The 72,089-nt window shown below is 40.9% G+C and overlaps 2 protein-coding genes across 2 annotated transcripts; both read left to right on the top strand.

The window, feature by feature from the left end:
* The first annotated feature begins 33,853 nt into the window (after positions 1-33,853).
* On the top strand, positions 33,854-34,879 carry LOC138887203 (uncharacterized). Its single transcript, XM_070168925.1, has one exon. The coding sequence runs from the start codon at positions 33,854-33,856 to the stop codon at positions 34,877-34,879; it is 1,026 nt and encodes a 341-aa protein (XP_070025026.1).
* Positions 34,880-52,006: 17,127 nt separating this feature from the next.
* Positions 52,007-52,432, top strand: LOC138887202 (uncharacterized). The gene has a single exon (XM_070168924.1). It carries the CDS (start codon positions 52,007-52,009, stop codon positions 52,430-52,432), a length of 426 nt encoding a protein of 141 aa, XP_070025025.1.
* Positions 52,433-72,089: the final 19,657 nt, after the last annotated feature.

The following is a 72,089-nucleotide window of genomic DNA, read 5'->3' as shown; positions in this document are numbered from 1 at the left end:
CGACAGTAATAGAATAGACCACAAAAGAAAATTCATGATGAATTCAGAGAATGGTCATTCAGAGAGACGCTTCCTTAGAGCAAGCAATGTGAGCAAAGTTAAGCTTAAGAGACCGTATGTGCCAGTTATGCTAAGTTTCACCCTCGCGAGTAAGGGAATTTGTCATCCTTGGTACAGAAGGATTATCGCAAGGCGAGTAACGATCATTGATGTTGAGAAACGACGCTAAAGATGAAGAGGTAAAACATCTATCGGTAGATCCTCGTGGCTTCAGCTTTTAGTACACCCCTAAAGGGGGGGGGGGAATATGGAGTGATGTGGCATTAAGTCAAAATTAAGTAGTTCTAGTGACTATGGAATGGTAAAGGAAGAATGCGATAAATGAAAAAGGAATGAGATGACACTTATCCAAATCTTACAGATACGCTACGATTCAAGAATATTATCTAAGCACGACGTCAAGGAGAGGAAGTAAAGGTTCCTGCCCGAGCTGTTATTAATAAATAAGGAGCCAGTGCGAGACGTAAGTTAAGACAAAGGAAATAACGCAAGAAAGATTACGAGGAATATTGATATGAGAATGGGCCAAGGAGTAGTTAGTAATTGGGCAGGAAGATCCCAGTTATGGCTAAATAGGAGGTTACAGACGAGTCATCAGATCTTGTAAGATAAACATAGTAGAACCCAACATGGAGAATTTAGACTCGAAGAATATCATTATAATACGTGAGATATATTCAAACAAGAGTCGGGGTAGTTAAAGGTACCGTATGAGTGTTACGGGGATAAAAGAAAGTGCCATTGGGAAGGCAGTCAAAATATCAGTTCAAAAGCAACCATACAAGCACAAAGGCATGGAAGTAAGCAACTACAGATGATTATAGGCAAGTAAGGACATCAAAAAGGTCCGTAATAAGCTCACAGCTTTACGAGCGTCAAGGGTTCTCCCTAAGTACTACAACGAAAGACTAGCTGAGGAGATAAGAAAGAAGGCTTCAACCTAAGCACAACGACCTAAAGAGGAAATGATTGTGTAATAACAATCTTACAGCAACATTGGAAGCATTCCAAAGGAAAGTGGCACCTACCGTGGCTAATGAACGGGAAGTAAGGATTAAAAGTAATATTCGAGGTCATATGAGTTGTATGAAAACTCTGGCAAGTGTGGGCACTAAGATAAGCTAAGTATGGACGCAACAAGGGGGCAGAAAGACCAAGAAAAGTAATAACTTACGTTGAAAGAAAGCTAGGATGGAACGAAATAATTATTCAATCAATGATCCAGAGTTAGTACGTTATGGATACACTCAAGATTTTGGAGCATTATCCAGGCAGCATATTTGTGGACAAATCCCACCGGATTGTGTATGTACCAGAGGTGCGAGTATTATAATAGAGCTTATAAGTTATGGATGTGAATTATAACTAGGTGGAAGGGAGGTTATGAAAGAGATAGAAGATATGATACGAGATTTTAAGTAATTAAGGTAAAAGTGAACAACATACGAGATACTCAAATGCAGAAAATTGTAAATAGTCCATACTTTGGATAGAAGGTTATAAGCATGGGGATTCAATATCTAGGAATGATAGCAGCATCGTTAGTGGCATATCTTCCAGCCTATGGTTTCTACGTATCGAGAGGTGTAGTTAAAAGAGTATAGAAGAGTTAGAGATGATGTGATGTCTCGCTTGATGTTTCGAAATAACACAAGGAAATCTATGGTGCAAGCAAGTTGAAGAAAGGTTGCAAGTAATATAAATGGATATGTAGAGGTTGCAAGCTAAAGTATGGTAGAGCGACAAAGGTTTTAGGAAGACATGTGTAAGGATAAGAAAAGGTGAGTGAGAATGGATAAGTCCTCGGGATTAAGCCCATGAAAACAAGAAGAGCTGATGGTTTATCTAAGTTATAGAAAGCTCAGCATAGCCTGAATGAACTCAAAGGAGTCTAAGAGTAGTAGCATTTAGAAAAGATGGAATGCTGCCCTAATAGTACAATGACGGTGTAATTGTGATGGATAAAGGATGACGTTTAGGCCTTCGAGTGAGTAATGATTTGAAGAGGATTTAATGGATTGTATGAGATTAAAATAGCCACATAAGTGAATCACATTGGGATGCTATAAAATACGGTCATTGAAGTATAGTATCACCCCTAAGTGGATTAAGAAAATTACTTCAAATATTCCTCGATGGAACGTAAGCCCTAGTGGCAAGGTATGACATAAGAAGTTTCAAGTTATCAGTGGTATATTGTAGATTAATATTGAGGTGAATCAATAAAGGATGGACAAAGGTCACAAAGTATGAGATGAGATTAAGCTGCCATTCTTAAGATGAATGGTAATGAAGAAGCATTGAAGGACTGAGATTTATACCTAAAGAATAGGCAACAAAAGTAACTGGGAGCTTGGTAAGCATACCTCAGTAGAGGTAGATTGAAGTAAAAATTATGGTATAGTATAACCCATGTAAATGCAGTAAAGTCATATGAATGGATAATCAGATCTATGAAATATGATATGGCCATATTCGCAAGTTCTACAAAGTATCGAGCAAAGGACTTCAGTATACCTATAGAGGCCAAGAGAGACATCCTATTAAGCCTTGTATATACAAAGTACGGCCTAGAGATTGACTAAAAGATAAAAGGAAAAAGGAAAGATGAATCATATAGGTGCACTTACAAAGCCAGGGTCATACAGGCTGCATGACAGGAGGTAACAACAGTTGCAAGATTGGGAAGATTTCGACCACAGGTCATGATACGAGCAAAACGACTAAAGGGGGGGATACCCTGGACTTTGGATTTATTCACAGAGCAACTGCTTAAATGGCAAGAAGAGTTTTAAGGTATTCACAAGAGCTATAAGTTATGAAAATGATAAGAGCATCAGTCAACATTCGAGGACGAATGTTCCAAGGGGGGGGGGAATGATGTTACGCCCTGCAATATTACGTCAATATTACATCCTGCAGTATTATATTACGACGATGTTATACTTTGCAGTAATATGTTACGATGGTGTTACCCTCTACAGTAATATATTACGATTGATGTTACGTCCTGCAGTATTAAGTTACGACAGTGTTGTACCCGACAGTATTACATTACGGTGATATTACGCATCGTAGTAATAAGTTACAAGTGTTGCACCCTGTAGTATTATATTACGGTGATGTTACGCTTCGCAGTAATAAGTTATGACGATGTTGCATCCTGCAGTATTTTACGTAGAATTTGTCGTAAGGTAATTGACATCAGTCCAAGGAAAATATTATTTGAGTATTATAAGGATTATGCTATTTTACAAGTGATTAGTAAATTCATGAAGGTGAAAAGGGAAGCAAGTCTAAGAAAATGAATTTTGTCAAAGTTTGACATTTTGGGATAAAATACGACCCGAGCTAAAATACCTAGTATTTATGGACTAGTGCCATACAAGGTACTACATGGCCATGATAGTAAGGTGTATAAGGTATGTGAAAGCTGAGTAGTATTTTAAGTAAGTGAGAATACTTCTCAATTTTGCGGGTAATTGAATAATTACCGGGTAACGGGACATTATCTAATTAATTGGGAATATATTTGGATAATATTAAGCCCACCCCACATGAAAACAAGCCACCACGAAACCATATGACTCTTAGTCATTATGGATTATGTGGCAATCAATTCAAAGATAAGGCTTTTTAATTCAAACAAAGCTATGTATCTTTCAACAATTCAAAGAATTGCAAAGATTCCAATTATGGTGCCATCTGAAGCAATCCAAATATTTGACTATTTAATATTAGTGTTAGCGATTGTCAATCAAAATGAAACTGTATAGAGAACATTTATTTTTACAAGTCATGTCAAATGAGAAGTCACTACAGAAACACAAATAAATCCTTAATGGATGTATTCCCCATTTCTTCGTTGGGGTATTAGGAGCTTGAGTCTCTCGAGTTCTGCCATTTCAGATCTCGTGGAGGACACTATAACGAGCAGCTAATAATGCTCGTGGACAAAATCTGTTACATCCCGGGAAAGCTTCGGAAAAGATGATGTTGCAATAGTAACGATATTGGTTCAAACATTTCATATGAAGTCTACCTAATGTTATCGCAACATGAGATTTCGATTCTAAGGGAGAATGGTGTAATCTTTTCCAAGAATACTATACGGATTTTTCCCTACTCCAAGTATGTTAAGGCTATCCCTTCATTCTTTTGGCATGATCCATACGATACGAACGAAACGTGCAAATGCACAAATTCCATGAATGACTCTATTCATAGAAGTATTAGAGATATCTATGTTCTTGAATTTCTGTGTGTCATAATATTTTATCATCTGTTCATGAGTCTCAGAAAAATACGAAAGTTAAAAAGAGAAACTTTATGATATTACTCAAAGGCAAAATGGTCTTATGAAGCTCCGAAAGATTTTATTAACGTAATTTTCATGCATTGCATTCATGTGCATTGACCCATGACCAGATAGCGTTATATACGCGTATATATGTATGTGTATATATGTATATGGGATATGGGAAAATGTTACGGTGTTATATACGCACCACTACCTCATATGCTGGTATACGATGATGATGTTACCCACAGTGGCTGAAATATGATTCAAACGGAGTTATATACACGTATATATGTTTGTATATATATATGGGATATGAGAAGTGGTTATGGCATTATATACGCACCACCACCTAATCAGCTGGTATTCGATGATGATTTTACCCACAGTGGCCGATATGATATGATGGGATGCCCTCAGAGGCTGATGATGTTATGAAACATGTACCTATACACGACATGATATTCATACGCATACCCATGATGCTAAAAGTAATTTATTATTTACAAAGTTATTTAGACTTACAGGTTGAGTCATGTACTCTATATTTATTCCACGTCTCTTATGTATTTATTTATGTGTCTTACATACTCGGTACATTATTCGTACTGACGTCCCTTTTGCCTGGGAACACTACGTTTCATGCCTGCAGGTCCCGATAGACAGGTCAAGAGCCCTCCAAGTAGGCTATCAGCTCAGTGGAAGATGTTTGTGCACTCCATTTGCTTCGGAGTTGCTTTTTTGGTTAGTATGATTTAGACGTATATTGTTTGGTATGGCGGGACTTTGTCTCGACCTTTATGATATTTATGTATTCTTAGAGGCTTGTAGATATATGTCGTGTACGTGAAAGATTGTACGGCCTTGTCGTCCTATGTTTTGAGTTTATAAATGATTATGTTGGCCTATTAGGCCCGTATGTCACTTGTATATGATGATGTAATAAGAAAGATACGTTACATTGGTACTCGGTTGAGTAAGGTACCGGGTGCCCATCGCGGCCCATCAGTTTGGGTCATGACAGCTGCCCAGTTCAGCGATTATTAATGAGATCCCTTCTCCGGACTTGCCGTGGTCTTGGTATGCATTTTTGTTATAGACATTATGGGTATGTCAGGGCCCTGTTCTGGCTATGTTTCAACACATATGTTTCTTTAGAGGCTCATAGACAGGTGTCGACTCATGTATAGTTTAGTATGCTTTGTCGGCTAATTTTTGTTGCATAGTCTTTCATGGCAGCGTGGTAGCTCGTACCTTATATATAGTTTCCTGACTATTTGGTTATTCCATGTTAAGTATATTCATGCCATTATCTTTCTTTGTTGGTTGTTCATGATCCATATCTACCATTTATATTGATCTCGTCGGCCTTTAAAAATAATAAGGAAGGTTAGATAAAATGTACGTTGGTGCTCGGCAACTATGGCTCGGGTGCTAGTCATGACCCTCTAGTTTGGGTTGTGACAAACTTGGTGTCAGAGCAAGTCTGTCCTAGGGGTTGCCTATGAGCCGTGTCTAGTAGGGTCTTGATTATGGATGTGTAGCGCGCCACATTTATAATCAGGAGGCTACATGACATCTAGGGTTGTTGCCTTCTTCTTGAATCTAGATCGTGCGTAGAGTTGAGTCATAAGTGTTCGTCTCTAATATTCACCTAGTTTTCTTTTAGTGATGCCTTTGACTAGGAAGCAAATAATTAGTAGACGGCTTGATACAACTACGGGAGAGGGTACCAGTCAGTTGCCCCAAGCCAGAGCAGGCCAAAGTGAGTCTCAGAGTGAGATGTCGTTTCATACCTAGTCTACTCCATCTCCTCCAGAGGATATTAAGAGGCACCCAGCACCTCCAGTTCCTCCGTATGGCACTATAGACTAGGATATGCGGAGTGCTTTGTAGTTGTTGACTAGCTTGGTAGCTGCTCAGGCTCAGAGGCAAAATATAGGTGTTGCTGATAAACCAGTTAGTACGAGAGTTCGTGATTTTATTAATCTAAACCCTCTAGTGTTTACCGGATCAGACCCCAGGGAGGACCCGCATACTTTTATTAATCAGGTTCATCATACACTGCGGGTTATACATGCTAGTGATATAGAGGTAGTAGAGTTGGCTTCTTATCGGTTACTAGATTTAGCAATTTTCTAGTATGATGATCCAGGGGTTCCGAACGCTCCTCCAGCTATGTGGAAGGAATTTTCTGAGGCCTTTCTTTGTCACTACTTGCCAGTTGAGATACGATGAGCTAGAACTGATAAGTTCTTGAACCTTCGACAAGGTAATATGAGTGTGTGAGAGTATAGTATGAAGTTTGATTCCTTAGCAACGCATGCTCCCCATATGGTGGCCGTGATGAGCGATAGGGTGCACCTGTTTGTGAATGGGCTGGGACCACATCTGATAAATGATTGCATGACAGCCTCCTTGGTAGAGGGCATGGATATTTCCTGTATTCAGGCTTATGCCCAGATACTAGAGGATCGTAAGAGTCAGCAAAGGAAAGATAGGGAGTAGGATAGGGGCCAGCATAAGATGGCGAGATTTGTAGGGTATTCTGATGACTTCAGAGGCAGTGTCAGGCCCCAGTCGTCGAGGAGTTCGGTGCCACCTGTAGCTAGTGCTCCTCCACAGTTTCAGAGGCCTCGATATGATCAATTTACCTATTCTGGTCCAGGCCAAAGTTTGCGGTCATCAAGCTCGCAATATCATTGGGATCCTAGTCATACAAGGCCCCCAACACCATGTTGTGATTAGTGCGACAAGGCCCACTTTGGACTATACCGTCGAGGTTCTGATGCGTGCTATTCTTGCGGACAACCTATCCATATGATGCGAGATTGTCCTAACAGAGAAGGTGGTGGTATGGCTCAACCGACTGGATATGTGTCTGGTTCTTCCTCATCAGCTCGACCTCTAGCACGGGGTTTTCAATAGTCAATAGGTCGTGGTAGATGTAGAGGTGCAGTTCGAAGTTTGAGTGGTGCTTAAAATCGAACCTATGCTCTAGTAGGTCAACAGAATCTTGAGTCGTCTCCAGATGATGTTACAGGTATATTGTCTATGTTTTCTTATGATGTATATACGTTGATTGATCCGGGATCTATATTATCATATGTTACACCCTTTGTGGCTAATAAGTTTGGCGTTGAACCTGAATTGATAAGTAAACCACTTGCGGTATCTACTCCGATGGGAGATTCTGTGATTGCTAGAAGGGTCTATAGAGGTTGCACTGTGATGATTTGTAGTCGTCAAACCTCAGCGAATTTATGTGAATTAGAAATGGTTGATTTTGATGTGATAATGGGAATGGACTGGTTAGCCTCATGCTATGAAAATGTTGACTATCGTATGAAGATGGTTAGGTTTCAATTTCCTGGTGAACCCGTCATTGAATGGAAGGGGAACATTGCTATGCCGAAAGGTAGGTTTATTTCCTATCTTAAGGAAAGGAAGATGATCTCAATAGGTTACATTTATCATCTCGTTCGTGTTAGGGATGCGGAGGCGAAGCCGCCTACTATACAATCAATCCCCGTGGTCAATGAATTTCCAGATGTTTTCCCAGATGAACTCCCAAGCCTTACTCCTAAAAGGGAAATTGAGTTTAGCATTGATGTGTTGTCTGACACTCAACCCATATCTATTCCTCCATACAGGATGGCCTCGGCAGAGTTGCAAGAGTTGAAGGCGCATTTGAAGGACTTGCTGGATAAGGGCTTCATTAGGCCTAACACTTCACCTTGGGGTGCGCCAGTTTTGTTCGTGCAGAAGAAAGACGGGTCGTTAAGGATGTGTATCAATTATCGATATTTGCATAAATTTACTATAAAGAACAAGTATCCACTTCCAAGGATTGATGACCTTTTTGACCAACTCCAGGGTGCCAAGTATTTCTCCAAGATTGACTTACGTTCAGGGTATCATCAGGTGAGGGTTAAGTAGAAGGATATTCCAAAAATGGCCTTCCAGACAAGATATGGGCACTTTGAGTTCTTGGTGATGCTGTTCGGGCTAACAAATGCCCCAGCAACTTTTATGGATCTCATGAATAGTGTATTCAGGCCCTATCTTGATGTTTTTCGTGATCGTATTCATTGATGACATTCTGGTGTATTCTCGTTCGGAGGTGGAACATGCGGGCCACTTCCGAATAGTATTACATATGCTTTAGGATCGTAAGTTATATGCTAAGCTCTCTAAATGTGAATTCTGGCTAAACTCAGTAACATTCCTTGGCCATGTGATATCTGACGAGGGTATTAGTGTTGACACTCAGAAGATTGATGCAGTGAAGAATTGGCCAAGACCTACAACACCATCAGAAGTCCGCAACTTCCTTGGGCTATCATGATATTATAGGCGGTTTGTAGAAGGTTTTTCCTCTATATCAGAACCATTGACTAAGTTAACACAGAAAGCTACTAAGTTCGATTGGTCTGACGGTTGTGAACATAGTTTTTAGGAGCTAAAGAATAGATTAACATCCACGCCAGTGCTCACTCTCTCAGAAGGAACAGAAGGTTATATAGTATATTGTGATGCCTCAGGTATAGGTTTGGGGTGCGTATTGATGCAATGTGGGAAGATGATTGCTTATGCATCAAGACAATTGAAGAAGCATTAAAAGAATTATCCAACCCACGATTTGGAATTGGCTGCTGATCGGTGCCAACCCTACACCAATACAAAGTGGTGAGAGCGGTCGATGCAGCTTTTACCCGAGAAGGTCGGGATCGAATCCACAGGGAGCTAGAATTGGGAATTGGATTCTTATCTAAACTAGCAGTGCGTAGTGCTTTTAATTACACTTCCAATTATAATTGTTTGTTTTGTTACTTCTAATTTATGCTAATGAGATGCTAAATTAAACTTAGAGGAAATGCTTGTAAGGTTTTCTAAATGGTTAAAGAGGCACTAGGGAAGTGACTTTCTCCTAGGTGAATACTTGACGGGATCTAAAGCCTAAGGCAAAGTTGTTATGTTGGGGATTGCGATATAGCCAATGCACAAAACTACTCACTCTATACCTCTTGGTATCTTGAGTGACTTTGCCCTAATTGACTTTCTCAAGACCAATTGGGTGTCAATATTGTGCAAGCAATATAGGCTCAAGTCGGGTATTACTATCTCTAGGTTTAACCCTTAAATTAGGGCTATCAATCTCTTGATTACACCCCAATTCCTTATTGAACTGATTTTCCTAGACTCAAGCTGTCTTTCTCAAGAAGAACCCAAGTCAAATAAGCACAAATTAGTGCAACCACCAATTCAACATAGAAAACACAAATCAGTCCAAATATCAACTACCCATAAACATCTAAGCCTTAGAACAAAAAACCCATCAAATACCCACACTAGGTTTGAGCCCCAACCCTAGCTAATGGGTCTAGCTACTCATAATAATGGAAGAAAACAGATAAATAGATTAAGAATAACCCATATAATTTGATTACAAACTAAGAAATTATAGATTTAGTGTTAAACTAGCTACAAATTACTCAAAATGGAACAAAATCACCGTTCACGTGCTTTGGATGCTAATAGATACCCTTAAAATTGTGAAAAGAAAGTATTTATACTAGGCCAAATTTTTTGGACAAAAATACACCTAACGGAGGTGTTGCGGACCGCGGAAAATGCACCGCGACCGCGATGAGGCTTTTTGGCTTGACTTTTTATTCTCTGAATCTGGCCACCGTGGACCGCATAAAATGCTCTGCGACCACAGTGGCTTCACTGCGGTCCGCGCAAATGCTCTACGGACCGCGTTGGCTTCAATCATCCAAACTCCCAACTCTCTGAATCCCCTCTCCGCAGACCACATAAAATGGATTGCGGCCGCGAAGAGGCTACTGCGGCCGCGAGAAATCCTCTGTGGACCGCACTGTTTTAAGCTCCAAAAGTGCACCTCTCTGAACTCCTCCACTGCGGACCGGACTAAATGGTCTGCGACCACGGTGGGTCTGTTGCGGCTGCAGTGGATTTTATGTTGCAGTAGTGCCTTGACTTGTTCTTGGTACTTGTGCAAGTTTCACTCCTTTTTGAGCTGGTTTTGACTACTTGTCACTTTTTTGACCAAACCCTGCAAACAAGTACAACATTTAAGCCTTTGGGACTATTTGTATATATTTTTAATCCAAAACTCAAGTAAAAAGGAGAGTAAAATGAACTAGAATCCCTAGTTATCAACTCCCCCAAACTTAAGCTTTTGCTTGTCCTCAAACAACTAAAATAAGTCCCACATTCTTAAGAGTAAAACCAAGAAAATTCAGCTGACCTAAAGTGACCTCATCTAGCATCAATTGGGACTAACAATTGCCCTCAAATCAAATGAATCATTAACAACATTCAACCTTTCAAGCACCATGGTTTTAGTGCGACACAAGAGCATCAAGAGTTGACTCAACCCATCAAGGAAACTCTTTCTACTACTTTGGTCATTGTGGAACCCAAACTCATACTCCTCAACTCTCCATAAGCAAACCTCACTTTTAGGTTGTATCACTCAGAACGTGGATTGTGAAAAACACACTCATCTCTCTCAAAGAAAGGTCACAAGTCCGACTCTAAGTACCATAAGCTTGCCCCTTATGTGAGTCACCACTAATGTAAGCTTCATTCAACTCAAGATCATATAGGGCTTTTGTGGAGATATAGTAAAGGCTTTTGGTTCAAGGTAGGAAATATTTTGTCTAAGTAGGTTCCATCTTCCCTTAAGCACTTCATTTGCTTCATTGTGGCACACATTCTCTTGATATTTTGAGTCATTTACTTCTTTCTTAGGGGTTAGAGAGATACACTCTCACTCTTTATTGTTCATTTCAAAACTTTTTCTCCTTTCTAAACTATCCACACCTTTCATCTCTTTACTTTTATTGAATCCCTTCATTTCTTCTACATTGTTCATTCTTTTTGACTTTTTGATTTTCTTTCTTTTTCATTGCCTTTCCTTTTCTTCATTTTGTACTTTTTACCACTTTGTTGCATTCCTCGTCTCTCCCCCCAAACTTATGCTTTTGCCTTGTACTCAGGAAAGATCAGGTGCCAAGAGAGGGTATTTTTCGAACGGGTAAAGGCTTGTATCATGGTCTTTGAAAGAAAAAGGGCTATGACTCAAAAGGATTGACTAGAGATATTATTATTGGTAGGCTATGAAAGTTTTCAAGATATCATTCGGATCAAGGAGAGCCTATAATCACTTCTCAAGTCAAACTACACTTAGGATTTTACCTAGACAAACATTCAGGGCAAGTTCTAGACTAATGGCACGGGACATGGACTTGCAATTCAAGTTCTTACCACACATGCTATAGGATTGCTAAAGAGACAGGGTCTGAGGCCCACAACAACCTTAGCTAAGATTTGAGCAACACGAATGGTCCCGAAAAACCACTTGATGATTATCGGCCAACACAAGAGTCTCAAAGTCATAACTTTCACCATCCTATACACAACAATTTGTTTTTGACCATAAGATCAAAGACAAATGTGTTAGGCCCAAGTGAAGCTTTTCTTGAGGCACTATTACTCATTAGCTACTATTTACACAAAAAAAAATAGACTCAAACCCTTAAGAAGGTTGTCATGCCATCCGTCATCGGGAAAATCCACCCTGTTCACACAAATTCCACCTTTGGAAAGAACCGTGGCATTAAGAAAACCAAAGGCTTATTGCATGCAAAATTCAAAACAAGAAGATACGAAAATGAAGTAAGTAGCTATGAAAGAAAATACGGAAAGTAAAATGAATATGTACAATAGGGGATTTAGATGAATATACATAAGGGGGAATGAATATATACATCAGAAAGTAACTTTATATACATACCAAGGTTGTAAAGTACGAAAAGTGCAATAAACTAGTAAAATATATACATACCAAAAGTAAAAAGAAAGCATAATAAAAAGAAAGTAGTATCATATTTACAACCCAATGTCATAAAAATAGGGCTACCCCCTCAAATGAAAGCTAGCACTATCCTCAATGCTAACTAACCAAAAATAGCTCAATAAAAAATAGAGAGTGAAGAGAAACTCCCTATTGCCCCTCCATCTGCATGGGGTCATGAGCTTGAGTCCCTGGGTCCTGTGACTACTCGGGAACCTGTGACTGCTTGGGAACATGTGACAGGATCCCGATCTCCTGTGTTTGCACTAGGACCTGAGGCTGCTCTGGAGCCTGAGGCTGGCTAGAGGAACCTCCCCGTGGGTCCTCCAACTCTATCAGCTAGGGGGATCGCCCTCTTCCTCTTTGCTGGCCTCTCCATCTCCTGCTCTGGCTCATGCTGGGTTACTAGAATCGGTCATGCAATAGCAGCTCCAATGGCAAGTGATCAGCCTTCATTTTATCCACTTCGCCCCTCAACTCTTTCACAGACTTCTTTGATGCTCGAGTCTTTATCAACTTCTTTGTTTCCTTTGCCTGCTCCTTCAGTGCTTTTCCATGAGTAACTACAACATCTAATATCAACTTCTAGTTCTCTAGGAGCTTCTTTTGGTTGTCCAGAAGCTCCTTGAGAGTCTCCTCCACTAAGGCTAGAATTTGTGGCTGTGGAGGTACGGACTGGGCTGCCATCGAGCTAGAAAGCACAGACAGCTTAGAAGTAGCTGTCTGCATCCAGTTGTTAATATTGACAAGGGTTTGGCTCAAACGGCGCGCAGTCAAAGGGTAGGCTGTGGATGAGGGAATATCTGGAATAATGGAAGTAAAGGGTCCTGGGGCAATGTCTAGTGTAGCTGAGGGAGGCTAAGAAGAAGCTACTACTACCACTAGCTCTTCAGACTGGCCAGTAGAAGCAGTGGCTTTGCCTTTAGGATCTTTGGAGTTGTCATCACCCTTGAGGCTGTACCGGGAAAAGGGCGCCTTTGGTTTCACCTTCACATCAAACTTCCTTTTCTCCACATTTTGATCCTCAAAGTACATGGTCAGAAAATTTGGGAAGGGGTAGGATCTATCACCTTCATTCACCACCCTTGTAATTACCCAGGACATAACATTACCGATGTTGATCAGGTACCCCGCCATGATAGAATCCACCAATATAGCCCGAGAGATAGGAAGAGAGTTCTCATGAGTGGTGGGGTCTAGCCTGCTACAAACAGAGGTCTCCAACCCTTTTGCCTTGAAGTTCATGGTTCTCCTCAAAATTTGGACTCCTGCTGTCAACCACGCTGGGGTGGTACCTGGGAGTGCCAAGTACTCTGCTACCCATGGACAGGAATCCTCACCCAATGCTACTTTTTCTAAGTATAATGTTTCATCCTCCTCTGGAAAGCCCAGGTAGTCATTGATTGTCTTGCCATCAAACTTCACTATCAAGTTCCGCACCTTAGTTACTTTCGTGCCCTTGATGTGAGCAACATTAGCGTAGAATTCCTTGACTAGGTGCTCATTTGCCTCCTCAACGTTGCCTGTAAAATAGTCCCAGCCCAGTCTCTCTCTGAATTGCCTCTGAAAATTGGGGTTGTGAAGCATAAAATCCTTGTCAATGAATCTCCGTTCAAGTATTAACTTCCTCTCGGGCCACCACTCTCGGAATTTGTGGTAAGAAATCTCACTGACAAATTTTCTTTTCCACACCTAGGGGTTTCTAGTTCTCTCCATACCCCTAGGTTGTGGCACACCCCCTCCCTCTTCATCCGGAACCTCATCATCAACGGGATCCTCTCCAGGTGATGAACCAGTAGGTGAGGTAGATGCCTCACTGTCACTGCCCTAAGCTGAGCCCTCAGACGACTTCGAAGAAATTAGAACTAAAGCTTGAGTAGTAGGAGTGCGCGAAGGTATATCTCTCAATCTAAGCCTCTCCAACCAGTCAAGAACATACTCTGGCACTGAATCAGACTCAGATGCCTTCCGGGAGGTTACATACTCACTTCCCTCTGAATGGGAAGCAGCTCTATTTGCAGCCTTTATTGACTTTCTGGTGTCCTTAATTGCCTATCGGACTTGGGGGTCAATTTGATCATACCACGTCCCTACCCCGGAAGGACTCTCCTTTGCCTTTTTGTTTATCACCTCTGCCTTGTGATTTAACCAATGTCTACAAATGGAATTCAGTTAAAGATTGTTAGTATCACAGTATTAGAAGAATCAATGAAGATTATAGTTGCAGACAGCTGACTGCGGACTGCATGAAATGCAATGCGGCTGCAAAGGGACCACTGCGGACCGCACAAAATGGCACCTCGGTCCGCATTGCGGTGGGGGTTAGAATACCCACTCTCTGATTAAGGGCACCGCGGACCGCAAAAATTGCTGTGCGGTCGTGGTAGGTCATTGCGGACCGCGAAAAACTTCTCTGAAAGTTTTCCACCGCGGTCCGCACAAAATGGCATCGCGGACTGCAGAGAGGCACTACAGACCGTAAGAAATGCAATGCGGACCGCGGTAAGTCTCACTCAGCAACACCAACCTAGGGTTTCAAATTTTTCTCATTTTAAGCCTAAATGCACATATTATGAACCCACTAGGTAGTTAATCGTCCTTTTTTCACTAATTAACTATTATCTAAACATCATTAAGGAACCCTAAGCTAAAAATTTAAGGAAAAAGGGAAGAAAAAGACGTAGAACTAACAAATTAAAAGAAAATAAAACACAATTAAAGAATAAGGAATGATTAAAAGTACCAGTAATGAGATGCAACGCATATGAAAGTGAATCGGTGATTGAATTGTTGCAGTTAGGCGTGATGAACAGTGCTTTTTTCTATTTGGAAAGCAAAATGAGCGAAATTTTTTAAATGAAGGCCTGAGGTCCTATTTATAGAAAAAGGACCTGGGACCCACTATACCTACCCACCGCGGACCGCATAAAATGCACTGCGGTCCGCGGTGCTTGAACACATGAAGTACTGGGGAGACAGGCATTGCGGACTGCACAAAATGTTCCGCGGCCGCAGTAGGGCACTGCGTACCGCAAGAAAGGCAATGCGGCCGCGGTGACAACTTTAGAGAGCCTACACTTTTTACCAGTTAACACTGTGGGACGCAATGAAATTTCGCCCCCGCAACAAGGCCATTGCAGCCGCGAAAAATGCATTGCGGCAACAATCCAAACTTCAGAGAGTGCATCATTTTTCCAGTTTAGTCCCGCACTGCATCAAAATAATCCTACATATATCTCACAACCAGTTAGACCAAAAGCAAATCCTATACTAGAAAGAAAATCAAAGAAAAACAAAAAGAAAGACACATGGGTTGCCTCCCAAGAAGCGCCTGATCTAACATCGTGGCACTATGCAGGTTACCATCAAATCACTTTAGATGGAGCAGTGCCACCACGTGGCTGTCATCAATCTTGCCAAGGTAGTGCTTGACTCTGTGCCCATTAACTCTGAAGACCTCCCCATTTTTGTTTTTCAAGTCAAGTGCACCAAACGGAGTCACAAACACCACTTCAAAAGGTCCACTCCATTTCGACTTAAGCTTTCCCGGAAACAGATGTAACTGAGAATTGAACAAGAGAACCAAATCACCCACTTGAACTCCTTGCCATGAGCATACTTATCATGAAGATACTTCATCTTGTACTTGTACAAGGACGAACTAGAGTAGGCATGGAATTGAAATTCATCAAGTTCATTAAGCTGCTCCACACGAAGATTTGCTGCCACATCCCATTCAAGATTCAGTTTCCTCAAAGCCCACTTGGCCTTGTGCTCTAACTCAATCAGTAGATGTCAAGCTTTCCCAAACACCAACCGGTACAGAGACATACCAATCGGAGTCTTGTAAGCAGTATTATAAGCCCATAGAGCATCATCCAATATCTTTGACCAATCGGTCCTATTTGCATTGACCGTCTTTGAAAATATACTCTTGATTTTCCTATTTAAGACTTCAACTTGGCCACTCGCCTGAGGATGATAAGGAGTATTGATCGGAGCAGACTCAATCCTAAGAAAGAGTGGGCACGACTACAAATAACCCAATAGTGTATCGGGGTCGATAATTCCACAGAGAGCTTCAAATTGGAGTTGATGTATTTGCTAGCCTAGAAATGCGTTTTGGCTTCTAATTGATCTTCTTATCATTTTTGGTTTTTCTTTTGTTATCAACTAAATTTACCAACTACTATTGTAAGCTAAATTATGCTAAGTTATGATGCTAGTTGTATGCAATAAGAGAAAGGCACTAGGGTCATGACACTCACCTAGGTGGCTAATTAACGGGTATAAAATTCTAACGCAAAGGATGAAAATTATGGGGAATATGGCTAACCGTTGCACTTTAGCACTCACTCTCACACCTCTCGGTAGAGAGAGTGATTTTGCCCAATTGACTCTCTCGAGACCAATTGGGTAGGCTAATTTGCCCAAGCAACTTAAGGTTCAAGTAGGGTGATTACTCTCTCGAGGTTTAACCCGTTACTTGGGACTACCATTCTCATGGGTCCATCCCAAATCCTTGTTGGGTTGAATGTGAGGTCATAGACTCTCTTTCTCAAGAAGAGTCAAACCCCACTAAGCTAGACTTAGTGTTTGCAACCACCAAATCTAAGTGAAAACATAAAAACAACCCAAATTCCAAACACCCAATATCATCCAAGCATTAATCAAGAACACCCATTAATTACCCACACTAGGGTTGAGCCACAACCCTAGCTAATGGGTTTAGCTAGACATGGAAGGAGTAGAAATAGAAGAAATACTAGAAGAAATTAACATATTCATTAACTACAAGATTAATCTACTTGAATCCACACTAATTACAAGAGAAAATTGCCTAAAGTAGGCTAATAACGAGAGTCACGAGCTCAGCTGCTACATAGAATGAAAAAAACTTGACCTAAAAAAGTAAAGTGTTCTATTTATACTACACAGGAAAAATCGGACAAAAATGCCCCTGAGGGTCTGTTGCGGACCGCATAGAAATGTCATGCGGTCGTGTAGGGCATGTGGTCTTCAGGTCTGGCTTCTGAGCTTGAGGACGCGGACCGCGTAGGAATGACATGCGGCCGCATAGGTCAAACCATGCAGACAACGTGGAAATAGCACGCGGCCGCACAGTTACAGTGATGCGGACCGCGTGGAAATGGCATGCGGTCACACAGAAGGTTTTCCCAAATTGCTGGTTCTCTGAACTTCTCCCACGTGGACCGCACTGCTTTAGTGTGTGGCCGCGTGGGCCTTTTGCCTTGAGTTTCTGAACCTCTCATCTCTTGTCAGTGCGGACCGCGTGGAAATGGATGCGGTCCGCATGGGATGTCCTCAGTTTTTGTCACTCTCTGAACTATCCTGCGCGGCCACGTGACAAAACAGGGCTGCCCGTGCAGGTCAGTCTTGGCTTGGATTCTTGCAGAACTAGTCTGTGCGGTCGCACATCAGAACAGTGCGGTCCGCACAAGCGACCTTCTTCCCACTTGAGTTATCTTTTGGCGCTGGGCAGGTTTCACTCCTCTTTTGAGCCGATTTGTGATATATATCATCTCGTCACTCAAACCTACAATCAAACGCACTTTGTAAGCAATTTAAGACTAATTTGAAGCAGTTTATGCACAAAGCTCAGGTAAGAAGGGGTATAAAACATGTATAATTCATAGATATCAACTCCTCCAAACTTAAACCTTTGCTTGTCCTCAAGCAAAATAAAAAATGAGACCTATCCCTCAATGAAAAACACCCCAATAATTCCTGTTCTTCCTAAGGTTACCTCAACGAGACTCAGTTGGGACTAACAATTGCCCTCAATGCATATGTGTCATTAACACATTTAAAACTTTGAACACTTGTGGATCAAGTGCGACACAAGAGCATCAAGGGTTGACACATCTCATCAAGGAACCTTTCTCAAGTACTTCGGTCATTGTGGAACCTAAACTCACGTATCCTCGACTTTCCCAAAGTGGATCTCACCTTTTTGAGTAATTGCACGCAAATTGAGGTGAATGAACTCTCTCTCATCTCTCACAAAGAAATGGCCCTAAGTCCGGCTTTAAGCACCATTTGCTTGCCCTTCATGTAAGTATCCACTAATGTAGGCTTCTCTCAACTCAAGATCACATAGGGCTTTTGCGGAGTCATTGTGAAGGCTTTCGGGTAAAGGTAGGGTATGATGTTGTTCCGATGGTTTCAATCTTCCCTTAGGAACATCATTTGATTCATTTTGGGACACTTTCTTGACTCAATTGGGCAATTCACTTCTTTCGCGGGTTAGAGGGATACAATATCGCTCTTTCTTTTGCAATTCAACACCTTTCTCCTTTTGTATACCTTTCCACACCTTTTTCACTTTTTGTTGTCCTTTTGATTCCCTTTTTGATTGTTATTCTCTTTTTGTCTTTATTTTTGTCCTTTTCTCTTATTCATTGCCTTCCTTTTCTTTTGCTTTTGTGCCTTTCCACCACATTGATACCTTTCTTGTTTCCCTCCCCCAAACTTAGTCATTTGCCACTACTCAAGGGAAGATTTGGATGCCAAGAGAAGGTCTAACTGAGAACGGGTATGGGCTTGTAATTTGGTTCATGAAAGAATAAGGTTCAAGGCTCAAAAGGGGTGAACTAGGGATCATTTGACTGGTAGGCTATGGAGTTGTTCAATTCTGCACTTTTGGATCAAGGAGAGCCTAAGATCATTTCTCAAGTCAAGTTCCACCTATTATTTCGCCTCAACAAACATTCGGGGCAAGTTCTAGGCCATCGTCATGGTACTTGGGCTCAACACATCAAATTCTCACCACACGCACTCAAGGATTGCCAAAAACGGAGTCGAGGGCCCACAACGACCTTAGATACAATTCAAGCGCACAATGACCCAACATGACCATATGATGATTGTTTGGTCAACACAAGAGTCTCAAGGTCACGACTTTCACCATCCTAAACACAACTTAATGTATTTGACCATAGGATCAAAGGCAAATGTGCTAGGCCCAAGTGAAGCTTTGCCTGAGGTACCCTTAACTACAAAAAACTTGAAAATCAAAAAGAAAAATCAAAAAACTGACTCAACCCTTAAGAAAGTTGTCACGCTATCTATCATTGGGAAGAGCCACCCGGTTCGCACAATATTCTACCCTTGGAAAGAACCGTGGCATTAAGAAAACCAGGGGCTTATTGCCAACGCCAAAACAAAACCAAAAAGAAGCTATGAGCCTAACTTTGCAACTAAAACGAAAATTTTTAACGAAAATAACGAAAATAGAAAGAAAGCTTAAATGAAACCCAAATGAATATGTACACAGGGGAAGTAGAATATACAACTAAGGGAGTTCAGAATCAAAAGTTATATACAAATCAACTATAACTACGAATGTACTAAAAGTTGTGAATATATACAATCATCCAAATAAAAGTCAAAAAAAAAAGTAGGGCCACACCTCCACGAATAAGAGCTAGCATTGTCCCCAATGCTAACTACCAAGTAAATCATCAAAATAAAAGCAAAGGATATAGAAGTGGCCCCTCAAGCCTCATCAGCTGCTCTCTGCTGGTCAATGGCTCCCGAGTCCTCTGTACTAGCCGGGACCTCAAACCGGTCCTTAGCCTGCTGCTACTGTGTTACTGGGACATCCGGTGCCTGCTCAACTACTGCTGGGGCTGGAGAAGGCTCAATATCTGCAGTGCTGGATGGGCCCTCCTGAACTGGAGCCACTGCTATCACTACTCCCTCAGTGTTGGGGAGTTTTCTCTTCTTCCTCGGCCTATCCTCCTCTACCTGTGGCTACACATCAGATGGCTCCACGAACGACTCAGCAAACAATAAGTCAAGTGGTAGCTGATCCGCTACCAACTTGTCTACCTGTACCTGCAACTTTGCCATCGACTCCTTGGAGACCTTCGTCTTTCTCAACTTCCTGTGCTCCTTAGTCAAATCTTTGAGAGCTTTGCTATGCTCCCCAACTGCCTTTGCCAAATTAGTCTGCTCCGCTATCATCTTTTCCTGGTTGGCCAGGATCTTCTTCAATATCTCATAAATGGAGGCAGGCACCTCAACAGTCACCGGAGCTCTCTCTGCATGAACGACAGTGGTTAGTGTGGACAACTTGGATGTCGCAGCCGACATCCAGCTGTTCAAACTAGCAAGTGTGTGCGTGAGATGGTTGGTAGTGAATCTGTGAGTCTTTGACACCGGAATCACCGGGTCATCTGTGACAGTAGGAGGAGCAGTGGATGGGCCTAGAGGCACTGTCTCAATAGTGGGCTACTCAATGGCAGCTGGCTCTTCAGACTGGCCAGCTGTGGTGGAAGTAGAAGCCTGATTCTTCTTGGAGCTCTTAGGGTTATCCGGACCCTTTTGATAATACCAAGAATACGGGCTCACCGGAGGCACCATGATATCATACTTCTTCTTTTTCACTTTCATCTCCCGGAAGTATAGGGTCAATGTGTTGGGGAAGGGGTAGTTAGTCTTTGTCTCGTCCCCCACACGGGAGATCACCCGAGACATGATGTTGCCAACATTTAACAGAAAACCCGCCTTGATGGAAGCAACAAGAACAACACGATCAACTGGAACAGAGTGATTATGTGTGGTCAGGTCAAGCCAATTGCACACGAAGGTCAACCACCCTTTTGCTTCAAAATTTAGGGTGTTTCTGTATATTTTCTCCTGTGCCTTCAACCACACAGGAACTGTACCTGGAGCAGCTAGAATCTCGGCTAACCATGGGCGAACTTCTTCTTTCATCGCAAGCTTCTCCAAGTACTGAGACTCATCTTCTTCCCCAAACCCCAGAAAATCATTCAAGGATTGCCCGTCAAAAACTACCGTCTTGTCCCTCACCTTTGTCGCTTTTGTATCCTGAACCACATGGTGAACATTGCTATAGAATTCTTTCACCATGTGTTCGTTTGCATTGTCAACCTTTTCTTTAAAGAATCCCCAACCCTCTCTCGTACGGAATTGAGCTTGTACGTGAGGGTTGTGAGGGAACAAGTCGGCATCAATGAATCGCCGCTCCGGAATAAGCTTTCGCTTTTTCCACCACTCCCTATACCGGTGGAAAGAAACCTCACTGATAAATCTGTCCTCCCAAGCCTCCGGCTTCCTTGTTCTATCTATACCTCCGACATTAGGTTCTCCTCCCTTGGCATACCCCGCACTCTCCCCTGATATTGAAGCTATGAGAGAGGTGGAGTATTGGCCCTCCTCTTCGTCATCGGTCCCGAACTCATCAAATGAGCTCGAGACAACATTTACAGCCTTCTTGGAAGTGGCCATGGATGCATCCTCCGAAGAAGAGGCCTCAGGTACGGGGACCTCTATTGACATATGGTCGGGGATGGACTCTGAAGTGATGTCCCGGGAGGGTTCGTACTCACTCCCAGTTGAATGAGAAGCCGCCATGTCAGCTGCCCGAATGATCTTTCTATTCTTCTTCAGTGTCTCCTTATCTTTGGGAGTGAGTTTCACTATTCTCCGCACAGTTTTCCCTCGGGAAGCACCACCCTTCCCGGGTTGTTTGTCCGTGCCCCCACGTTGTATTTGTTTACCACCCCGTTTCTGCACCATTGTCTACAAAGCATAAACGTCTGAGGTTGTTAGTAGAAGCACAGAATGAGAAACAGACAGTTATAGCATCAAATCAAAATTGCAGAATTTATGTTGCAGACAGGGGTCACGCAGACCGCACAGAAAAGTCACGCGGTCCGCACAGGCCAAATTGTTTCACATTTAGTTCTAAGGAAGTACCTACGCGGACCACAGAAAAGTGGATGCGATTCGCACATGTCAAACTCCAAAAATTCTAACCCTTTGAACCTCTGTCCACGCGGTCCGCACTGTTTTGGACCGCGGCCGCGTTAATCTCACGCGGACCGCATAGAAGTGGTCACGCGGACGCGATGAGACGTTGTCAAAATTGTTTATCAAAACACACGCGGACCGCACCACGTAGGACAAATTAACTGGCAGGCTTCAAACGTTCTTTTCAGTTCAAAATTTAGCATTAATGATCCTAAGTGTCCCTACTCAGTTGTTTTCAGAAGTTTACAAGCCCATGGTTCAAAAATATTAACTAAATCCTAATCTAATTAGTAGAATAAGAAAAAGAAGGAAGAAAATAAGAAGTTATGCTAATGGAATTTAACAAGAATAGCAAAAATTAAACTAAGAATTTAATTAGATGATGAAGTGTTACCAGTTAATTGATGAGAATGATGATAAGTGCACAATTTGAGCGAGTGAACAGTAGGTGAGTGGTTTCTGATGAAATTTTGCGAAAAGAGTAAAAGGGGGCCCTAGGTGTCTATTTATAGACAACCGTGGCCCCCAGTTCTCACCTACCTACGCGGCCGCACAAAAATGTCACGCGGTCCGCGCAGGATTTTTGCCCTTCAGGTCATGAACACAACCCACGCGGACCGCACTGATTTGTCATGCGGCCGCGTGGGAAACTTCAGAGACTTGATGAATTTGGCCATTCCCACGTGGACCGCACTATTTTGGACCGCGGCCACGTGGGAATTTTATCAGAGAAGTGGCAATTTCTAATTCTTCCTACGCGGACAACACAAAAATGCTATGCGGCCGCGTAGGGTCTTCTGAGTTTAAACCTTCAATTTATCAAGCCCACGCGGACCGCACTATTTTGGGGTGCGGCCGCGTGGGCACTGTTTAGAGACTGTTCATTTCTTTCATTTTACCCTGCACTGGTTCAACAATATCCCTGCAACATTTCACAAACTATCACCTCAAAAATCCTATTCTACAACAGAAAAATAAAGAAAAACAAATGACATGGGTTGCCTCCCAAGAAGCGCCTGATTTAACGTCGCGGCACGACGCATGTTACCATCATAGTCACTTCAAATGAATCAGCGCCACCACGTGGCTATCATCAAACTTGCCCAAATAATGCTTGACTCGATGCCCATTGACCCGGAATACCTCACCATTCTTGTTTTTGAGATCAATGACACCGAAAGGAGTAACACCAACCACTTCAAAAGGACCGCTCCACTTGGACTTAAGCTTTCCCGGAAACAACCTTAACCGAGAATTGAAAAGAAGAACCATATCACCAACCTTGAATTCTTTCCCCCGGGCATACTTGTCATGGAGATACTTCATCTTATCCTTGTACAAGGACGAGCCGGAGTATGCATGAAACCGGAACTCATCAAGCTCATTCAATTGTTCAACCCGGAGATCGGTCGCAACATCCCACTTTAAATTCAACTTTTTCAAAGCCCACATCGCCTTGTGCTCTAATTCCACCGGAAGATGACATGCTTTTCCAAAAACCTTACACAACGGGTTCACTACCTTAGAAAAATGCTTAATGAATCTCCGGTAGAAACCCGCGTGTCCAAGAAAACTCCTCACCCCTTTGACAGAGTTAGGGGGAGGAAGCCTTGAGATCACCTTATTTTTGCTTTGTCGACCTCGATCCCCCTTTTCGAAATTCTAAGACCCAACACAATTCCTTCTTCCACCATAAAGTGGCATTTCTCCCAATTGAGCACCAAATTTGTGTCTTTACAACGGGCCAACACACGATCAAGATTTTGCAAACATTCACCAAATGAATCTCCGACCACACTAAAGTCGTCCATGAAGACCTCCAATATGTCCTCCACCATATCGGTGAAGATTGCCATCATACATCTTTGAAAGGTTGCTGGAGCATTACATAGTCCAAATGGCATATGCGAGAATGCGAATGTGCCATACAGACATATGAAGGTTGTCTTTTCCTGATCCTCTGGGGCAATGAGAATTTGGTTATAGCTGGAATACCCATCTAGAAAACAATAGAACGCCCGGCCCGCCAGACGGTCAAGCATGTTATCCAAGAATGGCAAGGGAAAATGGTCTTTTCTTGTAACCTTGTTCAGTTTTCGGTAGTCCATGCATACCCTCCAACCCGTCACAGTACGAGTCGGAATCAACTCATTATTATCATTGGTCACTACCGTCATTCCTCTTTTCTTTGGCACACACTAAACTGGAGAGGTCCATGAACTATCAGAAATTGGATATACCACACCGGCGTCAAGCCACTTGATGATTTCCTTCTTAACCACCTCTTGTATGGCTTTATTGAGTCTCCTTTGATGTTCAAGAGACGGTCTCGCATCCTCCTCCAATATTATCTTTTGCATGCAAAACGCGCGGCTAATACGCCGAATATCCACCAAGGTCCATCCAATTGCCCGCTTGCGCTTTTGAAGAAGCACCAAAGTGGCATCCACCTGCACGTTAGTCAAACAAGAAGAAAGAATAACCGGCAAAGTGAAATTAGGACCAAGAAACTCATACCTGAGGTGAGGAGGAAGTGGTTTCAACTCCAACACCGGTGGCTCCTCAATGGATAGTTTGGTGGGTGGAGTTTTGCGATTTTCAAGATCAAGAGATAGCTTCTTAGGCTCATAGGAATATGAGCCCATGCCATGAAGTGCATTCACACACTCCACCATTTCCGGAATATCATCAACCTCCATGTTCAAGATCATAGCCTCGAGTGGGTCCTCAACATTTGCCATTGCGCTTGTGTCATCCACTATCACCGCCGTGACAATGTTGACAAACGAACACACTTCGGTGCTATTTGGTTGGCGCATAGACTTGCATACATGGAAAACCACTTTTTCATCACCAACACGAAAAGTCAATTCTCCCACCTCTACATCAACCAAGGCCTTACCCGTAGCTAGGAAAGGCCTTCTGAGAATAATAGGCACCTCAAAATCCACCTCGCAATCCAAGATCACGAAGTCCGCCGGCAATATAAACTTGTCAACACGAACGAGGACATCATCAATAATTCCCAAGGGCCGCTTTATAGATCGGTCTGCCATTTGAAGCCTCTTGGAGGTCGGGTGAGGCTGCCCGATTCCCATAGTTTTGAACACCGAATAAGGCATGAGATTGATACTTGCCTCCAAGTCACATAGGGCTTTTGCAAAATCTGCGCTTCCAATGGTGCATGGTATTGTGAATGAACCGAGATCCACTTGCTTTGGAGCCATGGAGTGCTCAATGTAACTCACTTGATGCGTCATCTTGATAGTCTCGCACTCCATAGATCTCTTCTTAGTAACCAAGTCCTTCATGAACTTTGCATATCCGGGCATTTGTTCAAGTGCCTCCACCAAAGGCACATTGATGGTCAAACTCTTCATCATCTCAATAAACTTTTTAAACTGATTGTCACCCTTTTGCTTGGCCAATCTTTGAGGATATGGCAGAGGAGGCCTAGGAAAAGGTGCCTTGGCTTTTGGCACCGTAGGTTCTGGCATGTCAATGACGTGTTCCCTAGATGGGTTCACGGCCTCTTGGGTCTCCTCCTCACCCTCATCAACATCTATTCTCACTTCATTCCTCACACTTGGTTCAACAATATCTTCAACCACTAATGAGACATCATCTTCCCACAACTCATCATCATTGACCCTAACTTGACCTTCTTGCACATCACCCCCTCTCCCGCTACGCGTTTTCACCGCCATGACATGGTTATTGTGCCCACCCTTGGGGTTCACCACCGTATCACTTGGTAGTGCACCCTTCGGGAGAGTGTTGGGAGATTGTGATATTTGTCCAAGTTGCACCTCTAAGTTCCGGATCGAAGTGTTGTGGGAGGCTAATTGGGCATCCGAGTCGTGATTCTTCTTCATCATTTGTTTGAACATGTTCTCAATTCTACCCATATCTTGACCCGAAGAATTCGACCCTTGAGATAGGAATGGGGGTGGGTTGTTCGGTTGTTGGTACATCGGGTGCCTTTGAAAGCCTTGCCCCCGATTGCCTTGATTACCTCCTTGATTATTGTTCCACCCACCATTGTTGTTGTTGTTCCAATTATTGTTGTTTCTGCCCCAATTGCCTTGATTACCCCAATTGTTACCTTGATTGCCTTGATTACCCCAATTATTATTCCAATTTCCACTATTTTGTTGGTTCCCCCAATTGCCTTGGGAACGCCATTGTAGATTTCCTTGATTTCCTCTATTACCTTGGTAGTTATCACATATTGGACCTCTTCACTTTGGTCATCATAATATTCATTCGAATAACCACCATGCCCATCATCAAAGTTGTCAAAATTTTTCGGAGGTTGTTGTTGCCCTCTTTGCCTTCTTTTCATCATACTCACTCCCTCCATGGCATTGACTTGGCGCGGATTTTGAACTTGTTGAAGTTGCGCCTTAGCCAACTGGTTCATTATTGTTGTGAGTTCGGCGATGGCTTGACCGTGATCATGCAACTCCTTATGCAAGTGTATAACATTGGGATCACCTTGAGGAACATTAGCCCAACTTTGCCATGCCGAAGAATTATCGGCCATTTCATCAAGAACATCACAAGCTTCATTGTATGGAAGCTTCATAAATTACCACCGGCCAACTGATTAACAATGCATTGTTTTGTTGTGTTTATACCTCGATAGAACGTCTGTTGGATCATCACATCATTCATATCGTTGTTGGGACATTCTTTCACCATTGTCCAAAATCTCTCCCATATCTCATGTAAAGGCTCCGTCGGCTCTTGCTTGAAAGCTAGGATATCATCTCTAAGAGCCGCCATATGACTAGGCGAGAAGAACTTCGCAATGAATTTATCTGCCAATTCATCCCAAGTAGTGATGGAATGATTTGGCAATCTTTCCAACCAATCCAATGCTTTCCCCCGAAGTGAGAAGGGGAAAAGCCTTAGCCTCAGTGCATCTTCCGAAACATTCGTCTGCTTGCTCCCCCAACAAGTATCCACAAACCCTTTCAAATGCTTGTAGGCGTTTTGGTCCGAAGCGCCTATGAAATACCCTCGTTGTTCGAGCAAAGTGAGCATGACATTGGTGATTTGGAAGTTCCCCGCCCGGATTCGGGGAGGAACTATTGCACTTTCGTACCCTTGATTGGGTAGAACTCGTAAAGCAACTCTTGGTGGAGGTGGAAGAGGGTCTGGTATGTTGTCATTAGCATTAGCATTTCTACCCTCCTTTGTGCTTGCGGTAACATCTCATCTTGTTCCACATCTTCCACCTCCTCCACTCCCACATTAAGAGGATCATTTGCATTTAAAGCCATTGGTACCTGAGTGAAATGAACAAACAAAATAAGTAAAAAGAAGAAAAGAGAAGCAAAAACACAAAACTAGCCAACAAATAGTCAAAAACCGTAAAGCTCCCCGGCAACGGCGCCAAAAAGTGATCGGAGCGGACTCAATCCTAAGAAAGAGTGGGCACGATTACTAATAACCCAATAGTGTATCGGGGTCGATAATTCCACAGAGAGCTTCAAATTGGAGTAGATGTATTTGCTAGCCTAGAAATGCGTTTTGGCTTCTAATTGATCTTCTTATCATTTTTGGTTTTTCTTTTGTTATCAACTAAATTTACCAACTACTATTGTAAGCTAAATTATGCTAAGTTATGATGCTAGTTGTATGCAATAAGAGAAAGGCACTAGGGTCATGACACTCACCTAGGTGGCTAATTAACGGGTATAAAATTCTAACGCAAGGATGATAATTATGGGGAATATGGCTAACCGTTGCACTTTAGCACTCACTCTCACACCTCTCGGTAGAGAGAGTGATTTTGCCCAATTGACTCTCTCGAGACCAATTGGGTAGGCTAATTTGCCCAAGCAACTTAAGGTTCAAGTAGGGTGATTACTCTCTCGAGGTTTAACCCGTTACTTGGGACTACCATTCTCATGGGTCCATCCCAAATCCTTGTTGGGTTGAATGTGAGGTCATAGACTCTCTTTCTCAAGAAGAGTCAAACCCCACTAAGCTAGACTTAGTGTTTGCAACCACCAAATCTAAGTGAAAACATACAAACAACCCAAATACCAAACACCCAATATCATCCAAGCATTAATCAAGAACACCCATTAATTACCCACACTAGGGTTGAGCCACAACCCTAGCTAATGGGTTTAGCTAGACATGGAAGGAGTAGAAATAGAAGAAATACTAGAAGAAATTAACATATTCATTAACTACAAGATTAATCTACTTGAATCCACGCTAATTACAAGAGAAAATTGCCTAAAGTAGGCTAATAACGAGAGTCACGAGCTCAGCTGCTACGTAGAATGAAAAAAACTTGACCTAAAAAAGTAAAGTGTTCTATTTATACTACATAGGAAAAATTGGACAAAAATGCCCCTGAGGGTCTGTTGCAGACCGCATAGAAATGTCATGCGGCCGCGTAGGGCATGTGGTCTTCAGGTCTGGCTTCTGAGCTTGAGGACGCGGACCGCGTAGGAATGACATGCGGCCGCATAGGTCAAACCATGCGGACCGCGTGGAAATGGCACGCGGCCGCACAGTTACAATGATGCGGACTGCGTGGAATTGGCATGCGGTCGCACAGAATGTTTTCCCAAATTGCTGGTTCTCTGAACTTCTCCCACGCGGACCGCACTGCTTTGGTGTGTGGCCGCGTGGGCCTTTTGCCTTGAGTTTCTGAACCTCTCATCTCTTGTCAGTGCGGACCACGTGGAAATGGATGCGGTCCGCATGGGATGTCCTCAATTTTTGTCACTCTCTGAACTATCCTGCGCGTCCGCATGACAAAACAGGGCGTCCCGCACATGTCAGTCTTGACTTGGCTTCTTGCAGAACTAGTCTGTGCAGTCGCACATCAGAACAGTGCGGTCCGCACAGGCGACCTTCTTCCCACTTGAGTTATCTTTTGGCGCTGGGCAGGTTTCACTCCTCTTTTGAGCCGATTTGTGATATATATCATCTCGTCGCTCAAACCTACAATCAAACGCACTTTGTAAGCAATTTAAAACTAATTTGAAGCAGTTTATGCACAAAACTCAGGTAAGAAGGGGTATAAAACATGTATAATTCATAGATATCAACTCCCCCAAACTTAAACCTTTGCTTGTCCTCAAGCAAAATAAAAAATGAGACCTATCCCTCAATGAAAAACACCCTAGTAATTCCTGTTCTTCCTAAGGTTACCTCAACGAGCCTCAGTTGGGACTAACAATTGCCCTCAATGCATATGTGTCATTAACACATTTAAAACTTGGAACACTTGTGGATCAAGTGCGACACAAGAGCATCAAGGGTTGACACATCTCATCAAGGAACCTTTCTCAAGTACTTCGGTCATTGTGGAACCTAAACTCACGTATCCTCGACTTTCCCTAAGTGGATCTCACCTTTTTGAGTAATTGCACACAAATCGAGGTGAATGAACTCTCTCTCATCTCTCACAAAGAAATGGCCCTAAGTCCGGCTTTAAGCACCATATTCTTGCCCTTCATGTAAGTATCCACTTATGTAGGCTTCTCTTAACTCAAGATCACATAGGGCTTTTGCGGAGTCATTGTGAAGGCTTTCGGGTAAAGGTAGGATATGATGTTGTTCTGATGGTTTCAATCTTCCCTTAGGCACTTCATTTGATTCATTTTGGCACACTTTCTTGACTCAATTGGGTAATTCACTTCTTTCGGGGGTTAGAGGGATACAATATCGCTCTTTCTTTTTCAATTCAACACCTTTCTCCTTTTGTATACCTTTCCACACCTTTTCACTTTTTGTTGTCCTTTTGATTCCCTTTTTGATTGTTATTCTCTTTTTGTCTTTCTTTTTGTCCTTTTCTCTTTTTCACTGCCTTCCTTTTATTTTGCTTTTGTGCCTTTCCACCACATTGATACCTTTCTTGTTTCCCTCCCCCAAACTTAGTCATTTGCCACTACTCAAGGGAAGATTTGGATGCCAAGAGAAGGTCTAATTGAGAACGGGTATAGGCTTGTAATTTGGTTCATGAAAGAATAAGGTTCAAGGCTCAAAAGGGGTGAACTAGGGATCATTTGACTGGTAGGCTATGGAGTTGTTCAATTCTGCACTTTTGGATCAAGGAGAGCCTAAGATCATCTCAAGTCAAGTTCCACCTATTATTTCGCCTCAACAAACATTTGGGGCAAGTTTTAGGCCATCGGCATGGTACTTGGACTCAACACATTTAATTCTCACCACACGCACTCAAGGATTGCCAAAAATGGAGTCGAGGGCCCACAACGACCTTAGATACAATTCAAGCGCACAATGGCCCAACATGACCATATGATGATTGTTTGGTCAACACAATAGTCTCAAGGTCACGACTTTCACCATCCTAAACACAACTTAATGTCTTTGACCATAGGATCAAAGGCAAATGTGCTAGGCCCAATTGAAGCTTTGCCCGAGGTACCCTTAACTACAAAAAACTTGAAAATCAAAAAGAAAAATCAAAAAACTGACTCAACCCTTAAGAAAGTTGTCACGCTATCTATCATTGGGAAGAGCCACCCGGTTCGCACAACATTCTACCCTTGGAAAGAACCGTGGCATTAAGAAAACCAAGGGCTTATTGCCAACGCCAAAACAAAACCAAAAAGAGGCTACGAGCCTAACTTTGCAACTAAAATGAAAATTTTTAACGAAAATAACGAAAATAGAAAGAAAGCTTAAATGAAACCCAAATGAATATGTACACAGGGGAAGTAGAATATACAACTAAGGGAGTTCAGAATCAAAAGTTATATACAAATCAACTATAACTACGAATGTACTAAAAGTAGTGAATATATACAATCATCCAAATAAAAGTAAAAAAAAAAAGTAGGTCCACACCCCAACGAATAAGAGCTAGCATTGTCCCCAATGCTAACTACAAATTAAATTATCAAAATAAAAGCAAAGGATATAGAAGCGACCCCTCAAGCCTCATCAGCTGCTCTCTGCTGGTCAATGGCTCCCGAGTCCTCTGTACTGGCCGGGACCTTAGACCGGTCCTCAGCCTGCTGCTGCTGTGTTACTGGGACATCCGGTGCCTGCTCAACTACTGCTGGGGCTGGAGGAGGCTCAATATCTGCAGTGCTGGATGGGCCCTCCTGAACTGGAGCCACTGCTATCACTACTCCCTCAGTGTTGGGGAGTTTTCTCTTCTTCCTCGGCCTATCCTCCTCTACCTGTGGCTGCACATCCGATGGCTCCACGAACGACTCAGCAAACAATAAGTCAAGTGGTAGCTGATCCGCTACCAACTTGTCTACCTGTACCTGCAACTTTGCCACCGACTCCTTGGAGGCCTTCGTCTTTCTCAACTTCCTGTGCTCCTTAGCCAAATCTTTGAGAGCTTTGTTATGCTCCCCAACTGCCTTTGACAAATTTGCCTGCTCCGCTATCATCTTTTCCTGGTTGGCCAGGATCTTCTTCAAAATCTCATACAATGGAGGCAGGCACCTCAACAGTCATCGGAGCTCTCTCTGCCTGAACGACAATGGTCAGTGTGGACAACTTGGATGTCGCAGTAGTGGGATGCTCAATGGAAGCTGGCTCTTTAGACTGGCCAGCTACGGTGGAAGAAGAAGCCTGACTCTTCTTGGAGCTCTTAGGGTTGTCCGGACCCTTTTGATCATACCAATAATACGGGCTCACCGGAGGCACCATGATATCATACTTCTTCTTTTTCACTTTCATCTCCCGGAAGTATAGGGTCAATGTGTTAGGGAAGGGGTAGTTAGTCTTTGTCTCGTCCCCCACACGGGAGATCACCTGAGACATGATGTTGCCGACATTTAATGGAAAACCCGCCATGATGGAAGCAACAAGAACAGCACGATCAACGGGAACAGAGTGATCATGTGTGGTCGGGTCAAGCCGATTGCACATGAAGGTCAACCACCCTTTTGCTTCAAAATTTAGGGTGTTTCTGTATATTTTCTCCTGTGCCTTCAACCACATAGGAACTGTACCTGGAGCAGCTAGAATCCTGGCTAACCACGGGCGAACTTCTTCTTTTATCGCAAGCTTCTCCAAGTACTGAGACTCGTCTTATTCCCCAAACCCCAGAAAATCATTCAAGGATTGCCCGTCAAAAACTACCGTCTTTTCCCTCACCTTTGTCGCTTTTGTATCCTGAACCACATGGTGAACATTGCTATAGAATTCTTTCACCATGTGTCCGTTTGCATTGTCAACCTTTTCTTTAAAGAACCCCCAACCCTCTCTCGTACGGAATTGAGCTTGTACGTGAGGGTTGTGAGGGAGAAAGTCGGCATCAATGAATCGCCGCTCCGATCACTTTTTGGCGCTGTTGCCGGGGAGCTTTACAGTGTTTGACTATTTGTTTGCTAGTTTTGTGTTTTTGCTTCTCTTTTCTTCTTTTTACTTATTTTGTTTGTTCATTTCACTCAGGTACCAATGGCTTTAAATGCAAATGATCCTCTTAATGTGGGAGTGGAGGAGGTGGAAGATGTGGAACAAGATGAGATGTTACCGCAAGCACAAAGGAGGGGTAGGAATGCTAATGCTAATGACAACATACCAGACCCTCTTCCACCTCCACCAAGAGTTGCTTTACGAGTTCTACCCAATCAAGGGTACGAAAGTGCAATAGTTCCTCCCCGAATCCGGGCGGGGAACTTCCAAATCACCAATGTCATGCTCACTTTGCTCGAACAACGAGGGTATTTCATAGGCGCTTCGGACCAAAACGCCTACAAGCATTTGAAAGGGTTTGTGGATACTTGTTGGGGGAGCAAGCAGACGAATGTTTCGGAAGATGCACTGAGGCTAAGGCTTTTCCCCTTCTCACTTCGGGGGAAAGCATTGGATTGGTTGGAAAGATTGCCAAATCATTCCATCACTACTTGGGATGAATTGGCAGATAAATTCATTGCGAAGTTCTTCTCGCCAAGTCATATGGCGGCTCTTAGAGATGATATCCTAGCTTTCAAGCAAGAGCCGACAGAGCCTTTACATGAGATATGGGAGAGATTTTGGACAATGGTGAAAGAATGTCCCAACAACGATATGAATGATGTGATGATCCAACAGACGTTCTATCGAGGTATAAACACAACAAAACAATGCATTGTTAATCAGTTGGCCGGTGGTAATTTATGAAGCTTCCATACAACGAAGCTTGTGATGTTCTTGATGAAATGGCCGATACTTCTTCGGCATGGCAAAGCCGGGCTAATGTTCCTCAAGGTGATCCCAATGTTATACACTTGCATAAGGAGTTGCATGATCACGGTCAAGCCATCGCCGAACTCACAACAATAATGAACAAGTTGGCTAAGGCGCAACTTCAACAAGTTCAAAATCCGCGCCAAGTCAATGCTATGGAGGGAGTGAGTATGATGAAAAGAAGGCAAAGAGGGCAACAACAACCTCCTGAAAATTTTGACAACTTTGATGATGGGCATGGTGGTTATTCGAATGAATGTTATGATGACCAAAGTGAAGAGGTCCAATATGTGAATAACTACCAAGGTAATAGAGGAAATCAAGGAAATCAACAATGGAGTTCCCAAGGCAATTGGGGGAACCAACTAAATAGTGGAAATTGGAACAATAATTGGGGTAATCAAGGCAATCAAGGTAACAATTGAGGTAATCAAGGCAATCAAGGCAATTGGGGCGGAAACAACAATAATTGGAACAACAACAACAATGGTGGGTGGAACAATAATCAAGGAGGTAATCAAGGCAATCGGGAGCAAGGTTTTCAAAGGCACCCGATGTACCAACAACCGAACAACCCACCCCCGTTCCAATCTCAAGGGTCGAGTTCTTCGGGTCAAGATATGGGTAGAATTGAGAACATGTTCGAACAAATGATGAACAAGAATCACGACTCGGATGCCCAATTAGCCTCCCACAACACTTCGATCCGGAACTTAGAGGTGCAACTTGGACAAATATCACTATCTCTCAAAACTCGCACAAAGGGTGCACTACCAAGTGATACGGTGGTGAACCCCAAGGGTGGGCACAATAACCATGTCATGGCAGTGAAAACGCGTAGCGGGAGAGGGGGTGATGTGCAAGAAGCTCAAGTTAGGGTTGATGATGATGAGTTGCGGGAAGATGATGTCCCATTAGTGGTTGAAGATATTGTTGAACCAAGTGTGAGGAATGAAGTGAGAATAGATATTGATGAGGGTGAGGAGGAGACCCAAGAGGCCGTGAACCCGTCTAGGGAACACGTCATTGACATGCCGGAACCTACGGTGCCAAAAGCCAAGGCACCTTTACCTAGGCCTCCTACGCCATATCCTCAAAGACTGGCCAAGCAAAAGGGTGACAATCAGTTTAAAAAGTTTATTGAGATGATGAAGAGTTTGACCATCAATGTGCCTTTGGTGGAGGCACTTGAACAAATTCCCGGATATGCAAAGTTCATGAAGGACTTGGTTACTAAGAAGAGATTTATGGAGTGCGAGACTATCAAGATGACGCATCAAGTGAGTTCCATTGTGCACTCCATGGCTCCAAAGCTAGAGGATCCCGGTGCATTCACAATACCATGCACCATTGGAAGCGCAGATTTTGCAAAGGCCCTATGTGACTTGGGGGCAAGTATCAATCTCATGCCTTATTCGGTGTTCAAAACTTTGGGAATCGGGCAACCTCGCCCGACCTCCATGAAGCTTCAAATGACGGACCGATCTATGAAGCGGCCCTTGGGAATTATTGATGATGTCCTCGTTCGTGTTGACAAGTTTATATTGCCGGCGGACTTCATGATCTTGGATTACGAGGTGGATTTCGAGGTGCCTATCATTCTTGGAAGGCCTTTACTAGCTACGGTAAGGCATTGGTTGATGTAGAGGCGGGAGAATCGACTTTCCGCGTTGGTGATGAAAAGTGGTTTTCCATGTATGCAAGTCTATGCGCCAACCAAATAGCACCGAAGTGTGTTAGTTTGTCGACATTGTCACGGCGGTGATAATGGATGACACAAGCGCAATGGCAAATGTTGAGGACCCACTCGAGGCCGTGATCTTGAACATGGAGGTTGATGATATTCCGGAAAGGGTGGAGTGTGTGAATGCACTTAATGGCATGGGCTTATATTCCTATGAGCAAAGGAACCTATCTTTTGATCTTGAAAATCGCAAAACTCCACCCACCAAACCATCCATTGAGGAGCCACCGGTGTTGGAGTTGAAACCACTTCCTCCTCACCTCAGGTATGAGTTTCTTGGTCCTAATTTCACTTTGCCGGTTATTCTTTCTTCTTGTTTGACTAACGTGCAGGTGGATGCCACTTTGGTGGTTCTTCAAAAGCACAAGCGGGCAATTGGATGGACTTTGGCGGATATTCGGGGTATTAGCCCCGCGTTTTGCATGCACAAGATAATATTGGAGGAGGATGCGAGACCATCTCTTGAACATCAAAGGAGACTCAATGAATCCATGCAAGAGGTGGTTAAGAAGGAAATCATCAAGTGGCTTGACGCCGGTGTGGTATATCCAATTTCTGATAGTTCGTGGACCTCTCCAGTTCAGTATGTGCCGAAGAAGGGAGGAATGACGGTAGTGACCAATGATAATAATGAGCTGATTCCGACTCGTACTGTGATGGGTTGGAGGGTATGCATGGACTACCGAAAACTGAACAAGGTTACAAGAAAAGACCATTTTCCCTTGCCATTCTTGGATCAGATGCTTGACCGTCTGGCGGGCCGGGCATTCTATTGTTTTCTAGATGTATATTCCGGCTATAACCAGATTCTCATTGCCCTAGAGGATCAAAAAAAGACAACATTCACATGTCCGTATGGCACATTCGCATTCTTGCGTATGCCATTTGTACTATGTAATGCTCCAGCGACCTTTCAAAGATGTATGATGGCAATCTTCACCCATATGGTGGAGGACATATTGGAGGTCTTCATGGATGACTTTAGTGTGGTCGGAGATTCATTTGGTGAATGTTTGCAAAATCTTGATCGTGTGTTGGCCCGTTATGAAGACACAAATTTGGTGCTCAATTGGGAGAAATGCCACTTTATGGTGGAAGAAGGAATTGTGTTGGGTCATAAAATTTTGAAAAGGGGGATCGAGGTCGACAAAGCAAAAATCGAGGTGATCTCAAGGCTTCCTCCCCCTAACTCTGTCAAAGGGGTGAGGAGTTTTCTTGGACACGCGGCTTTCTATCGGAGATTCATTAAGGACTTTTCTAAGGTAGTGAACCCGTTGTGTAAGTTGTTCGAAAAGGATGCAAAATATGTGTTTGATGACAAGTGTATGGAGGCCTTCGAGCTTCTAAAACAAAAGTTGACGACTACCCCCATCATAACCGCACCCAATTGGAGCTTACCCTTTGAGCTCATGTTTGACGCTAGTGATGTTGCGGTGGGGGCGGTTTTGGGCCAGAAAATCAACAAATTATTCCATCCGGTGTATTATGATAGCAAGACGATGAATGAGGCGCAAAGAAATTACACAGCCACCGAGAAGGAATTGCTTGCCATCGTATTTGCCATATAGAAGTTTTGCCCGTACCTTATGGGGGCCAAAGTGAATCCATACCGATCACGCCGCCCTTAGGTACTTGATGACTAAGAAGGATTCAAAAGCAAGATTGATGAGATGGGTGCTTCTTCTACAAGAATTTGATTTGGAGATCGTTGATAGAAAAGGGAGTGAGAACCAAGTGGCGGACCACTTGTCTAGATTGGAGGAGGAAGGGAGGCCTTCGGATGGCCTTGAGATAAATGATTCTTTTCCGGACGAACAACTCCTCTCAGTTTCTATGCTTGACATGCCGTGGTTCGCCGACATTGCTAATTATTTGGTTACTGGTGTGGTCCCGTATGAGCTCTCTTCTAACCAAAGGAAGAAGCTTAGGCGGGATGCTTTGGACTTCTATTGGGATGAGCCATACCTTTTCAAAATTTGCACCGATGGTGTGATTCGCCGGTGTGTTCCCAAAGAAGAGCAATTGAGTATTGTGGAAGCTTGTTACTCTTCGCCCTATGGTGGTCATCATGGCGGGACGAGGACGGAGTCTAAAGTGTTGAGTTGTGGGTTCTATTGTCCTTCATTTTTCAAGGATGCCGATGATTATGTGAAAAGATGTGACGAGTGTCAACGTGCTAGAGGGATTTCAAAGAAAGATGAGATGCCCCTTAACACGATTCTTGAGGTCGACATTTTTGATATTTGGGGGATCGACTTTATGGGACCATTCGTGAGTTCTTGTGGCAATACTTACATTTTGGTAGCTGTGGATTACGTGTCAAAATGGGTTGAGGCCATCGCCTTACCCAACAATGAAGCTCGCAGTGTGGTGGCTTTCTTTAAGAAGAGCATTTTCACTAGGTTTGGCACACCCCGTGCCATAATTAGTGACGGTGGCTCTCATTTTTGCAACAAGGCTTTCAATTCTTTGCTTACCAAGTATGGGGTAAACAACAAAGTGACCACTCCCTATCATCCTCAAGCAAGTGGCCAAGTTGAAGTCTCAAACCGGGAAATCAAGAGTATTCTTGTCACGACCCAAACCAAAGGGCCGCGACGGGAACTCGGTGCCTTACTCAACCGAGTACCAACGTAACATATCTTTCTTATCATGTTATCATGAGTAAATGAGCTAGAAAACCCGTCATGAGATAACAAGAATAAAACATAAGGGAATACTCAACATATGAAGACCCAACATGATATACAATTTAATATATGTGACATACGGGCCTATAAGGCTGACATGACCATTAGTAAACTCGAAACATAGGCCGACAAGGCCATAAAATTATCCATACACATGACATCTGTCTACAAGCCTCTAAGAGTATATAAAATCATAAAGGTCGGGACAGGGCCCCGCCATACCAATCGATACATATCCAAAGCATACTGACCAAATAGGCAACTCCGGAGCAAGTGGAGTGCACCAACACCTTCACTGAGCTGATAGCCTACTAGGAGGACTGTCAACCTATCAATCGAGACCTGCAGGCATGAAATGCAGCATCCCCAGGCAAAAGGGACGTCAGTACGAATAAAGTACCGAGTATGTTAGGCAGGAAAGCTTAAACAAGAACAGTAATGTAAAGAGAGATATAGAGGAGATACAACCTATAACATCTGAGTGCCTCTAGGGGTTACTGATATGAAATGCATAATACATATATATACATAAACGTTTTAAAATATTCTCCTCTGTGGGCATCATCATCATCATATCGTACCCGGCCTCAAAGAGGACTCGGTAAAAGCGTACCCGACCATCATAAGGTTTGGTAGAATCATACCCGACCACATGGAGCTCGGTAAACCCAACTGATCAGTGGTTTCACAATAGGTGCCGTACCCGACCGACTATAGAGCGGCTCGGTAGAGTAAAATAGATACTATATATAATGCATGCTAGACTCATAGAATCAGCTTCTAAACCTTTTGGAGTGACTTAAGAGCACTATGGACATCCATACCCTCAATATGAACCTTAGTAGGATTCAAGGATCATACACACTTGCTTAGAATAATTTTATAAGGAAAGAACAACATGGACAACCTTAGTTGCTAGGAGTAGATCCGTTATGAAGTAGCGTATTCATTTCACTTTAGATCATGCCAAAAGAAAGAAGAAAGTGCCTTAACATACCTTAAACCCGTTGAGTCCTTAATCACTTCCAAGCAACTCTTCAAACAAGTCAACTCAATCTATCATAGTATAAGGAGATTCAAAATCAGTGCTGAGCAAAGGCTAAGTCTATAACTTAAGCTAGTAGCTCGTTTACGTAAATTTTGGCAGCATCTCCCTTGTAACAAGGGCCTCCTCCAATACCATATACAAACAACAATGACCAGAGCAATCCATCAATACATAATTATCAATATCAAGACACCATATAACAACAACAAGTCACAACTACATTACGACGAGCGGCAAGCTCCGATTGGAATCCGTATACCCCTTATCAATCCTTATAGACTTCTTACTTCAACATAAAAGTATCATTAACATGATAATGAAGTCATTAATCAATGATTCCAGCCTTATACCATATATTTATAACAACGAAAATAATCCACAACTTCAACTATCCTCAATTAGCAACTTTATTCACTAGTTCATGTCTAGCCCATCCATTTAACTTAATCAACATCAAGATAACCTTAGGCACAAGTAAGAACACAATATAAATACCTCCTACAGCAACTTCAAGTCAAAATCCAAGTTATATTCAGTTTACAACAACCCTCAATAGCAATACAACACCATAGAAGTGACTTAAGCTAACCCAAGTATTATCTTGTAGTTTATCATCCTAACAACTTAACCAACATACAAGCAAGATTAAGCACAATTAGTAGGTTGTTATACTCACCTTAGACAGCAGCAACAACTTGGAATTTCATCCAAATACAGCCCACAACAATCCTCAATGACAACACAACCTCAAAGAGGTGTTGTTCTTCACTAGAACTAAGTTTTGATGTTGAAATATGGTGTAATCACTTTGGAATCACTTCAAACCCTTGTGATATATGTTTAGGAGGGTTAGGAGAAGTTTGGAGACGAACTTTAGTTGAAAAATGAGCAAAAATAGGCGTCCAAATCGTTTATAAATTGAAGTAGGTCAACCACCGCCTAAGTGGGTCCCATTGGGAGCTGCTTGCGCGGTCTCGCGAAAACATGAATATATCTCTACTACGATGTCATATTGATAAACGGTTTAATGCGTTAGAAACTAGACTCGTAGATATTCAATTTGGTATGTAGAAAACCCCATGATTCCAAGTATATTTGGAGAAATGCTCAGATACATTTGACCTAAATTTCAGCAAATTTATGAATGTAACTTGTGATGACCTTTGCCAACTCTTGTTCCACAACTTGCTTGCCTTCAAAATGTAGAAAATGAATATCATACGACTAAAATAACTCATAGAATAACCTCCTTATCATGTTAAGAACCCTAGTCTCACCCCAAAGTACATGTTATAACATTCCAAACTTGTCGACTTTTGACGAAACTTATTTTCTTCAATTGGTTTAGCTTCTAAGATTTCCAACTCTCTTGGTACTCGTTATTCATGATCTTAAATATTTGTAACCTCCAAGGTAACATGATTAACTTACTTTATTTGCTTCCAAATATAATCTCATTTCCGAGCTTACATCAATGACTTACGACGTACTCTCACGTATGAAAACTTGGGTTGTAACATCATTCCCCCCTTTGGAACATTCGTCCTCGAATGTTGATTGATGCACTTATCAGTTTCATAAACTATAGCTCTTATGAATACTTTAATGTTCATCTTTCCATCTAATCCACTATTTTGTGAATAAATATAAACGCTTGGGCATTCCCCCTTTTAGGCCTCTTTGTCACGCCATGACATGTGGTCGGAATTCTTCCAACATCGTAACATTTGCTACCTTATGTCATGCAGTATGTATGACTGTGTCCTTGTATGAGCGCCTAGCGAGTCATATTCTCTTTTTCCTCCATATTTTAGCCATTCTCTAAGCCTCACTTTATGAATATATACAGAATTATGACAAGCTGTCCCTCTAGGCATCTATAAGTGTACTGATGCCTTTCGCTTGGTACTTTATCGAACTTAAGACTATTTCAATCTCTTGTTTCATAGCCTTGTATATCTATCCTTATGGATTTACTACATCATAGTAGGTTATACTATACCATAAAACTTACTTCGGTTTATTATTACCGAGGTTTGCTACCCAACTTCAGGTTACTCTCTCGCTGCTTATCCTATATGTATAAATCTAAGTCCTTTAGTGTTTCCTCATTATTATTCATCTAAGAATAAGAAACAAATCTCATCTCGTACTTTGGAACTTGTACCCATCTATTGTTTATTCACCTTAATGTTGATCTATAATCTATCACTGATAACTTGCAACCTCTTACGTAATACACTGTCACTAGGGCTCACATCTTATTGGGGAACATATGAAGTGATTTTCCTGATCCACCTAGGGATAATACTATACTTCAATAACCGTATTTCATTGCATCCCAATGCGATTCATCTTATGGGGGTATTCTAATCCCGTGCAATTAATGAAATTCCTTTCTCATTAAATTATTACTCAATCAAAGGCCTAAGCATCATCCTCTTATCTATCACAATTACACCCTTATTCTACTACCAGGGCAGCATTCCACCTCTTCTAAATGCACCTAGTCTCAGACTCCTCTGTGTTCATTCAGGCTGTACCGAGCTTTTTATTACATATGGAAATCATCAGCTCCCTTGTTTTGATGGGTTTAATCCTGAGGACATACATATTCTCGTCACCTTCTCACTCACCTTTTCATATCCTTACTCCTATCTACCTAAAACGTTGTTGCTCTACAATACTTTACCTTAGGACCTCCACCGATCTATTTATACTACTCGCAACCTTCCTTTAACTTGCTAGCACCATAAATTTCCTTTCGTGCCTTCTCAGTTGTCCTTAAATGTAAGCAATTACTTTTGCTGGTCGTTCTATCACTTGTTGCATGAATACTTGGCTTGTCATTTTGCCCACGAATACTATAATTTCCTGTACCTCATATGATCTCAAACATCACCTTTGATGGCTTTTTTTTACCATTCATTAGCCATGATAGGTGCCACTTTCTTATGGAGTGTATACAATATTGTAGTGAGACTGTTGTTACAGGATCATTTACTCTTTAGCTCACTATGCTTAGGTGGAAACCTTCTTCCTTATTTCCTCAGCTAGTCTTTCATTGTAGTACTTAAGGAGACATTCTGGCTCTTGCCTCTGGACATTTGTCATTCCAATCATTTTGGGTCCAGTCTCCGAGTTGCATTGTGACTCGAGATTCAATTGACCCTCAAGCTCTTTCCTGCCTGCATGGGCGGATGATTATGGCCCTTTGTGTTTTGGGTTGAAGTGACCTTACGGGCGCGCGACCCGAAGGTTTACTTGGCCGACGACAGTGGCACTTATGTCGTGCCCTTAGGCACATTACAGTTTTTGAGTACAGTCTCCGAGTCACGTTGTAATTCGAGCTCTAATCGACCCTTAATTTTTTTTTGAGTTTCTAGCCGGCGACGGTGGCACTTATGCCGTGCCCTTAGGCACATTACAGTTTTCGAGTACAGTCTCCGAGTCGCATTGCGATTCGATCTGTAATCGACCCTTAAAATTTCTTTGAGTTTCTGGCCGCGACGGTGGCACTTATGCCGCATGTTCGTTGAGACCTTTCAATATGTGGCCTGGAGGCTTGCATAGTTAACTATTTTGGATCCGGTCTCCGAATCGGGTTATGATTCGAGCTCATTTTAATCCTCAAGTTGTTAAAAAAAATTTTAGCTGGCGACACTGGCTCTTACGCTATTTGGTTGTAGAGACCTTTCAATATGAGACCCGTAGGCTTGCTTAGCTGGAGACAATGGCTTTTATGCTATTTTTGCCCGTGGGCAGTTTTGTAGGCTTTGTGTCTGCTTGTTAAGGTCTTTTAGAGTATTTTTGCCTGACCCGTCGTCGGTTCCAGAGGAACCTCGATTTCAAGTCATTATCAGCGATGTTTCGAGCACCTCGCAAGGTTCATAGCTCGTAGGTCGAGTAGATTGACGCTCTTGCGATTTGGAGCCGACATGGTCGGAGCTCGTTTTTGCCTATTGAGGGAAGCCTGTTTTAACTGGTTCTTTTCGAAGTATATTCGAAGTAGTGGCCTGTGATTTTTAGCGATAGTCGGGCGTCCCTTGTGAGCACGTGAGTTTTGCCTTACGAAAAACTGCTCCAAAATAAATCAAAATAAATTTCTTTTACTGTGTAATTTCTGAATTTGCGTGGTGTTAAATATTTGTTTATGTCCGTAAAATGTTTGCTTTGTTATAATTAAACAAAATTAAAATAAAAATACATGTTTCATCTAGGATTTAAGTATGCATTTAATTAAGTTAATTTAAATAAAATTACAAAAATATGCGTTTGTTCTAATTTTAATGTTTCACTATGTGATTAATATTTTTGTCTATGTGTTAAATTGTTAAAGGTTGATTAATATTTTGAAGGAGTAATTTTTTTATTTTTAATAATTGAAGAATTAAATTGGAAATTAAAAAGAGTGGAATTAAATGGGCAAAAACGGATCTGGGCCAAATTTTCTAAACAAAATCAGGCCCAATCCAAATGACCATGTCCGGTCCAATTCAAAACAGAATCAAACGACGTCGTTTGGTTACCCCTTATCAAGGGCCGTTGGATTAAATCCAACCAACGGCCAAGATCTCATCACCCTAACCCAAGACCCTTACCCGATCCGATACCCGGTTCAACCCGTCCCCCTAACTTAAACCAAACGACACCGTTTGGTTAAGTGAGTAGATCTCAGCCATCCATTCTACTTGATCCAACGGACGATACCAGTCCACCCCACCCCTATATAAATCCCAAGCCTCTACCCGGCCCCTAACTGAACACCCCCCTCTCCGCTCCTGTTCATCATCGTTCCAAACAGACCCCTAACCCTAGCCGCCCCTATTCCCCTTCGCCTGAAACCCGGCGGCATCAACGCCGCCGGTCACCAACTTAACACCCTAGGACCTCCTGAACCTCCCCTACACGAATCCGACCTTAGTTTCCTTCGAATCAGGCCCCAACTCTTCGAATCTTAAATCGAAGGTTGGCCTGAAAACTTGATCTAAACCAATCAGCCCCAAATTAACACCATGGCTTCCCCTAACAACCCTTGTTATGGATCTGAAGTTAGTTTGGTTCGAATCAGCTCTGAACTTCTCGAATCTTCTTTTGAAGATTCGGACCAAACAAGGACGAACTCAGATCCGTTTCAAACTAACACCAAATGACCCCTAGGCTACCCTCACCATTGTGTCATGTTTGGTTCTTCTCGAATCTGACCAGAAATGGTTAAATCCCAAATCGAGTTTTTAAGAACCCTAAAAATACCAAACTTCCGGATTCTGTTCAGATTATGATGAAGATTGAGGTTTAATCGACCTTAGTCGAAGTATTTTCAGTGGAAAATACTTCGACTAAGGTCAGTTTGATTTCAAACAAAAAATCCGAAATCCAAGTTGAGTTCGAGTCAGATTAAAATTCAGAGGTATTTTTCTATTATTTTGTGTATTTTAAGTGTATTGTTGTCTGTGTCAATAGCTTTTTGATTTTTCATATTTGTTTTGATCAATTCTGTCATTTCTGTCTCCTACCTATTTACTTGACCCGAATGTGAATTGTTTCTATTGGTTGTGATTGTTTACAATGTGTGTAATCGACTCGATTAAGTTCGTCGATTAGTTATATTACGAATTTTCATTTCTGAAAATGTTGACTGAAACAGTCTGCTTCTATTGTTTAGACTAATTATTGACAAATGTTGTAAATAGTCAATTGATTAGTATTCGTCAATTAAATCATGTTTGTTTATGAATTAGTGAATTCAAATGTATGCTGTATTGTTGTTTTCTAAACGGGACATTGTCAGTATATTGACAATGCTCCTGTATTTGTTTGCTTTTAATTCAGTTTTGAATTCCAGTTGAAATAATCCTGCATGTTCTGTATAATGTTAAGGTTGTTTTTATTCAGTTGAGAATTCCCTGTTTAAATTCAGTTTTTGTCAATCAGCCATTAGAAATGTAATATACTGTCTCAAAATCATAGGATTGGTTTTAGCTGTAAATCAGAAAGATAACTAAGTTTGTACAGATTTTAGAATCTGTTTTGCTGTAGGTTCTGATTTTTCAGTAATAACATTAGGATTTCAGGGGCACTTCTGGGAATGAAACAGTAAAAAACAGGGTATTAATGCTAGTGTATTATAATGTAATGTTAGTGACTATTAGTTAATGATACTAATGGGGAACAAGGGATAATGGAATGCTGGAAATCAGGAAAAAGTTCACTCAATGGGATCTAAAGTAGTTAAAAGCAGATTTTAGATATGATTTTCTGTTTTTAAAAGATAAAAGGGGGTCCAGGCAGCACTAAAAGAAAGGAGGCATACCTGTATAAATACAGGGGCAGATTTCAGGAACAAAGGGGAGTTAGAGAAGATTTTAAGAAAGAAAAAGAAAAGGAGAAGTAAGAGATTTTTAGGATTAATATTCTGAAGAAAGGAAAAGAACTCAGATTTTGTTTAAAAGGAAAGAGAGGAATAAAATAGAAAGAGAAATAGAAAAGAGAACATTCACACACACACACAATCTGAAATAGAAAAATCAGAAATAAGGAATCCGCAACAGAAAGAAACTGAAATCTGAAATGCATTCTTTCTGGAATCTGTCCGTTGTTTGCCTCTGAATGTTATTCAGAAAATCTGAAATTTCCTTAAGTCTCTGTCACTGTTCATCTGGTTCAACGGGTCTTATTCAGACTTGTTGTGTCATTGGTATATTCTACTGATTTTGTTATTGCTGCTACTGCTGAAATTTACTCCTTCTACCTTCATTTTCAGGTATATATATCCTTTTAAATTCTATGTTGGAAAGAGTTTCGGCATGACAGATAAATGAAGTTTGAATTGTAATAATGTCTGTTATTCATTGGAGCTCTTTAATTAAAAATTCAGTTTTATTTCTTGATCAAATAAGAAATATATGTTGATAGGATGATTGTAATTTAAATATCCTTCATTGAAGACTGTATAAGTGTTGTAATAAGATTAATTTTCTAAATTTTCATTGAAGTATAGTCATGATTGAATTGTTAAGGTAAGGAATATGACAGAAAATTGGTTATTAGTTAAGTTCTATGACATTGTTAGTAAGGTATAGAACATTCTGAAATATCAAGGAAAATATGCTATTAGTTTATTTTGTTAGTTAATTCAATGTTGTTTAAAGCTAGATGATGATTGGTTGCAATTGATTATCTTTTGGCATAACATTGGTTGTGTTCATAATCTATAATTGAAAGACGAGTTAGTATAATCCATTATGTTTATGATGTCAAATATGGTAAGTAATATTGTATGCAATGTTCATTTTTATTTAGTCAGTTAGACTTGTTCTCGTTCTTAATAATAAAAGGGCTTATGAATTTGTACGATTCGAAAGTTAATGGTTGTAATAATTCCTATGGATCTAGAATCAAATGGGTTTGATTACATATATAATTCAATCATAGGCATAATTAATTAAGTCAATTTCGTCTATTGGATCAAAACAAGTATATAAAAGTAAGATATAAATTGCAAAACTTTATATCAATGGTAATTAGAATAGAACTTCCACTAATTAATAATAACAAAAGTTCTTAAAAATATTCTTTCCTTTATAATTCATTTCAGTTTTATATACAATTCATTCGTTGGCATATATATTTTTTATAATTGTCACAAATAGTGTTAATCATATTTTATCCTTTCAATGAGAGTTTGAATAGTCTTGGGATGAACATAATTAATACTCGGAAATTATAGTCAACAGGCAGCATAAAATTTTTTGTGAATTTCTTTTAAAAGAATTTAAAGACACCCCCTTTAATATGAATTTCTTAGCATTTTCATATAAAATGTGTAGATACAACAAATAATTTGTGGAAAAATCCTCAATATCATTGCAAAAATATTTTTGCGCAATTAGGGATACGTTCGCGTACCTTGATTATTTTTTTTTTTTTTTTAAAAAGCAAAAAATTCGGATTATGCGTACACGCAATTTCGAGCGAATATTTAACAAAAGGATTTTTTTAAGGCGTCAAGTTAATTTCATAAAAACCCGCGATATGCGGTTCAATATTTAAGAAAAACAAATATTCTTGATCCAACACAATCTCATAAAAAATGATTGCTTAATATATTATCAAAAGTTATTGGGTACACGTACGCGTGACACAATTCCGCATTCTTAAATTTGTAACACGAATATACGTACGCGTAATTCGATTCAAAGAAGGGTCCTTAATCATAATAAGTAAAAGCGGTAGAAAAATCACGTAACAAAAAGTATTTAATAAAATTCAAGATAATTAAGTCAATAATAAAAACAATTAAGCGACCGTGCTAAAACCACGGAATTCGGAAATGCCTAACACCTTCTTCCGGATTAACAGAATTCCTTACTCAGGATTCTGGTTCACAGAATAATAAACAGAGTCATATTCTCCTCGATTCAGGGATTATAATTGGTGACTTGGGACGCCTTAAAATTCCCAGGTGGCGACTCTAAAATAAATAAACAAATCCCGTTTCGACTGTCCTTCAATTGGAGAAAACTCCCCACGCGCCTCGCGGGCGCGGCGAAAAGGAGGTGCGACATCCCTGAGTCGCGTTATTTTGGTTGTATTAGCAGTTTTGACCGTAGTTATGTGCGTTTGGCCGTAGCCATTTTTGATCCCAAGCGATAGTTTAGGCGTCTACACCGAGGGTATGCCCTTTAAGAATTCTTACAAATGCGATGTATAACCTAAACTTCGGGGTTTTCATGCATGTCATGCCTATTGAGGTCTTACAGTTTATCATGCCTATTGAGGTCTTACAGTTTGTATGATGTAGAATAGATCTGGTTATGCCGAGTCTGCACACAAGGGTCTTACAGTTTTGGATTTTCCAGTGTACGATGATTGGCGATAGTTTCCGAGTCATCGAGTTTGTTTAAGCTTGAAGACCGCTTCTCGCGAACTCGAAGTTGCATTGTGAGGGATTTATGAGCCCAAGGTTCCAACCCTGGGGTCGTGTGGGCACTGAATCGCTTAAGTCTCCGAGTATCTCGGGACGTATTTGGCAGAGAGGCTTCTGTCGAGAGTATACTGTGATTTTCCCTTTTGGAGAATGAGATGTTTGGAAGATATTCTCTGATCCATTGGCGCAATACACGTGGTGTTGTGTTGAGTCGATCTATTTTTAGGTCGGGTTTGGTTGCTCCGATGATTTTCACGTTGCCGTACTCTAAGAAGGAGCCTGTCTCTTTTTTCATGGAAAAGGGGGTATTTTTTGATTGCCGGATATAATAGTACATGCTCCCTCTTTGGCGAGGTCTGATTACATCGACCGTTTGGCCCGATACATCGTCTTCCTGTAGGAACCTTTGCTTGGCGTTTCCCCACCTCCTTCGAATCGGGTGACTTCCAGGAGGAATGCCCCTTACCGCTTGAATGTTGGCCATAAGGGTGCCTTCGATCAATTCATGGAGTTTCCCCTTTAGGTAGCTTCACAGACGTTGCCTCATTAAAAACCTTGCCGGTAAAAACCTTTCTTTTTTTAGATAAAAACTCGGTCGAAGGAAAAGTGTGCAATAGGCGCGCTTTTGGGGGTCTCGAGGCCTTCTGATAGTGTTAGCGTTCTGGTATCTCCGGTCGAGTGCCTGCACGAGGTTTAGTTCTTAATCCGAAATAAAATAAAAGGAATTGTTGTACCTTGAAACGAGATATGCTGGTGGCGCCTTGAGATTGGCTTATTATGACAGCCCGAGGGCAGACATGCGATGCAGATTTCTACTTCGTGTTGTCAAACCCGATCGGGGTTGAGACCTGATTCGCCCGCTGTCTTATTCAAGAGCGGGGGTATGGGCGCTGATAACACGTCGTGTATTGCAAACATTTCCCTTGACGCGTGTTGTTCCCCATAGATGGTTTTGACCCCGTCCTTCATCAGGAATTTTATCATTTGGTGGAGGATGGATGGTACTGCTCTCATGCAGTGTATCCACGGTCGCCCAAACAAGGCGTTATACTTCATATCTCCCTTGATGACATGGAATTTGGTGTCTTGGGTTGTGCCGGACACGGTAATCGGAAGGATGATTTCTCCTTTCATTGTTTCGCTCGCCATGTTGAACCCACTGAGGACCCGAGTGGCGGGCACGATCCGTTCGAGCAGTCCGAGCTGTTCTATCAGCCTCGACCTGATAATATTGGTCGAGCTACCTGGATCCAATAGTACACGTTTTATCTGAAAAAGAATTTACAAGAAAGGAGATTACCAGGGCATCATTGTGGGGTTAAGACAGGGCCTCGGTATCTTCTTCGCTGAATGTGAGGGCGTCTTCGGGGATATATCCCCGAGTCCATTTTTCCTTGGTGATGGATATTTTTTTTCTCCTCATCACAGGTTCCTGCGGGGCATCGGCGCCCCCATGATCATGTGGATGACGTGTTGTGGTTCGTTTTCCTCGTTCTTCTTGGTTGCCTCCCTGTCTCGAAACTGATTTTTGGCCAGATCGCTACGGAATTCCCGAAGGTGCCCTTTGTTGAGTAACCGGGCCATTTTTTCTCGTAGTTTATAGCAATCCTCGGTCCTGTGACTTTGTGTGTTATGGAACTCACACACTAAGTTGTAATTTCTCTGTGAAGGGTCTGACTGTACTGGTTTGGGCCACTTGGCGTCCCTGGTTTTGCCGATAGCGAACACGATGTCTGATATGTCGATGCTGAAGTTATATTCCGATAAGTGGGCGCGTTTGTCGGCACCATGTTCCGATCGAACCTGGTTCTATTGACGAGCCCCTAAGGATCCTGTCCTCGATCTATCCTCCGATCGTTGCGGGGTAGGTTGCGCCTCAGAGCGTTCCTTCTATCTTTAAGGTATGGCTGGTACCTTTCTTTGCTTGGTTTCGACTCTTTTGCCAGGAGTCTGTTTGGGTATACTGAGCCCGAAGGGGCTCCTAGCTAGTCATCCTCGGCCCTGATCTTTGACTGGTATCGGTTGTGAAAGTCCGACCAGGTCACGGCCGGATATTCGATTAGATTCTGCTTCAGCTGTTTTGAAGCCATAGAGCTTCGTTCGTTCATGTCTTGGGTGAAGGCCTGCACCTTCTAGTCGTTAGAGACTGGTGGCAGCTCCATCCGTTCCATCTGGAAACGAGATACGAATTCTCACAACATCTCGTTCTCTCTCTGCTTGATTTATAAAACGTCGGATTTCCTCATTGCTATCTTGATGGCTCCGGCATGTGCTTTTACGAAGGAGTCTGCTAGCATGGCGAACGAATCTATGGAGTTGGTAGCCAAGTTATGGTACCACATCATGGCCCCCTTTGAAGAATTTCTCCGAATTGTTTCAACAACACGGACTCGATCTCGTCATTTTTTATGTCGTTGCCTTTTACTGCACAAGTGTAAGCAGTGACGTGTTCGTTAGGGTCAGAGGTGCTGTTGTACTTGGGGAGTTCTGGCATTCTAAATTTTTTTGGGATAGGCTTTGGGGCTGCTTCCTCGGGGAACGACCTCTGAATGAACTTCTTTGAATCCAAACCTTTGAGGACCGGGGGGACACCTGGGATTTGATCGACCTTGTAGTTGTAGGTCTCAACTTTTTTGTCGTTGGCTGGAATCATTCTCTCACCTGATTCGATCCTTTTTGTGAGGTCCTCGAGCATTTTTACGATGGCGGGGTCAGCCACTGACCCGTCGTTGCTTGACCTTTTTAGTGCTCGTTTGGCGGGGGGAGCCGTCTCTGGTGCCGCTGTGCTGGGGGTTCTCGAATGGCTTTGCAGCTGAGCAATGGCCAGTTGTTGTGCTTGCAACATTTCAAAAATAACATTAAGGCTAACTTCATGTTCTTCCCGGGCCAGGGTTTTTTGAGCTTCCTGTTGGTCGTTGTGCTGTATGCTCCTGTTAGTGTGAGACGTTTCATCGATGTGTTGTGAGTCGTGTGAATCTTCATCCGCTAGGATCGGTCCGGGAGCGATATCAGGATTCCGCGGAGGTGCTCTAGCGGCCGGGATAGCCATGCCATTTTCTCTGTGATTTTTGAGGTTGTCGTTCTCAACTCCGTTTACCGAGCCGGACATTTTGGCCTGAAGTCGAAGGATCTTGGACAAGAAAAAGTGTGAAAGCTGATGTGTATTTGTGTAATGAAAACCAGCAAGAAAATAATCACTATTATTTTTAGCCCCACGGTGGGCGCCAAACTGTTTACCGTGAAAATGGTAATAATAATTAAATTTGTAAATGAGATTCTAAAAATACATGATCTATTCCCGAGATAGTTGTTAAAGCAGTTAATGCTAAGAATGCTAAGTTTAACGATGAAATGCGGGGTAAAAAGAGGTAGTAACCAAACCAAAGGTGGGGGCTATTGCTCGGATGTAGAGATGGTCGATGGGACCTCGAGGTCAGCGTTAGTATCGATCACGAACTATCAGGGATAACCGGGGATGAGATAACAATTAAAGATATAATTAGACAAGGCTCTTTCGGTCGATATTAAGTAATATAATGAAGAACAAGTTAAGAGGCGATGAATATGGAGACAGCCTCGAGCCAGTACCAAGTGATAAACAAGAAGAATGACCGAAGATAAATGGCTTTGAGCCAAGGGGAAAAAGCAAATTAGAGAAGAGAGAAAGAGAGAAGATATTATTGCCCTTGCGTAGGATGATTGGAGTTGTTTTACAAGATGTTGGTGACCCTCCTTTTATAGGAAGGGGACGCCCAAACTAAGTACAAGATGTGTAGTATGAGAATGAGATATGATGGCATGTTAGCTTTACATCGCATGTGGTCTGATGTTGAGTCGCTTGAGTAGATTTGATCGACCCCGGGTGCATTCCTCGGGGGGATTCCTGCGTTTGTCGGGGCTTTAGCCGATGTTATTCTTGGCAGGGCATCGACAGGTTTCGAGGGAAGCAACTGACCCGAGGTCCCGTGTTTCCGGGGTCATTTTTTGAAGCCTTATGTCAAGGGGAAATCGGTCCCCCGGATTTCACCGCACACACCTTGCAAACAAGTACAACATGTAAGCCTTTGGGACTATTTACATACATTTTTAATCCAAAACTCAAGTAAAAAGGAGTGTAAAATGAACTAGAATCCCTAGTTATCAGCTGCAGTAATATATGATTTGAAGATATGGCAGCACTACCTATACGACGTCCATGTTTACATCTACACAGATCACAAGAGTTTACAATGCATCTTCAAGTAGAAGGAGTTGAATTTGAGGCAGCGTAGGTGACTTGAATTACTGAAAGATTACGATGTCGAGATATTGTACCATCCCAGTAAAGCCAATGTTGTGGCAGACGCTCTCAGTCGTAAGTCAATGGGAATCTTAGTACGCATTGAGGCAAGTAGACATAGGTTGACTAAAGAGCTTCATCAGCTAGCCAATATAAGAATTAGATTGTTAGACTCTGATGACGGAGGTGTTACTGTGCAGAATACAGCAAAATCATCTTTGGTAGCTGAGGTAAAAGCACGTCAATATGAAGATCCTACCTTAGTAATATTGAGAGAGGGCATTCAGCAATGTAAGATTATAGCTTTTGAGATTAGAGAAGATGGGGCACTAAGATACCAGGGCCGATTATCTCTGCCTGATGTGGCAGGGTTGCGAGAGAAAATTATGAATGAGATTCATCAATCCCAATATTCCATCCATCCCGGATCGACAAAGATGTATCATGATATTAAGGATCAATATTGGTGGGATAACATGAAGAAGTCAATTGCAGAATTTGTAGCCTAGTGTCCTAAATATCAACAAGTAAAGATCGAACATTAGAAACCTGGTGGATTGCTTCAGAATATAGAGATTCCAACCTGGAAATGTGAGGTTATTAATATGGAATTCATTATTGGATTACCTCGCTCTTATCATAAGTTTGACTCCGTCTAGGTGATAGTTGATCGACTTACAAAATGTGCCCATTTTCTGCCAGTTAAGACAACTTACAGGGCTGAAGATTATGCGAAGTTGTATATGAAGGAGATTGTTATGCTTCATGGTGTGCCGATATCTATTATATCAGACCGAAGAGCTTAATTTACAGCTAACCTTTGGAGGTCTTTTCAGAAGGGTTTAGGCACACAAGTGAATCTCAGCACTGTATTCTATCCGCAGACTGACAGACATGCTGAACGTACCATTCAGACACTTGAAGATCTGCTACGAGCATGTGTTCTAGATTTCAAGGGGAATTGGGATTATCATCTACCACTCATAGAATTTGCCTACAATAATAGCTACCATTCCAGTATTAAAATGGCTCCGTACGAGGCACTGTACGGGAGAAGATGTAGATCACCAGTTGGATGGTTTGAAGTCGGTGAAATAGAATTATATGGGCCAGATTTGATTCACCAAGCTATTGAGAAGGTGAAAGTGATAAAAGAACGACTGAGGATGGCGCAAAGCAGGAAAAAGTCTTATTCCGATGTCCGACGTCGTGATCTGGAGTTTAAGGTTGGTGATTGTGTTTTCCTGAGGATCTCACCGATGAAGGGTGTTAAGCGTTTCGGGAAAAAGGTAAGTTGAGTCCGCGGTATATTGGGCCTTATAAAATTCTTCGACGAATTGGACAGGTTGCTTATGAGTTAGAATGGCCATCCGAATTGGAATTTGTCCATCTAGTATTCCATGTATCTATGTTGAGGAAATGTATTGGAGGCCCTTCTCGAGTCATCCCTATCAAAGATGTACAAGTTACAGAGGATCTATCATATGAAGAAGTTCCAGTGGCTATGTTAGATCGACAAGTCCGCAAGCTGAGAACAAAAGATGTAGCTTCCGTCAAAGTATTATGGAGGAACAAGAATATGGAAGAAATGACATGGGAAGCAGAAGAGGAGATGAAGTCTAAATACCCTTACCTATTCTAGAATGAAGATAACGAGAGTACCAGGGGAACGCAAGACGCATTAGAAGGTGAAACAGCTCTTTGAGGTAAGCAATAGCTTGAGAATACTCTTCCTTAATACAAAATAGTGATATGCAGATAATGTACATATCCATTATGCTTTAAATAACCTTGTGAGGCCATACGCTGGGTTTAACTACTTGCAAGTTTGGCTAGTGACCATTTTATAGGGGAAAATTGGCCGTAAATTTCCGTTGGAATCCACAATGATTTGGACTCCCCATAAACCCTTACATTCGAGGACGAATGTTCCTAAGGGGGGAGGGGGAGGATGTTACAACCCATATTCACGTACGTTAGTATATGCCGTAAGTTAGTCAACGTAAATCCAGGAAAAGATTATCCTTGAGATGATAAGAAGTTAATCCTATTGGTCTTAAATGATACAAAGGTGTATAAGGGTGGTTAACAAGTACTAGAAATTAAACAAATCAAGGATGCTATCAGCCATATTTTTGGGTAAACCTACAGGTTCTTAATACACTCAAAATGTCGTATTTTAAGGTATTTGAATCATATAATATCCGTATCATAAGTCTTGAAGTCAAACGAGTTATGAAATAAAAGTCGACAAAGGTTGTCGCAACTTACATTTAAAATTTTACTTAAACTTTAGGTCAAGTGTTACTAAGATTTTATCCCAATTTACTTGGAATTATAGAGTGATATATACACCAAATTGAATATCTATGAGTCTAGTTTCCAACTCATTTAACCGTTCATCGATACAATATCGGAGTAGAGAGATATTCACGTTTTCGCGAGAATGCGCCAGGCACCTCTCTATGGGTCCTACATAGTCGGTTTAAGAGATATGGATATATATAATATGCCTAGAACCTGTTTTAAGTCATTCATTTTCGGTATATTAAGACTTAGAACCCTATAAACACCCTCTCAAGGTACTCTCAAGATTCAATACCCAAACAAAGGGAAAACAACACAAATCAAGTGTCGGGAATCCCGTGGCGCTAGTAAGTTTCTTGTTTTTCTTGTTGTTGCTCATTTTTGTGTTGTTCCAGCTCGTGTGGGTGGTTGTTTTAAGAGTTTTATGTTCTATAAATACTCCCTCATATTTTTAATATCAACCCTAGGTGATTTCAAGTCTTCTAAAGTGATTCTAGTATCGAAAACCCCTAATTGATTGCTAGTTTCGCTTCCTTGTTCTTGTGGTAGCATTGGAGGGATATTTTGTGGATAATTAAGGTCAAATTCGAGTTTTTCTTTCTATTTAAAGGTAAGGAACCTCTTACTCTACATGTATTTAAGATTATCCAAGTTGCGGCTAAGTCGTTGAAGCTAGAACTTGTGAAATATATATTGAAAGGCTTGGTAGTAGTATTGTTGGTTGGTGGACTGTTTTGGGAGGCTCAATATGATTATTATTAATGTTGTTTGAGATGTTTGGTGATTATTTGACTTGTGGGAAGTCATATAAATAGGGAATGTGTTGTCCGTTTAATCGTAAAATAGTTTGCGGTCGATACTTAATAGTTACGACGCTTAAACGATAACGATAGTGTCATTTCTCTTATTATAGACTAAGGAGTCATGACATTTGCATAGCTTGAGGCTGGGTAGTATATACAAGTTATGTGAGGCTATCCCTTTCCTTCTTTTTCACGACTCCGATTGTACATAATGCAATGAACGAGCTTCCAAAGATACTCTACTCTTAGAAGCTAGCAGTACTTACATTGTTTCTCCTCTTATGGAACGATTGATGTTGATGTTGCTTCTCTTATTCTTATGTTATCAATGTTGTTGGTATTTCCTGATTCTTATAAGTTTCATAGTGAAGAGTTAGTCCTAATACCGTGTACAGAGGATACCGACCTTACATCACTCCGAAAGGTTTAGAACGTGATTTCATGAGTCGAGAATGCATTATATATATGTATCTATTTTACTCTATCGAGCCGCACTATAGTTGGTCGGGTACGATACCTATTGTGCAACTACTGATCAGTTGAGTTTTACCGAGCTCCAAGTGGCCGGGTATGATTCTACCGAGCCTTATGATGGCTGGGTACATTTTTACCGAGTCCTCTTTGAGGTCGGGTATGATGTGATGATGATGATGCCCACAGAGGTGTGTGTTTTAAAAGTTTATGTATATATATATATATATGTCTGTATCATGCATTTCATGTCAGTAGCCCACAGAGGTACCCGGATGTTACAGGTCGTATATTCTTTTTTCTTATTCACATTACTGTTCATACTTATGCTTTCCTTCCTTATATACTCAGTATTTTATTTGTACTGACGTCCATTTTATTTGTGGACGCTGCATGTTGTGTTGCGGGTCCTGATAGATGAGTAGACGCAGCTTTCCCACAATAGTAGGCTGTCCAGTTCAGCGGTTATTAGCGGGATTCCTTCTCCGGACTTGCCGTGGTCTTGGTATGTATTTTTGTTATAGACATTATGGATATGTCGGGGCCCTATAAAGTATGCATAGTTCATGTATGAGTTATAAAGTATGCTTTCATCAACTATCAAGTCCAATGCATATGACATATAAACTGTATATATAATTAAGGATACACACAAGGAGCATTTATATGAAATGCATCAACAAGAGCATGGTATCACTAATACATAATAAAGATTCAAACTTTACCTCAAACTAACACTCTCCAAGTATCTAATAACCCACGTATGTGCCATCAAGAGAGAAACATGAGAGAGGCTTATGAGGAAAGGATCCATATTCACATGCAATAAAAAGTACAAACAACTCACATACATCACATAACCAACAACTCAATGTGCCATATACTCAATTAAGTGAGAATGAGATTCAAGCATATAAGAAATATTTGCATGTGTACAAAAGATGATCTCTTTACATGATATATAGGCATATATGTAACATATGACTACAAATCCGACATGTAATCCATCATATCCAAATAATGTATCAAAATCCTTGATATGATATCTGACATGAATAAGAAAGCTCAAGTAGTCATATCAACAATTAAAGCATATCACAAGTCGAGCATGTACCAAAACAAGGTAAAATGAAGCATAAACTCTACCCGTCAGCATGATATAACCTTGGTGCCCAGATATACGTTTGTTACCTCGTATATAAATCACCTCCAAATACATAGCATGTAGCATATAAATCCATTTTAGAAAATGTTCTCTCAAATCAAAGTTAAGCAAGATACTTCCCTTCTTCGGCTTGTCTTCAATTCCAAATAACACATTTTCCTTGTTCTTGACCTTCAAGTGCCAAAATTCTAGCCAAATATCATCTGTGGAAGTAAAACAATGCTAAAGGAGGCAATCCCAATTAATAAAGTTTCGATCTATGAAAAAATTCCAAAAAGTCAACAAAGTCTCACATGGTAAAAACCTGCAACCAAGACTAAATATTAGTGAGCCATAACTCCATGAGACCAAATATGTGATTAATTTTCAAATTCGAGTCCAAATCAATGTTTAAAATCTCAAAGTACACTATCTTAAGTTTCAAGTCAAAAACTAATTTTTTACACTTTAAATCCCTAATCTATGTGTAATAATTAATGGAAAATCATGATATATAATCAAATACAAGGTAGAAGCACTTACTCATGAGTTTGGAGTGAATGTCTCTTCCAGAATTGCCTCAATCTGAGTTCTCTAGCTTCAAAAATGGTGAAATGAGCTTAATAGAAAAATTACCGCCCAATACAAAATATGAATCTGGTCATTAAAAGAGCAACTTTCATAAGGTTATCCAATCTGGCCGCTAAAAGTACACACCAGAACCTGTTTGCACCAGCTTTTTCTGTACTTTAAAACATATTCTGGGTGGTCTGAAACTTCCAAATCCCCCGGTATCCTGTCTAAACATTCAAATAAGTGTATAGTATACAGACCTGCCCAAGGTTTCAAAATACATATGGGATCACCATATCTAAGGAAAATTTGATATAAATTGTCCATAAAATTCGAAAAGGACATTGTATTTCACTATTTTTTGTATTTTTATTACATGAGGGAGAGGAAAAGGAAAGGGAATGTCATATTATTAATAGGGTTTGAACCCTCCACCATAATTGTGGAAGGCAAAGAGCTCGGTGAGTTAGAGCTTAATCCCTATTACTTTTCATATAAAGGAAAACGTCTAAAGTTCATGAATGGTAAATGGCATTGCCCCCTCTGCCTACTTTCTCACAATTACAAAGACTGCTTATAATTTAAACATACAAAGTTTTACCCCTCCGAAAATTATGTTTCCAATTATCGTGCTGGTTAGTCTCTTATATGAATTATCTGCGCCCCTATCATATTTATTCAGTTCGATATATTTTCTTCCAAATAACTAAATGATTCATTGTGACTATTATAGTGTTGGCTATAATTTGTCATAACCTTATCTGTTATGATCCAAAATCTCACCGGATCTATGATGACGCCTAACACCCTTGCTAGCAAACTAACAACAAATATGCAAAAATAAATTTTAGCAATAATAAAAAAAATATTCTCAATAATGGAAAATCATAAATAACTGAAGTCAAAACAATGATACAACTGAAAACCACCCAAAATTCTAGCGTAACCGATTGCATGAGCGCTATAGAGTACTAATTACAACGTCCGAACAAAATACAATTACTGTTTGAAAGACTAAACATTAATAATATGAGATTAGGGAAGGGGCTTCAAGGACTGTGAACGGAACAACAGTACTACCTTGAAATCTCCAAACAAGTTCAGTGAACAGCTCTCTAGCAACCACCTCTATCAACAATGCTTGACTGTGCATATAAAATATAGAGTGTAGTGTGAGCACAACTGACCCCATGTACTCAATAAGTAGCAAATCTAACCTCACTCTGAAAGTATTGACGAGGTTGGCAAGGTTTAATACTCACTTTAAACAGCCAACAACAACAATAACAACACAATAATGGCAAAAGGAGAAACAACTCAAGTGATATGATTAATCAAGGCATCACTTTTCCAGAGTGATCACCTAGACCGGGATTTATCAAAGAAAACTACGATTTCATGCTCTAAACATCAAATAATGACATCAAATACCAATTAACATGAAGAAAATACAACTCTATGCCTGCATGATAAGTATACATGCCAAAATCACCAACATCACAGTTTAATCATCATATATACATATCTCAACACATTCATATAGTGTCTGGAACAAGTACCTCTCAATCATACTCTCATCACACTCACGTGCGTGGTGAAATTTCCCAGAATCATCACATATACACATGCGCACACTAAGCACTATACAGGTGCTTGACATAAGCTCCTTACTAAGCACATATCAAGTGCCTGCATTCACAGGGTTATTACCTAACTCCGAAGGGGCAGATCCTAGACCAAAAGTTGATTGGATCAAAAGTCAACTATTAGTATCACTCAACCTAATATAGGGCCTTGACATAAGCATTACCTCATAACCAATATCAGTACGTTACTATGGCCCAAAATCAGTCGTCAATCTCCTCAAGTCCAATATGCTCACATCTCACAGTACCATAATCACAATACTGCATGGAATGTGCTTACATGCCACAACTCAGCACAAGCCCATATCACATACACAAGGACACGAATAGCATAATATATAAATAATGCATAGAGACGGAGATATAACATGCAAATATAATATCATGACTAAAACGTATGACTATGGCTAATGCAAATATCTCAACATAGCAAAATAACCCGATCATGTCTCAATCAGATAATCAATAACCTAGATATTATTTCTAACATGAATAATACCTCACATAATCAAACAAGTGAAGAAAACATGGTATTAAGGAAGCGTGAAGCAAAACAAGGCATATAATAGCCTAAAGTCTACCCAGATCATGATTAATCACGGTGCACACTTATGTGCTTGTCACCTCGCATATACGTCACCTCAATATATCGCAGACATCATAGACTACGAGAAAATACCCTCAATCCAAGCCTAGGCAAGATACTTAACTCAAATGTGCGAGAATCAATACTCCAAAAATCCGTTGCCTCTCAAATTGGCCTCCAAATGCATCAAATCTTGTCAAAACAATTCAATTACATCATATAATACCATAGTAATCAATCTCAAACAATAAAGCTTTGATCTTTAATCAATTCAACAAAGTCAACCAAAAAGTCAACTCGGGCCTGCTTTTCAGAGCCTGAAAAGCTCACAAATCTTGATTAAAGTTCGAATACGAGTCCAAACATACAGGTTTCATCCAAATCTGAATCTAAATTAGATTTCAAATCTTAATTATTCACTTTGCAAAATCTAGCCAAAAAACCCCAAAATTTCTCTTTCAAACCCCATCATCTATGTGTAATAATCCATGAGAAAATACAATATATCATCAAAATCAAGTAGAAATCACTCACCCTCAAAGTGATGATAAAAATCTCCCCAAATATTGCTTCTAGATGAGCTCCAAATCTTAAAATAGTGAAAAATAAGCCAAATCCTCGAATATAATATGTTTCCAACAATTTCGCTTCTGCGACCACTTAGCTTGCATCAACATAAAACAGCTCGCATATGTGAGACTGTGAGCTCAGCCTCCCTTCACTTCTTCGACCATAATAGTGCATATGCAACATCGTAGGTGCGACAAAACACCCCGACACGGACTCCACCGCGCGACCAACTTGCGCTTTTGCACTCCTCCAAATCAAGGCCTACCTTCTCTAGGCGCGGACCTATACCTCGCAGGTGCGACATTGCGCCTACTCACCATACTTCCACAGGTGCGATGTACCAGCACCAAACCTGCCAACAGACATCAAAATAACCCGGAACCTATTCAAAATACACCTGAGCCCCTGAGGACCCTGTCCAATTTGTCCAACAAGTCCGAATACATTATCCAAACTTATCCAAATGCTCAAAATACTATGAAAATATCAAAAGTGAGAATCAACGATCAAAACCAATTTCTTAGGTTCAAAACTTTCCAACTTTAGCAAACATGTTCGGATCATGTCTATAATGACCCGGCCGATTGTTTTATATATTTGAGCAACATTTCCCTATTTGATGCTTTCTGTATTTTTTTGTGACTCGCGGAGATGGTTTGATTTCGAGAAGGTTTTGGAGTGAATTTGAACACTTAGTCTATTGTTGGAAGCTTAAGTTGTAAGAGTTGATCAATATTTAACTTTTGAGTAGATGACATCGGATTGGTGATTTAATGGTATCAATAAATTCATTGGTAATTTTGGACTTTGGCGTATGTCCGGATTTGGATTTGGAGGTTTCTAGGGTGTTTTGGATCTAATTGTCAAAAGTTGGAAAGTTGAAGGTTTGGAAGGTTCATAAGTTTGATCGGGAGTTGACTTTGATGATATTAGGTTCAAATTATCGTTTTGGGACTTGAATTGGATTTTACGTCATTTGGGACTTGTATGAAAAGTTTGAAATTAATCCAGATTGGTTAGGCATGAATCAGACGCTTGTTTTGATGTTTAGAAGCTTATGAACTCAAGAGAAGTTCAATTTATGGTTTGATCGTCGATTCATAGATATGATGTTATCTTATGTGTTTGGAGGCTTTAGATAGGTCTGAATAGTATTTATGGACTTGTTGATATGATTAGACAAGGTTCCGGGTAAGTTTCGGACCACCCGGAGCTTGATTAAAATTGCAAATTCTCTATTGTAGAGGGTTATTTTGGAGGCAACTAATTTTGTCCTACATGTTCACGGGCAGTAGGTCGTGTTCGTGATTCTTGTGGTGGATTGGTCTTTGTGTTCATGCCACAAGGGTCGTGGTCTCATAGAGGAAAGGCATGCTGGGATATCGACTGGAGTTACCTTCATAATCGCAGGGTCAACGTCGTGTTCGCATAGGCTTAGGACGCATGTGCATCGCGTTCACGTGGAGCCAACCACATTTGCAGAGGGTTGTTTTAGGTAGTGGCAAGATTGTGCATTGCGAATGTGAGGCTTGGACCATGTTCGCGAAGGTTAGTGCTGGGCAGACTCATTTGATTTCTAATATTGGGATTTTAGCCAATTCTCTCATATTTTGAAACCTAGACTTGGAGGGAGAGGGATGATTTTGAAAGAGACTTTCATGCCAGATTTTAGGGTAAGTGATTTTACTCATTTTTAGTATTATTAAGTAATCTACATGGTTATTAACACCTAAAATATGGAATTTTGAAGTAAATTTGGAGGATTTTCTTACAACTTTAGAGAATAGAAATTAGGGATTTGGGAGCCGAATTGGACTCGGTTTTGGATTCTAATCACATATTTGGACTCATGGGTTATCGGTAGTCGGAATCTACTCCTTGACTAGGGTTTTGATCATGTGTGACCGAGTTTACTTTTATTGACTTTTTAGAACTTGAATAAAGATCTAAGCTTTATTGCTTGGAATTGATTTCTATGGCTTTTTTTTGATGATATTGAATTGTTTAGCTAGATTTGACCTGCTCGGAGGCCGATTTGAGAGGCAAGGGATTTTTGAAGCGTTGATTCTTGCGTATTGAGGTAAAGTATCTTGCCTAAGCTTGGTTTGAAGGTAGTTTCCCATTAGCTGTGGTATTTGATATATGTTGGGGTGACCCACGTACGAGGTGATGAGCGTATATACATACACCATGGTTTTTCATGATCAGGGAAGACTCTAGTCTATTATGTGCATTGTTTTGCTATCATTCTTCTTTGATACCGTGTTTTCTCTCCTCTATGACCACTTGAGTTATTATTCATGCTAGAAATCATGTCTAGGCCATTTACTTATCTGTTTGAGACATGACAGAGCTATTTTACTATGTTGAGCTATTTTCCTCGATTGTTGTCATATGTTTCAATCATTATTTTATATACGCATATTATATTTAGGCCTACTTATCAGGCGGATGAGGCAGTTATTTACTCTTAATGGTTCGGCTTATTGGTTATCAGCTTTTAAGTGTATTAATCCGCTAGTCACCTGATAAGATATGGGCGGATTAGTATCGATTTAGCTATTAGCGAGTGGTTATTGGGGTTTTATCGGCCTAGTTGAATTTGTATTACAAAGGCCTATTTTGGTCCTTCATGTTACACTGTTACTAGTAAATACCAGCAAAAAGCCAGTTTACTTTGCATGTATTCCAACCATTTTTCACCGTTACCTTCGATGGTCATAAAACACAAGTCATTACTTGTTACTATCTTCTTTTGGCCAACAATCTAGTCCATCTGGTGGCATTAGGATCATGTATATATTGATCTTGATATATGGGGCTGAATGTTGGCATGTTAAGAACTTGTATATCCAGAAGATGAAAGTAGCAGAAATAAGGATGTTAAGGTGGATGTACGGGCACACTAGGATAACTAAGATTAGGAATGATAATATTCGGGAGAAGGTGGGCGTGGCTCCCATTGATGACAAGATGTGGGAAGGGAGGCTCAGATGGTTCGGGCATCCCCAAATGCTCTGGTAAGGGGGTGCAAGCAGCTGCCTTTGGAAGGCACGAGAAGAGGAAGAGAGCGGCCTAAGAAGTATTAGGAAGAGGTGTTCAGGAAGGACATAGTGAGGCTTCATATTTTCGAGGACATGGCCCTTGATAGGAAGTTGTAGAGGTCGAGTATTAGGGTTGTAGGTTAGGAGGTAGTTGAGTCTATTTATTCTTTATACCTATGTAAGGTTAGTCTGATAGGATTTTTGTCTTAGACTGTGGTGTGGTTAATGTTGTGTCTCACTACTCTTTCATTTTTCATAGTGCCAGGTCTCTTTACTGGCTATCATTTTTGCTTTTCAACTATTATCTGGTCTTTATCTGTTATTATTCCTATGGTATATGTTGGTGGTGCTGATATTATCTCTTTTTATTTTCTTGAGTCGAGGGTCTTTCGGAAACAACCTCTCTACTCCCTCTGGGTAGGGGTAAGGTCTGCGTACACACTACTATCCCTAGACCTCACTGGTGAAATTTTACTGGGTCATTGTTGTTATTGTTTGTTGATACTATGAGATGTTGGGATTTTGAGATTTGAGCGAATTAATGACTGAACTTGGGCCATAGAACCGTGTTGATATTTATAGTGAGGTGACACGTATACCATTCCTCATATTAGGCTGAGTGATATTGATAGTGAGGTAGCACATGCGCCAGGCCCCATTTGGGCAGAGTGTTGATGATCGTTGACTTTTGATCTGATCAACACTAGGCTAGGATCTGCCCTTCTAGAGTCAGTTGATAACCCATGTTACTTTCGGTCCTGTGAGTGTAGACACTTGATACGTGCTAGGTGAGGTGCTAAATGAGTGTGTGTATGTGTGTGTGTGTGTGTGATGATTGAAGGGTGCTTCTGCTAGGCACTATACATGTGCTGAGATTTGGTTTACTTGATGCTTAAACTGTGATGTCGTAGATTTTAGCATGTATACTTGTCATGCAGTCATAGATTTGTATTTCTTTCCTCATGCTAATTGGCACTTGATGTCTCTATTTGATGCTTAGAACTTGGAACCGCAATTAAATTGATAAATCTATGTCCAGGTGATTTCTGTGAAAAGATTTATGCCTTAATTGTTATATTTGAAAATCATGCTTATTTCTCCTCTTATTGTGAAAATGTTGAACTTGATATTACTTGAGCTACTTTTCTTTTTGCCATTATTATACTATTATTGTTGTTGTTGGCTACGGAAAAAGAATATTGGACCTTGCCAAGCTCGTTAATGCTTTCAGCTCGAGGTTAAACTAGTTACATATTGAGCACATGGGATCGGTTGTACTCATACTACACGCTGCACTTTTTGTGTAGATCCAGGTGCTTTTGATAGAGTTGATTGCTAGAAAGTGGCGTATTTTCCTATTGGAGACTCCGAGGTAGCATTGATGTTCCGTTCGCATGCCTTGAATTCCATTTTCTTATTTCATGTTATTTTGTTTAGTCATTCTGATAGTATTATATTTTATTTAGATCTTGTATTTTTTACTCTATCGAGCTTATGTACTCGATGACACCAAATTTTGGGATGGTTTTTAGTTGTACCTTTATTTGACTTTAGTTATTTATATTATTCCGCATTTGAGACTATTAATACTGTTATTTAAGTTTGTTTATGCACATTAGTTGTTGGCTTGCCTAGCAAGCGATGTTAGGATCCATCACAACACCAGTGGAATTTTGGGTCGTGATAATTTACTATCAGAGTACTAGGTTGCTTAGGTAACACGAGTCATGAGCAAGTTTAGTATAGTCTCGCGAATCAGTACAAAGATATCTGTACTTATTTTCGAGAGGCTACAAGACTGTTAGAAAAACTCCTCTTTTTTTCATTCTCTATTGTGAGGATTTGTTATCTCTAAGTCTGTATCTTTGCTCTTCTATTCTCGCACAGATGGTAGGACATGATTGTTTGGTGCAGTTAAGAAGACACCATTACCCCAGGCTAGGGCCGAGAGAGGTCGTGGTAGGGGTAGGGGTAGAGCACGTGTTGCCACAGTTAGGGGCCCTACTCAAGCAGCTGCCATAGAGCTACCAGTAGCTTCTATTGAGGAACAAGTTCATGATTATGTTGAGCCAGAGGTACCATCTTAGGTTCCTAAGGTTTATTTGTTTTTGCAGCTGTTTAGAATGCTTTTGTCCATATGGTTGGTTTGTTCGAGAGTTTGGCTTAGTTTGGGGCATTTCCTACTGTACCAACTACTTCCCAGGTAGAGAGCAAACCGCAATCTCTAACTACTCGTATGCTAGAGCAAATGGCCTATGGTTATCAGACCGCCAGAGTACTACCAATTGGGGGAGTTCATCCTACTGTTGTGACACAACTTGAGGAAAGGTCCTCGATATCAGCTAATGAGCTGAAGAGGATAGATAAGTTCACAAAAGTGCATCCTCCTCACTTTGGCAGTACACCTTCAGAGGATGCCCAGGGGTGCTTGGGTTGTTGTCATAAGATTCTGCAAAATTTCAGACTAGTTGAGTCCAACAGAGTTGACTTCACTGCCTTCCAGATGCAGGGTCTAGCCAAGAAATGGTGGCAGTCTTATGAGTTGGGCAGACCAGTAAGATCACCTCCTCTTACTTGGCTCAGTTCTCTAGGATTATTTTGGAGCATTTTGTGCCCCACACTTGGAGAGAGGAGCTAAGAAGGCAGTTTGAGTACCTTTAGTAGGGTCAGATGTCAGTTACCGACTATAAGATAAGGTACACTGAGTTGTCCTATTATGATACTATTTTGATTCTGTCTGAGGAGGAGAGAGTGAGGATATTTATTGATGGTCTTCACCATAGTATTGGCCTTGTTATTGATAGATAAGTAGATACCAGGACTTTATTTAACCATTCGGTGGAGATAGCGCATCGTATAGAGCGCATCCGCATCGAGACTAGAGAGATGATACAGGGTAGGGACAAGAGGTCCCAACATTCAAGTAGATTTAGTGGTTCCTCAATTGGAGGCTAATGTCGATTTGGGAGAGGCCATTCCAACAGGCTAGTTTATCATTCGCCATCGCTCACTAGAGGAGCTTTTGTGTAGTCCTTATTTAGTATGCTTCTAGCACAAAGTTCTAATCGCGCTCCATCTGTTCAGGGTTCATTGGTACCTGGTTCATTTGGTGGGTATTCTGGTTCAAGGGGTCCGACTCAGGCCCCACAACCATTTTCGGTTAGAGGTTGCTATGAGTGTATAGATCTGGGGCATGTTAGCAAATACTGCTCCTATTTTTGTATAGGCTTAGGGCACCAGGGAAGACACACTGTAACTCTTTCACTGGTTGCTAAACCACCCGCTTATCCAGCTCGGGGTGGAGGTCACACGTGTTTGTCTTAGATGGGGAGCTCAGTTCAGTGGAGGTCATGTTAGATGCTATGCGTTCTCAAGGAAGCGTGAGGTTGTTGCTTCTGATGCTATTATTATAGGTATTTTTCTGTGTGCCACAGAGATGCTTTAATATTCTTTGATCCTGACTCTATTTGTTCATGTATCTATAATGTTAGGGATTTCTATTGTGGTGGATTGAGTTTATCAGTCATCTGCGGTCCCTATTTGTGGTTTTGAGACGAAGGTGGACTTTCTATTGTTAAATATGGTGGATTTTGATGTGATATTTGTTATGAATTAGCTATCTTTGTACCATGCTATTATCAATTATCATGCTAAGAGCATGACGTTAGCTATGCCAGGGTTGCCGAGGTTGGTGTGGAAGGGTTTTATTGGGTTGCATTCCTAGCATAGTGATCTCATTTTTGAAGGCTCAACAGATGGTTGAGAAGGGATGTTTGGCGTATCTGGATTTTGTCAGAGATATTAGTGTTGATACTCCTACTGTTGAGTCAGTTCCAATAGTGAGGGAGTTCCTAAATGTGTTTCCTACAAACCTATCGGGCATGCCGCCCGATAGGGATATTGATTTTGGCATTGATATGGAACTAGGCACTCAGCCTACTTCTATTCCACCGTATCGTATGGCTCCTGCTGAGCTGAAGGAATTGAAGGGCCAGCTACAGAAGTTGCTAGATAAAAGATTCATTAAGCCTAGTATGTTATCTTGGGGTGCACCAATATTGTTTGTTAAGAAAAAAGGATGGGTCTTTGAGATGTGTATTGACCACCGACAATTGAACAAGGTTACCATCAAGAACAAGTATCCACTATCATGTATTGATAATTTGTTTGATCAACTTTAGGGAGCTAGGGTGTTCTCAAAGATTGACTTGAGATTAGGGTATTACCAGTTAAAGACTAGGGCATCAGGCATCCCAAAGATGGATTTCAGGACTCGTTAAGGTTATTATAAGTTTTTGGCGATGTTGTTTGTTTTGAATAATTCCCTAGTAGCTTTCATGCATTTTATGAACAGTGTGTTCCACCCTTACATAAATTCTTTTGTCATTGTATTCATTGATGCTATATTGGTGTATTCCAGTAGCGCTAGGGAGCACGAGCAACAGTTGAGGATCGTGCTTCAGGTTGTATGCTAAGTTCTCCAAGTGCGAGTTTTGGTTGGACCCAATGACGTTCTTGGGTCATGTGGTATATGGTGATGCGATCAAGGTCGACCCATAGAAGATTGCGGTAGTTCAGAGTCAGCCCAGATCTTCTACCACTACAAATATTAGGAGGTTTTTGGGGATTGACTGGTTACTACCATCACTTTGTAGAGGGATTTTCATCTGTTACAACTCTATTGACCAAGTTAACTTAGAAGGGTACTTCGTTCCGGTGGTTTAATGAGTATCAAGAGAGCTTTAGAAGCTTAAGACTTCTTTGACCGCAACTTTAGTTTTTGTATTGTCTTTAGGATTGGGGTTGTACATAGTTTATTGTAATGCTTCGCGTGTTGGTCTTAGATGTGTTTTGATGCAGGAAGGTAGGGTGATTTCCAATGCATCGCGCTAGTTAAATCTCCAAGAGAAGAACTATCCAGTACATAATTTGGAGTTAGCATCTATTGTACGCATACTCATAATTTGGAAGCATTACTATATGGAGTGACTTGTGAGGTGTATAAGGATCATCAGAGTCTCCTGCATCTATTTAAACAAAAATACTTGAATTTGAGGCATCAGAGATGGTTGTAGTTGTTGAAGGATTATGAAATAGCTAATCTTTATCATCCGGGAAAGGCCAATACGGTAGCAGAGACCTTGAGTAGAAAGGCGGAGAGTATAGGGAGTTTGGAATTCATTCCGGTTGTGGAGAAACCTTTGGCTATGGATGTTCAGGCGTTGGCTAATAGGTTGGTGAGATTTGATATTTCGGAGCCTAGCAAGGTTCTTGTTTGTGTTGTATCTCAGTTATCCTTGTTTGAGTATATTAAGGCTCCTCAGTATGATGATCCCCATTTTCTTGTCCTTAAGGACATGGTGCAACAAGGTGGTGCTAAGGAGGTGACTATTGGTGATGATGGTATATTGGGGCTTCAAGGTCGGATCTATGTTCCTAATGTGGATGTTTGAGGGAGTTTATTCTTGAGGAGGCTTATAGTTCATGGTTCTATTCACGTAGGTGCTACAATGATGTATCATGATTTAAAGCAACATTATTGGTGGTAGAGAAAAACAAAAGCATCCCGCTAAAGTTTTTCACAAAACTCAAAAAAACATTCTTCAAACTCACGTTAGAAGAATGTAAGATGAAAAGAAACCTCACCCACACGTTCTTCAATCCCGCAAGATTGCATAAAGTTGAATAAAGGAAGAATAATAAAATAAAAAGTAAATCACGTTATTGAAACAAGAGCTTAGAAAAACTAATCACCAATGTTTCAGCATGTTAAGCCCTTTAAATAGGCCTTACAATGAGTAAAATTGATAAGGTTAAGGAAAATTACTCCTAATTAAACTAGAATAAGAATAAGGCTAAGAAAACCTATCCTAACTAAAATAGGAAAAAGAATTTTAGTAAGAATGAGATACCAACTAACAATCCTATTTGACTAGAACTACAAATATAATCCTACTAAAACAAGAATTAAATTACTAGGAAGCAAGAAATATGAAATCCTAATCTTTAAGGGAAAAAAATTCTAATCTTGATTGGATTCCTAGACTTCTTGAATTTCTTAGATTTTTAGCTTTCTTGATCTTGCATCATTCTCCCCAGGTTTAAAAAGACTTGTCCTCAAGTCTGACAACTTCCATAGATGGCGCAAGATTTACTATAGTAAAAAATAGGTATTTCAAATTACATCTTGCTAGCTTATCATATAGCTTCTTCATGGTGTATGAAAACTTAGAATGTGATCGAACTAAATCCCACTTTCTAAGTTTCAACTTTCTACCAAGCCTTTTCCATGTAATCTTTCTATGAATTCTCAAACTTGAACTTACGGTAGGAAGTTATTGATGTTAAAACTTTATGGAACTTAACCAATTCCATGTTTAGCTTTAAATTAAGCATGGAGTTCAACGCTCTTCTTGAGAATGCTCCAATTGCAACGGTTGTACCACTAGTCACTTTGGTGATAGCCATATATATTTATGACATGAAGATATCTTGTTTCTCCAATATATGAACTCAAACTTTTCATTGTCCACTCCTTTGTAGGTAATTTTTCCTCTTGTTCTAGCATATTTCTATGAACTATAGGATTAATGGCATATGTTTTCTTGTTTGGAATGATAGAGTCAATAATCAAGTCAATATTGCGTTGAGCATCTCTGAAAGGCGGAAAGTCAATGATACACAATGTTGGATACTCGAATGGATCGTCATAAAACTTTGGTGGTAAATCCTCAACTTGTGGATCCAATGCATGTTCCTTGTCTCTTTGACATTTGTCTTTATCATTTTTATCCTCTTTACTCCCTTGATTATCTGAACATTTATCATATTGGACATGGTGCCTTGGTACTCTTACACCTTGGTAAGCTTAAACCTCTTAAACATGCTCAATATATCTTGTTCTTTGCAGTTAAATTAGTGAATATCAAAGTGGTAGATGTGGCGGTAGCACTGGCATGTTATGTGGTGATGGAGGTGGTGGAGATAGTAGGAATTGTGATAGATTTGGTGGCTGATTTTGAAGCACCAAGCATTCAGCTAATTCAGTCAAATTCTCCATTGATTCCTTCAGGCTATTTAGCTGCACTTTAATTTCTTCATTGTCTCGTTCAAAGATTGTAGTTCTTAATTGTTGAATTTTTAATTGAAGATCGGTTAGAGAGAATCCCGAACAAGCTACTTTCTTGTCTGGCGACATGATGAACAAGATAACAAATCAAGAATTCGTACATGTAACCTATGCTCCGATACCAAATTGATGTAATTTCAAGGTTTTGCACCTCTCAAACACAAAGAAGAGAGAAAAACAAAAGCACCTCGCTAAAGTTTTTCACATAAGCAGTGAAAGCTTTCTTCAAACTCACGTTAGAAGAATGTAAGATCGAAAGAAACCTCACCGCACGTTCTTCAATCCCGCAAGATTGCAAGAACCATTGAATAAAGGAAGGACAATGAAATAAAAAGTAAATTACGTTTTTGAAGCAAGAGCATAGAAAAACTAGTCACCAATGTTAATTTCAGCATATTAAACCCTTTAAATAGTCCTTACAATGAGTAAAATTCATAAGGTTAAGAAAAACTAATCCTTATTAAACTAGAATAAAAATAAGGCTAAGAAAACCTGTCCTAACTAAAGTAGAAAAAAGAATTCTAGTAATAATGGAACATAAACTAACAATCCTAATTTGACTAGAACTACAAATATAAACCTACACGAATTAAATTACTAGGAAGCAAGAAATACGAAATCTTAATCTTTAAGGAAAAGAAATCCTAATCTTGATTGGATTCTTGGACTTCTTGAATTTCTTTGATTATTAGCTTTCTTGATCTTGCATCAGCCTACAGGTGGAGTTGAGTACTACATTTCACCCTCACATGGATGGGCAGTCCAAATAGGCCATTCAAATTTTGTAGGATATGTTGAGGTCATATGTCATAGATTTTGGAGGCCAATTGGATTAGTTTCTTCCATTAGCCGAGGCATTATATGGGAGGCGGTGTCATTCTCTAGTTGGTTGGTTTGAGCTGAGAGAGTCTAGGTTGTCTGGCACAGATTTGGTTCGTGATGCTTTGGAGAAGGTGAAATTAATTTAAGAGCGGTTTCGTACAATGCAGTCTAGGAAAAAGAGTTATGCTGATATAAAGGTTCGCAATGTGGCTTTTATATAAGGTGAAAAGTTTCTTCTTCGAGTTTCGCCTATGAAGAGAATGAAGAGATTTGGGAAGAAGGTCAAGTTGAGCCCTTGGTATATTGGTCCATTCGAGGTGTTAAAGAGTTGGTGATATGGCCTACAGACTTGATTTGCCACCCATCTTGCCGGGAATTCATCTGTTGTTTCATGTTTGCATGATTCAAAAGTATTATAAAGATCAGCCACATGTGTTGGATTTCAATTCAGTATAGTTGGATGAGAATCTGGATTATGAAGAAGAACATGTGGCTATTTTGGATAAATACGTTCGAAAGGTGATATCCGAGGATATTGCATCAGTAAAGGTTCAGTGAAGAGGTCAATCGGCCGAGGAGGAAACTTGGGAGACCTAGCATGATATACAGAGCATATATCCTCACCCTTTTGATGTCCCAAATATGATTATAAACCCATTCGATGACGAACATTTATTCAAGAGGGGGAGAATGTAAGGACTTGATCAGTTGTTTTGTGTATTTGAGTGTCGTTCCCCTATTTGTTGCTTCTTGCATGTTTGTTTATTTTTTTGTGAATTGTGGGGATGATTGGCTCGATTTCAGGAAGGTTTTGGAGTTTATTGGAACACTTAGTTCTATTATTGGAAGCTTAAGTTGTAAGAGTTGACTAAGGTTTGACTTTCGAGTAGATGATCTCAAATTGGTGATTTAATGGTTCCAATAGGCTCTTGTGGTAATTTTGGACTTAGGCATATGTACGGATTTGTATTTGGGTATTTTGCCTCTAATTATCGAAATTTAAAAAGTTGAAGGTTTGAAAGGTTTATAGGTTTGACCGGAAGTTGACTTAGATGATATCAGATTCCAATT

Source organism: Nicotiana sylvestris, chromosome 3 (genome assembly GCF_000393655.2).
Source record: "Nicotiana sylvestris chromosome 3, ASM39365v2, whole genome shotgun sequence".
Lineage (NCBI taxonomy): Eukaryota > Viridiplantae > Streptophyta > Magnoliopsida > Solanales > Solanaceae > Nicotiana > Nicotiana sylvestris.
Note: the sequence above shows the minus strand (reverse complement) of the source record. Positions and strands in the feature narration are given on the sequence as shown.

What these genes read in the sequence shown, in the direction of transcription:
- LOC138887203 (XM_070168925.1), top strand. Translation starts at nt 33,854, where the DNA reads ATGGGTAGAATTGAGAACATGTTCGAACAAATGATGAACAAGAATCAC.
- LOC138887202 (XM_070168924.1), top strand. Translation starts at nt 52,007, where the DNA reads ATGGGAATCTTAGTACGCATTGAGGCAAGTAGACATAGGTTGACTAAA.